Source organism: Anser cygnoides, chromosome 2 (genome assembly GCF_040182565.1).
Source record: "Anser cygnoides isolate HZ-2024a breed goose chromosome 2, Taihu_goose_T2T_genome, whole genome shotgun sequence".
Classification (NCBI taxonomy): Eukaryota; Metazoa; Chordata; class Aves; order Anseriformes; family Anatidae; genus Anser; species Anser cygnoides.
In genome coordinates, this window is record NC_089874.1 from 141688693 (window position 1) to 141759877 (window position 71185).

The following is a 71185-nucleotide window of genomic DNA, read 5'->3' on the forward strand; positions in this document are numbered from 1 at the left end:
AGCAAGAGGCAGTAACAGGTAGGTGCGCTAACCGGACTATCAGATTGCTTCTGCAGTATCTTGAAGTTCCATCTTTTCTCCTCAGGTAAAGTTTCTGCACGTCCACGTTATCATCCTAGAAGTCCTTCCCTTCAGAAACACGCTACAGCAGGTGGACGCTTGGCTGTCCTTTGTGCAACAGGCGATTCTGTATAAACACCTCCAACCTCCTGCATTCTTTTACCTGTTCAACCTGCACCAACTGGTCTGTAGTTTGTAAGCACCGCTATACAGCTCCTGTATAAATAGCTTGCTGTGTTTTGAATGTGTGCAGCGCTAGTACTGCACTAAAGGCTTGAAGAATTCACACTCAGCCTTTTCCGCCAAACAAAGCAGACTATTTCGGAACAAGATACACACTGGGTTTGAGGCAACACCCCACTATAGGAAGATATTCAGTGTCCAAACAAAGACGAAAAGTATGTGAAAATATACTTGTCATAAGAGGAGGCTCCTCATTCACACAGGAAATTATTTTCATGATCAAAGACTGTGGATCAGTCTCTAGTGGGGTGATGGAGAAAATAAACGTTCAGGGTGAAACTTTTGTGATATCCAAGATGAGCTCAGATACTATAATAAGAAAAGGCTTTCCAAAAACAAATAAAATCCCAACGACCTCCCATGTAAAGACACCTTCTTATTTAGTGATTAAAGGCACAGGAGTAAGATATTTTTTATGCTATATTCCATTGGTCCCTATTTGTGTGGTTTTTAATTTTCAGCAGTAGCTTGATTTCTCCAGATAAATGGAGTAACTTTACAGAACCCTATCAACTCAGAGTTGGATAAAGGTTCAAGAAAAAAAAGCAGCAACTTCAAATATTTTTTTTATAGCTTAAACATTTAGAGTATGATTAGTTTACCATGCAACTCAGTAAGTGGTTTTCGTAAGGGAAGCAAGCAACATCTTCATTAAAGACTTCCCAAGAAACATAACCCACATTTGCTATAGAGCGAGCTATGGTTCTTCCTTTCTAAAAGTGGATCCAACATCCCCAAAGGAATTTTTAGTCGTGGTCTGCCAACTTGCCTTGCGTCCAGACTGGAATGCAGCCCTTTGTTTTGTCAATGTACTTGATTACTGCTTTTTCCTTCTGACAAGTGCTTTCACATATTAAAGAAGCCATTGTTACTTTTTTCAGTGGTAATTGAGGAATATGCTAATTTCACCCCTATAAAGCCTCATTAACCTTCACCCTCTGTATTCTTCCCTCCTTCCTGCTCTTCATGAGATTCTAATTTTTATTATCTATTATAACAGATTATCAATTTACCATTCTGGGAATGGTTATTAGTGTCCCTAACTACCTTTTTAAAAGCTTGAAATTATCCTACTCACCTTTTCTACCAATATAAATATTTAAATTCTGGGATAAGAGGCTCAGCTCTTTCTAGAAAGAGAGTACCATATTCTAAATACAATCTTCATGTTTTAAATCCTGCTCCCCCAAAAGAAAAAGCCTGTACAGGATTTCTAAAAAGTCAGACCTGTTATCTTGCTCAAGTCCAACCACAGGTGCAAAAGGATAAGGCAATGGAGATCACTTTCAGTGTCTTGGTTCATCTTATTCTTCCAGGTAAAAAGATTAACCTGGTGACACTAAGATAACTTTCCACCCAAATAAAAGGTATCTAAAACTAGAAAATACTTATAACTGTGCTTACACATGTACCTTGACCAAGAAAAAGACCACTCAAGTTCCCTTTATTAAAATCTTCCCCTTGTGAAGTATTTCTGTAATTAACATAAAGGTCAATTATTTTCCAATAGTCTCAGCTCCTGGCAGAGATGTGACATGGTTTGAAAGGAGACTACTTCCCTGTTTTTTCAGTTTCAAACTAAATATCCCCAAATGGCATAGCTGTTCTGCGAATACTGTCAGTTTAGACCTCAGCAGGAACAAAGAAAGGAAGAGCATCATTGTTCCACGGAATCTTTCTATAAACTGAGTTACAGTATCTGAAACATAATATCTGAAACGCCTGAATCCTACGGAGGCTCCTGCTCTGCTCTCCTTTGAAGAGCTCAGAAAAGGAAGCTGTGGGCTTTCATAGACCAGACTTGTTCCAAAGGTCAGCTCTTCAAGAGCTTCATATGCATTTTGCCATAAATCTGGGGACCATATGTTTTATTAAGCATCTCCAGAGTACCAGTGAAAGAGTCAGAAAGCTCTAGCCACCTAAAAGCTGTAAATTAATTAGGGCAATCTAAAAATCTGATGTGAAACATCCAATCTTGGCTTCCATGAAATTAACTATATCCTTAAGTGTGTATTAATATTCTCCTTAATAAAAAGGCTCCCAAATTGACTTCACGTATAATACTCCTGTTACTCTAAGTGTGGAAAGAGATCACATGAAATCTACAAAGGTAGTTGAAAAGTCCATTCATAAAACTTTTATTCCACTTACATCAACTTAATACACATGTTCTGAACAGTTATGCTTGGATTGTTCATGAAAATTTCATAAGACATTAAACAAAGCTAGCCATCATCTCAAGTTATTTCCCTGTTAACTATTTTTACAGCACATGCATGTTAGGCAAGTATCAAAAAAAATCACAAAAGCAAAAAACCTAAAAAAGTTAAATACATGGGTTTTTGTTTTACTGCTGTGCTCGATATACAGTGTCATTATGGATATCAAGCAATTCATTTTTACTGCATCTTTACTTGTACATTTGTTCTTAGGTTGCTTAAACCATTTAAATACAAATAAAATGTGTAGCAAAAATAATGAAAGCAACAGCAGGTAACTTTACAAATAATGGAATGTGAACCGTTTCTCTGTCCTTCTCTAGAGAAAGCTGACTGGGTTATCAAACTGTCTTAAGGAACACTTCAGCTGCAATCAGAGATGTACACTTGATTGGTATATTCCACAGATTTCACATGTTTACTTGACATGCAAGATCTGTGGGACATCAGTTTGTTCACAGCCATGTGTGCTCCAGCTCGAGTACTCATGCTAACTACACCTGTGGCTGCAACCAATTATCCCTTTTTTCCACCGCGACAGACCAATATGCAAGCAGTCTTCTTTGCTTGACATAGAAAGCTGTTTTAACACTGGCCTTGTGGGAAGCCACAATGTACCAAAAGTACTATGCCAAACATGTAAAACTTGTATAAAAATTTCACAACCCTATATTGGCCACCTCAGATGAAAACAGATAAGTTCCCCAAATGTTAACTGGCTCTATTCCCCTAATATTAAACAAAACCACATGGGAAATATAGAAATCCAAATAGAAGTAACATAAACCTGTCAAATCGTAAACAAAAACTATTCGTGGGACAGCATGGATGACAAATGGTCTACTGTGTAAATTTCAGAATGAGGCAGACGGAAGTTGGAAGGCTGGTTAATTCTCCCCTCCTTCTCCTGCTTCAGCTTCATCTCCTTGGGTATCCGATGTCCACAACTGTTTGGGAAAGAAAATGGAGTTAAAAAAAAGGTAAGATATTAATATTTACAACCAACAATCAATGATTATTTGAGAAGCCCACTTTCTAATAATATTGTAAGAGGTCATACTAAGCACCACGGGGGGATAAAAAGCACATTTAATATATTTCTCTTTGCAGGAAAGCAGAAGTAAATGGCTATTGCTTCCACACAAAACAAAATATAAATCTAGTGCTAGGTGACCCAACCCTAAGCTGCTTTTAATGAGGAAGTTTATGAACAGCCAAAACCAAGATCTTGTATTCACAAGGCTCACCAGAACACGACTACAAGCAGGCCAGAGTCAGACCTACAGACCAGATGCTTGAGAATAAGGAACTAACAACACTTGGCTTCACGTGGATTTGTACTTTCTCCTCAAGTGAGCTTTATGCATATTTCTGAAGGAAAAGCTTCAGTAAAGGTGTCTTTCCACATCCAGTGGCAGAGTGAACCTTTTCTTCAGAATAGGCATCTAAAGATTTTTTTAAACCAAGATATTTCACTAAAATTGCTATCCCTTGGCTCTATTCGGTTAATGGATCCAAATTTTGATTAAGGGTAGGCACAGAGCTTCTAAACTTGGAGGGCAGTGGAAGAAGGGAAGAAAAATCAAGCTAAACATGCTGTATGTACCAAAACCTATTTTCAGCTTCATAAAATCCCATTAAGGAGCCATATATCAAGATTAAGTACCACTAAAGAAACTAAGCACCAGTTCCAGGGCAACACCCAGGGCAAAGAAATTATTTTGTGAAGCACAGTTTTCTCCACACTGACTGCTTCTGAACTATTCCCAGCCCAATATGATTTGTAATCTCTCTCCATGGACTTAGAGCAGCCTTAACTGAATCCTTCATGCTCTATGGGATTAGGTGGTAAAACCTGAGAACAACTTAATTCTTTGTCCACCCACATTTTAGTATTGCTTTGGGATCTACCAATAATTGTAGGTACTACGTGATGCTAAAAAAAAGTCCAACACCAGAAACATTTTACCCTTGCCAGAAGTACAGGACAATACAGAGACTTAAGCAAGACTATGTGTTCTTACTCTCAAGACATAGCTGCACTAAACATTCCTTGCTGTAAGCAACAAGTTAATATTCTGGAGACAACAACATACCGGACTGTTTCTAGCCCCTGCACTACATTCAAATCCATTATTCTCCATGTCAGTGCTACTCCATACATTTGTAAGGAAGAGTCAGTAAAAAGAACTTTTAATCAGAACTTTATCGGGTGCTTCTATCCTAAATCCTCACCCCTAGGATATCTAGAGTTATGTACATATCTTTATTCACTAAATAAAAATAGCCTAGATGGTATAAAAAGAAGGACTACAAGTTGAAAGCAGAGTTTAAATAATCTGTTGGGGGACCTTTAGGGTAAGGGAAATGGGGAAAGATTCCACACCCCCCACCTCCCAGCCCAGTAAAACAAGTTTTGACCTGATATATTAAACAGTCCTCTGAACACTTCTCTACCTTCAATCCCCCCTGAGAATGAACACAGTCTCTTCTTCAGCCAGACGAGACAAAGAATCATCAGCTGAGGAAACTGCTACTGCATAAAATTGATCAGCATGCTGAATCCCTGTTAAACCTGTTAAAAGCCTACATCCAAAAGAGTGTAAGAGACTTGCATAACTAGTAGAACTTTTCACATTTATGATTTTAATTGCAGTCTTTATCAGTCACACATATATCAGAAGTTACTTTCTACCTCAAGAAGCTGTGGAAAAAACACGGAATCATTGTGAGAGCAATACTCACACAGGTCACACTAAACATTTAAGGCAAGACATCCATCCATTCAGGGACATGGAATCTTGCAGCAATCTACAATTTTTTCCCTTATAATGGAAACTTTACATCAAGTTTCAGGGCCCTACTCTCATAATACATTCACTATGGTATCTCAGTCCAACTTTTGCTCTTGTATGAAGCAAGATGCTTTCCAACTGCTGTGACAAGCTTTACATTATTTTCACTGGAAAGCTAGCAATTAAAGTCAGCTTCTATTTTCTGTTTCAATAGCTCTCTCATTCAGAGACAGCTCTTGAGCAATCTCACCCAAGGGACAGCAAGCGCACACACACGCACTGAAAGCAAGGCCAATCCTGTATCTGTCTCCACTACAGAAGTTGAGAAACCTCTGCCATTTGTTTTGTAAGCAACAGCTGGAACTATCACATGTAATTTTCCAGTAGTATTAAATTGCCATTCTCGTGGAAAAGGTTCCAAGAAATAGGCAAATAACGTGTCAGAAACAGAAATAGAAGATATGGCAGCTCCAATTTTATGCAACTGTACAACTTTGCTTGTAGTTATGTTAAAAGAAGTCCAGCTATTTTGCTGCCTCCAATTCCAGATGCACTGAACATATGAACAAGGGGTTACATCTGGCAACATAAGGTGCTTCTTATTTTTTCTACTCTTGCTTGCAGTTCTCCCTTTCCCTCACAAGAAAACTGTGAACTATGTCATTAATTACAGTATTGTATTCTTGCTTACATTTGCTGTTTCATTTAGATGTTTATTTTTGCCAGTTTTAAAGTTCAAAATAGGTTAAAAACCACACACACACGAAGATTTTGGTTACAGCAGAGTCCAAGTCAAAAGGAATTAATATGGTTGTTTTATGACTTCCCCAGAAATAGCCTGGCTAGCATTGATTCCAATTTCAGCTTTACCAAAATTAAAAACACCCCCCTCCTCCTCACCCCCCCAACAGGCCCTTAAATGGACTTGCTAGCTTTGTTTGCAGTTTTCACATAGGGTCTACTCCTTACACATGCAAATACACACAGCAAGCTATGTGAAATTTGATGGAAGTTTTGAGGTAGCAAGTGTGACTGTATTCTCTAATGCTGTTAAAATAAAAGAAAGCATCATCACTGGCCACAGTCCCCATACCACATCACTTAAACATGCTAAGTTACTTGAATTAACAAAACAAAACCCTGGTGAATCTGTCTTCTGCTAGAAAAATGTGTTATGTTAATTAGCCTGTAGACACAAGAGATCAGGCAGGAGAAAACGGTGTAGCTGAGAAACATCATGTAAGCTTGCCTGCAAGTACATAACAGCTCCACAGTTAAGAACGAACAGGACAACTCTTAAATGTTGTAAAGACCAACCCCACTACCAATAATATGTAAAGTGTAACGATACTTACTGTCAAGTTGTCTCTCAGTAACTGCATTATTAGTGTGCTGTCTTTGTATGACTCTTCACTTAATGTATCAAGTTCAGCAATTGCTTCATCAAAAGCCTACAGTTAAACAAACAAGCTTCATTAGACATGTGACAAAAGGTTATATAAATAATACAAGTGGGATTTTCCACCCCCACAGACCTACCGTTTTTGCAAGGGAACAGGCTTTCTCCGGGGAATTGAGAATCTCATAATAAAACACGGAGAAGTTTAGAGCCAGACCTAATCTGATGGGATGTGTTGGCTGCATCTCCTTTTTACTGATTTCAAAAGCCTCTTGATACGCCTGTTGTGATTGCTCCACTATCCCTTTAGGGAAAAAAAACCACACACAAAAAAACAAGTAAATAATTCAAATACTGTATTCAGAAATACAATAAGAACTGTGTTCATGGTTGCATGAACAAAGTATGTTAAGAGCCAAAGCTTGTGAATAAGCACTTAACAAGTTATTTTATAAAGATTTTACTAAATCAAATTTTTAAATGGATAAAAGAAAGAAGTTGCCACTAAATCATAGGTTAGAGCATCTCCCTGTCACACTGTGACTATCTGCAAATACAATCAAATGCTTACAGCACTTTTACAGTGCTTAACAATCGTAAAACCCACCGCCTAAATGAAAAAGGTACAAAGTTGAAGGTTTAACTACACACAGGTTTGATGTAGTACTACAATTCCAATAAGTACTGCAAAGAGATCCACATTTTAGTCACAAAAAGCCCTGATTACCTTTGCCTATCTTGCTGCATCTTTTCTGTTACAGTCAAACTGCTTGACAAAGGTAAAGTGGCATACCTAAGCTATTGAAAATACCTATTTAACTCAGGCTTACAGCATAGCTCTCTCTCCAGCATGGATATGGAAAGTGTTTTTTTTAACCTAACTTACAACTTCTAATACCTATATTTTGAACTAAAGGCCAAAAGTTACTTACTTGTTTCTTTTTTTAGAGATTAATTTACAGATTAATTTTTAGAGACTTTTTTTATTCAGTTGTGTAAGTCACAGGAAAAAAGCAAGATAAAAATGGAACTGTACAGTGTATACTAAAATGGAACAGTTCCAGACACCATTCCCACTGGATACACTTGAACTTATGAGCAGACCGTGCCTGCACAAGTCAGAGATCATGGTCCAACACAATTTACAAGTTGGACTATGCCCTTGATGACTGCAGGAGGTAAAGTGCAAGACACTGAGAACAAAGTCACCATTGTTCCCTGCACCCTCAAAGATTGTTAATAGCAGCTGAGAAAGAGGTGTGAAGGAAGGAATTCAATTCAGATGCGAAAGGATTCACATCCTAGATTCATGCATCCAGCATGATCTCTGCACGAGTGCCAGTCACCTATCCAAAAATGAAGAAAGCAATCTTGAGGTTAAGGACTCAAAAATATCAGTATTCACGTCCGCAGCACTCAAAATCTGAAAATAACTGAACACCAATATCCAGGACGCCTATGCAATCTTAATTGGTTCAACTTTATGAATTCCCCAAAACTAAAGCTTCGCATTGTTCCTCTTCAGCGTGGGAGAGGAAGGACGCTCACTGCACAAATATTCAGGGCTCTGTCCCCTCTTCACTTACTACTAATAATGGAGTAATGGAGTGCTTCAGGAGAGCCAGACAACCACCACACCACCTTGAAAATCACCAGGAGTTAGTTCACTACAGTTGAGAAGAACTGGTTTTACAAGAAGTTAAATTTAGAAATAGTGGGATGTGTTTTACTCCTTCCGTAATGGAAAAGAGTTAGAAAATAGTGCTGTTTATGAAAGCCAGAACAAGTACCTTGAAAAATAAACACCTTCAATAAATGAAGGTGCTTTATTTTAAACACTGTTTCTTTATCATAAATTACTTCAAAAAAGTATTTTTTTTCCTTATTTGACAAGAGTTACCTTTTGAACACTGATTCATGGAATTAAGAGCAGAATTATATATATTCTATTTATTTTAAAATCAGTCATCCAGCATAAGAAGGCTGCAAGATTTTCAATCTTGTTCTGCTCAGACAGATAGCATTTTACAACTCCAAAGTTCAAGGCTAAAACAGTTGGGTAAGGTTACCTGCTTGACATTCCTGTCCACTAAACAGCTAAAAGAAACCCTGGTCAATACAATAACTTATGAAAACAAAAATCCAGTTCCTAGAATTGGGAGCTTTATACTGATATTGCATTATTCTGCAAAAGGCTGAAAGAATACTGTTCAACTGAACAGCCATTATTTCTTAAAAAAAAAAAAACAATTATCAGTTGCTCTTCTTCAATGTTACCCATCACAGACAGCACACAGGAAAAGCCTGCAAGATTAAACACCTAAAAAAAATCTTAAGTTTAGGAGCCATAGCAACTAGGAGCCAGTGTGCTTTCAACATGTTTTCATTATCTGGTAAGTCAAAACCCACTAAAAACTGCTCAGCCAAGCGACTGGGTTGATTAAAAATGAACTTTAAAACCACATTAAGCAGAGATTTTAACAGTCTAATTTTATAGCCTGCAACTTAATCCTCACCGGAGAAGAATATCATACCTTCCAGGTCTGTAAATGAGAGATTACTAAACGGAACATGGTTACTTTAGGGCTGTGACAGTACAGACCACTGGTTACATGTACAATTCTTCTGCAGTCACCAAGGCTAGGTCAGTTTGCATGCAGTACGCATCAGAAGTCAACTCAAGCCCTATTTAACTAAGTCTCAGTAGCTTTATTCAATTCCCCATTATCCAGCGTACTGGGGAAACTGGGCTACCATAAGTAATGTGGATATAACAGATACGAGGCAAGGCAACAGCAGACATCTACTGCCTTAAAATTATTCCGTTTCACCTCTATACCATGCTCAGCCTAGTTTCTGTGAACCTATGTAAAAAGATGTCTGCAGTTTCCCATCTCATCCTGAGAGGGCTTCCTAGGCTGAGAGCAGTGTAAGGCAACCAGGGCTTCACACATCTGAATTGCACTGAATTTAGTAAATCCTTCAAAAGGGTGAGGTTCTACTGACTATCAATTGCACACCTCAAGGGCTCTCCAGTAATCCCCAAGGGATCCAAGTCCATGCATTTGGATCGTCTGCAGGCTCCCATACTTCCGCAAACTGAGTAACAGATTAAACTGAGTCTGCAAGGAAACAGCTCAGGCCTGGCAGGACTTGTAGACTGGGCTCTGTGCTGAAGAGCACTGCTCTTAAGGGCACTCTGGTCCCTGGTCCCAGTCTTAAGCTGGCTCCAGGAAATCATTTAGCACTGCTCACAAGCTCCATCTAACGTAACATATCCTCTTGAATTGAAGGTGGCTGCACAGAGTTAACATGTTATAATGCTACAATATATTAGGTGGCTTAACTGCTGTAGTTAAGTACCTTATTTTAACTTTACTAACCACACTTAGGTGAAGGCAACTTACCTGCAATTAGCACAAGCTGCTTAAGTGAAGATATAAGCAAGTTTAGGAAATTAAAAACCATTTTGAGATTAAACTATCATGGCTATAGAACAAGTTCACCTAACAGTACCATTTAGTTCATTAATCCTGTTCTTCTCCAGGTGTACTGCAGCCTTTGATCACTGAACCTATGCAGATTTTTTTTTGCAAATGCAGAGCTAGCATGAAAAAGACTTCAAAAAGCTACAGACTGACCGACTCCCTGTGAAGATGTTAAAACAATACTCAGACACCCAGGAAAAAGATGCACGAACCCATATTACAATGATAAGGTAGATTCCTGTAAGTGGAGTTGATTTCCAGACTTTATGACTGAACATCTGTTCCCCGCTTCAAGCTGCAGAGGCGCACAGAAAGCTTCATAACTCATTTGAAAGCCAGTGACCTACGATTTTTCTTTAGAAAACAGGAAGCTTATTACTAAAGAAATTTACAGCCCAAACACAAGTATTCCACAACTACAGTAGTGTCACTGTTCCCCAAAAGCAATCCAATCTGACAAAACGTGGTGACAAGCTGCCGTACAATACCTTTCTTGTCATCTCCAGCAGCAACCTCGGCCAAGTAACGGTAGTAGTCGCCTTTCATTTTCAAATAGAAAACTTTACTTTCTGCTTGCGAAGCATTAGGGATCAAGAACTTTTCCAACAGAGACTAAAACAGAAACAAAGAACATAGTGTTGTGAACATGCATACTCGTTCATACAGCTTGTTGAACAACAGTTCAATTACATCACCATCTATCTCATAGTCAAGACAGCTTTACTTTTTCCTATTTTCTTCACGTCCTACATAGCATAGTCAGTTAAGGGGAATGTGTCCTGGATCACAGTTCTAGGTACCAAAAAGGAATGCTCCATGCTGTGGCTCCACGGGGAGAACAGGAAAGAAGGCTGTGGTAGCTTAGCAGATGAATCTTGAAGAAGCAAAGGAAGGGTTCCTGTAGGCCTTGGCAAAAATAAGGTAATCCAAAGAGTGTAGGCAGAGCATACACAACAGAAGAAAGTCTGCATCCACAGGTGATAAAAGGACTCAAAATATCAGCTGCCAAATCAGAGACCCAAACATCTTACATAAACAGGCAACAGGAACTACGGCAGGCTAATGAGACTTTTTTAAAGTTACGATTAATTAGAACTGTACACCGGAATTACCCAAAAGAAACTGCACGGTGAACCTGGATCCCTGCATTTCTCAACAGCTGAAAGTCTATAGCTGAGCAGCACTGAGGAGGATCAGCTATTTGACTATGTGCTGCCCCAACAGGTATTCCCATCCCTTCCAAAGCACAGGGGAGCTCTCTGAAGTCACCCCACCAAATCCTCCCCGTAGGCTGCCAGTTAGGACCAGGTTTTTCTAGATTATTCTAGCTACTTATTAAATTAACATAGCAAGTTCCCAGCTGAGGCAGTCATGTAATTTAGCAAGAGTTCTATTATGATGAAAAGAAAAAAAAATCACTAGCTCCAAAACATTTAGTCAAATTAAGGTACAAGCCTGTCAAACTTCTTGATAGTGAGTGCTTGAAGTCAGACTTTGAAAGAAAAGCCAGTTATTTAAAAGCCAGAAAAAAAAAGTGCAGAAGTGCTCTTGAATACTGAAAATGAAATCAGAAGCTGTTACATAAACTTTGCTATGGCTACATAGCAAACAGTTTTTTTAAAAGAGGTCTCAGTAAGAATTTTTGGGCGTCGCTTTTCACTTTAAATTAGAAGAATGACATTTCAGTTTCGCTTCACTGTTTTTAGCTCATCTTTCCAGAGCCACGGCTGCCTTACAGTACTTCCCTCTAGACCTGCAAGTTTACTGAGTATCTTACGTGATGAGCTCTTGGGACAGGGTCAGCCGGACTACAGTAAGCTGCAACCAGCGTGCTGCAACCCAACACAGGCACCTGCGGCCAGTAAATCAGCGGACACCACGCTACAGAAAACTTTGTCATTGACAAAAAGAGCAAGAGAGAACAAGACCATGCAGGGAGACCTCAAAAAATACTGTGTGTCCTTGCTTCCTGTCTGAACAATAGCAGAGACAAACCTTTGGCAACAAAGGAAAGCTAAGACAAGCGAGTCAGCAGCAGCAGTATTTCTCTGGAGCCAAACAGGGAGCCAAGGCGCTGCCTGCCCAAGGCACCGCCTGCCCAAGGCACCCCCCTGGAGGTCCCACCACCACGTGAGGAGAAGGGTTCGGTGCCACCGCTGCCCCAGCACGGCTGGCACGAAGCAGAAGGCTGTCAGGTTTGTGGGTCACACACTTTGGCTCTCTGTCGCTACTTACACGCTCTGCTCTCACCAGCACAGAACTTCAGGATTCGCAGCTATGACATTGTTCATCAGTGCCAAGCAGCTCTCACTCCAATGACAAGTGAAGGTTCCTAGCTGCTGAGAACGAGGCTTATTAGGCTGTCTCTGCAGGGCTGCAATTAAGCCAGGTGTGTCAGTCTGCACCTACCCCCTGGCACCACAGGGAGCTGCCCTCCTTCTGTACCCTCCATTAAGCGGCCAGACCAAAATACTTGCAGCAATTCTAGAAACAGAAGTTATTCATCACCCGTTTCGGATGCTGACTGAAAGTACAGCTCTGCTCACTCCCACAGCAGCAGCTAAACTCCCAGACCTGAACTTCACTTTGGCCCCAAATGAGGTCAAGTTGTTTGCCGACATCTAACTGAAGGGGTGGATTGCACCAGCAGACATAGAGGAGGGAAGACTACCAATTAATGAAGTCTTCATAATTGGATAGAACCTAGCAGGGCAACAGCAGCTTGGACGGTGGGTAAAGAGTGCACTGAAAAGGGTTCTAAACCCAAGTTGACTTGGGAAGTCAGAGGAACTAAGAAAATCCCTTTGAATAGCTATTCATACATCGTAACCTACACAACGAGTCTCTGACTCCACAGGTAGCTCGCTCCTGTCCGGGTGAAAGTCTTCTCTCCAACCACCACACAGTACTGGTAGGCCACGCCATCTTTGGGAGAATTTTATTTCTACTGAGTACTTCATAAACAGTAACAGCAAAACCTGAAAGCTGATTGACATCGAAAAGACGGTCTGTAAGATTACTGAAAGGAGGAGCTCTCCCCCCTCTCCAGAAATGTTTCAACAGTGCTACCAATGCTTCAACTACTGTTTGAACATATACTGGCAAAGGAGGGAGAAGGTAGGTATATGGCAATGGTTGGTTATCAGCGTAGTGCTGATCACCACATGGGGCACCGAAGTGCTAAAAATTAGTTCAAGACAGAACCAGTATGCTACTCCCTAATTAAGAAGTTTGTTAGCTAAACCACATCACTGCAATGCACACAGCACCTTAACGATGGAAGGACGCCCGTACCGCAAGGGTACATTACATCTATACGGCACGTTGCTAAGTTGTCATGCTCATTCAAGATATTCTAGCTATCATGTCAAATTTCTGCCCATTTTTGATTTTTTTTTTATATAAATGTACTATTTGTATATTGAAGTACGCACTAACTACACCTCCATGGGCAGTTAATTACAGTGCTGGAACGAGAATCTTTGTAGGAACAATTTCTCTCCGAAATCCACCCCCCTTCTGTCCCCCCAGCTGTAATTGCCAGAGCTTTTTATTTGACAGCAGGAGCATTTAGCTGCTGTGAAACAAACCATGGCATTGTAGTCAAGCGGACAGAAATGCAGCAGCATCTCGGAGTGCTGTACAGCAGAAACCTGTAACAGCTTGTACAAGTGCTTCAAATACTTCTCATAGCAAAGTCACAAGCAGTCTTTCCAAAGAGATTTTCAATGAAAACTTACTTTTTTTTGGTCTGTTTTTAAACATACATGCATTAAATTTGAATATCGAGTCTTATAAATACGCTAGCAAAGAAAAACTCGGGCTCCAACACGTCACTGCTGGCAGTAATCGCAGTTGCAGATAACACGTTGGTCCTCTGGACTGGTAGAGAAAGTGTATTCAGACTCGAGATGCCAGCTATGCTCACGCATACCACAGATAAGCAATCTCACAAATTTGGTACATTCCCCCACCCCCAGTAAGTATGCAGCAGAGAAAGTCTTTGTCTCGAAGGATGTAACAGACTGCATCAGCACAAATTTACTATTCTACCAGCGAGCTTCAGTTCTGGCTTGCATCAAAAGCTAAATGATAAAGATTTATTCTGTTCCTTTTTAATTACGTTCTTTACCCAGAGCAGGACACATTCAACAGATGGCAATGCTAACCACAAGCACAAGGCATTTTGAGCCTATTTTGATGAAAGGCCCCATGGACTTGTTCCTGTGGTTTTGCAGGATAGTCTTAAAGGTAAGCATTAGACTCAGGAGTACAAAGGAAGCACCACAGTAGTAATTCAGTCTGAAAAAAAAAAAAACCAAAAGCAAACCCTCTACAAGAAGTCTGCCTTCTGCAAGCATACAGACTTAAATTTGTCAAGTTGTGGCGAGAACTTCAGTTGAAGACAGGAAGCCAACCCAAGACGACTTGAATAGTCTTTTCCTTTCATAAGAAGCCTCAAAATACCTTTCTTTTGAAAGTCTTTGCTTACATCTTTGGCAAATGACTTGTGCAGGCCAGAAGACCATTCCCAAATCCACCATAAGAGTGTTAAAATCCATGCCTCAGTTTTGTTCCATTGCTTGTAGCCCTGCATGTATTTCCCTTTAATAAGGGCTCAGTTTCAGTACGTGTTGTCTGGAATCTTCAGATAATTCCTAAAGCACTTGAAGACTGCAACAACAGCTCAATTTTCTACTCAAGATACTCCTCTCCTGACAAACAGGTCATAAGAATAAAGTCACTTGATTCTACAGTAATATAATTGTAAATGAGCAGGTAATATATAAGAATTTTTAAATACCAGCAATTAACTACAAGTAAGATAAATAGCTGAGTAAAAGCCTTTAGAAATATCAAAGGGAAAAAATTGCTTCTGCACAAAAGAACCAAGCTTAAGAGAGGCAAAACCTGAAAGGAACACACTGAAAAATATTAGCTAATTTAAAGGGTATCGGTTTTGCTCAGAGCTAACATGGCAGGTCTTTTGTTTTCAAGCAGTGTCAAAAGCCATCTGACATAGCTACACCATTATTGCTACTTTTGGAGAGGAGTTACACAGGAGAATTTGCTGAATTTTAATTCACTCAATTTGTGGTATATGGCATAGGGCTGAAGAACATATGGAAGGACTTTTATCTTTTTTTAAATTCACCCAGAAGGCATGAAAGAAACAGCGTGTCTTCTTTAAGCTCAGCCTGAAAACCTATTTCTTTGACATTTCTTATTAAGGGACAGTGGCCTCATTTCTTGATGTAGGCAGTGTGCCATTATCTTCCTACAGGAGCACAACACGAGTGCTGTGTTTTCCACAAGAACACAGGGGTGACTGCCCTGGCAGACAGGGCTATTCTGTCCACTAACCCACCCGCAACAATGCCCTAAAGAGGCTTCCGTTAGAAAAACATACAAAAAAACCCAAGAAAATACCATGCTTCCGTTGGCCTCCATCGATGCCTAGGGACTTCCTGAGCCAGATGTGGTTTCTAAGTGTGGTAACCTTCAGCAGGCTGCTTGTCCACATTCTACGCACTTGTCCAAGTTCCCTTTACATCAACATAACCTTAAGAGCCACAGTACTCTGTGTCAAGGAAGCTGCAGATACGTGCCTATAAGGAATTGTTACTTTTGCCTTAAACCACTTTAATTAAAAAAAAAGCTCATAAAAGCATTGGTGCTCAAGTCTGCCTTTCTTTCAGAAGGCCACCAGATAGCTTCAGATCATTTGAAGAGTTCACTGTTTCCAAATTAGAATCAAAAGCCCACGCTGCACTTTCACACCATCCAGGCAGCTCTTTACTTTGTGGTCTACAAAGGAAGGTGAGTGGCCAAGAGGGAAAGATGTGGAGGATGTTAGGAGGGCAGCCTCGAGCTGAAGCACGGTGGTTGAACAAGCAACAAAATTATAGTTGACTTAAGACCACTGAATCTCCTGAATTAGCTTTTGGGATGTATTTGGGATGTACTGATGCACTTACCAAGTGCAACCCAGAGAGTACCAAGCTCCTCTTGTGTTCCGGTGCTCTCAGGGTAACAACTGTTCATTTCTACAGATGCAGGAATACTTTACAGATGTAAAGTATCAGGTGCATCCAGACAAACATTTAACACATCCATTCTGGTCAGGTACACACATGGAAGGAAGAACTACACTAACTTAGTCCTGAGCAGAGCCAACTAATCAGAACAGTAACTGCAGAACATCGTGGCTAACCTACTCCCTACATACTTCTATTTTGATGCCAAAATTAAAGTCAGTCACATGTGTATGGTAAGTTCACGATACCTGTTGTTCCTACAAAAGGCTAGCATTTGGTTTTCTGTGCACGTGTGTTCTGTGTCAGCATCCCAGCTAGGAAAGTCACACAGGCTATGAAATGATACGTGCAGTTAGCCACCCTGCACAGATCTGTGTACCCACTACAAAGGGTTCAACCAAGCCATCTGTGGCCAGCGGAAGTTTTATTTCTAGATATCTATCTGAATTGTTGGAGGAAAATGACAAATTTTGATTTTTAAGGGGATTTACAACTACTGCCTTACTGCCTCCTACTCTCTTGGGAAAAAGAAAAACAACAAAATGCCACAAGAGCGGTGCTTTGAGTTCTGCTGTCAACCTTTCACTCTGGCCAAAAGCAAAGCCTCTTGTTTAAAGTCAGCTCAAGATTTCTACCTACTCATTTGCCCAGCAGAACAGGCATACAAGAACCTGTCAAATACCACTGGCTGCTGTTGCACCGGAGAGCTGGCTGGTAAAACAGCTGCTGAAGAAGGAAACAAGCCTGCTGCCTGTCCTCACTACCAGTTATCCCCTCTTGCCATCAAACTGGCTGCCCACCAGGCAGCAGTTTGAAAAACGCGAGGCAAGGAAAGAAAGTGAGAATAGTGAGCCTGAGAAGGGGAGCAATGCAGGATTTGGGACAAAGGGAAGAGCAGGACTCTTGGAGCTCATGCAACAGTGGGAGATGCAACGTGCACAGGGACACCCGGGACTGGTAAGAGCAGGAAAAACATACATTTGGTTACAGCAAAGCAGCTGCTGATCTGGTGAAGATCTAGAAGGGGGAAAATGAAGGAGACAGTCCTGAGTAATAAGAGGATAACTGACAGAGCTAAAAGGCTACTGGAGAAAAGGGAATCCTGTAGAGCAGACAAGGATTGGCAAGAACTCTTAGCTTATGCAAAAGATGCTGTTAAAAACAGTCTAAATATGTTTCTGTAGAAAAGAGAACAAAAGCAGTGTCACATGTGGGCAACTGGAGGGAGACAAGAGAGAAATAAGTAGGACATCCAGAAAAAAAATCACGCTCACGCGTATGCTGGGACAGCGCACTAAGCAAGAAGTAGGTGTATGCACTAGCACACCTAGAGGGCGTTCAGAGGGAAGATCTGGCTCTTACAGCCACACAACGCCCAGTATGAAAAGAAAAGCAGGGGGACTGAGGCAGCGGGGAGCAGCATCTTCCACACCACGCTTCCACAGGCCGATCTGTAGCTCTCCTTGCAGACCTGCCCTCCCCAGCTCGTTTCTTCTACCTCTCTGCTCTCCAGCTAGTATTGGTGGCACAGGGAACAGGTATGCTTAATAGCAGGATATACTCTCGGAGAGTATTCAGAAATTATTCACTCGTTCATGCCAACCGTTACAGATTTCTACCAAAGCATGCTACAGAACACATCAGTGAAGGAACTGAATTGTGATGCATAAGCAAAAATGCCTCTCCAGTTTAGTAACCAAATTTGAGAAAATTCATACAAAAGGCAGCAGCCAATAAGCCACTTTAATCCTAATTATTTTTCTCGTTTCTCTTTTGTTGATGCATTGCTATAAGCATTAATACACAAAAACAGTCTTTGCTGAGAACCAAAGCCAATATGCAACATTTCCCTGCTTTTTTTGGCACCACCTCAAGTTTATTTCTTGACTGTTGCGGACTTGCAACAAAATAGCACGGTGCCAAGAGCACAGATCATTACTCCCTAAAAAACAAAAAACCAAACAAAAACCAGAATACCTTCTGAAAAGCTTGTGATAATACAAAATTGAAACCAATTGGGTTGGATGAGAATTTCTGCTGGACAGGTAGCTCTGCATGACAAGCTGTCCTGGCGGTACTCCAAACCAGAGCACACATTCTAGCTGTCTTGAGCTTTTCCAGTTTTCCTTTCTGAAGGGATACTATTAAATCCCCCCCCCAAGAAACATGACATAACACTTTTTATCCTTGAGAAGAAACAAAAGAACAAGTTATCCCTAGCAATTTAGGGATCTCTGAGCAGATCTGCAGTGTGAAGCGTACCGCATTATACAATGTGTCTATTAGCAGTTCATTCCAGCACAGGATGCTAATATTAGCAAAAGTACCATTTTAGAGATGTAAGCCCACTCTGCCCTAGGAGCTGACTGATTAGAGGCTGAGCAACTTAGATCCCTGTTGTTAAATATTTTGTTACCTGCATAACCACAAAGGGTAGTAACAAACAGGAAAAAGGCCTGCTAAGTTATTTGATCTGGACTAAATCTGATCAAAAAAGAATTTACTGTTTATCTCAGCAGCAGCATGACTTACTATTACTCTTCATCAGATGGGGCACACCCAGTCTTCTGCCAGATTTCAAGAAAAAATAAGCAACTATGTAAGAGCTGACATTCAATAAAAAACAAGTTCAAGAGGTAATCATCATCTTAACATTATTCCATCATATTTAACAGCACAAAGCTTTCTCACAAACTATTTCAAAATGGTAGTCAACTACTGCCTGAAGAGATGATCAACCTCTGGTTAATATCCAGGAGCTGCTTTGTCTGCTGACAGGAAAAAAAAAAAGAAAACCAAACTAAAAAAAGACAAGAGTTTGAGAACTGGTTTCAGAAAAGTGTATTTTTGTCAGATGCATAGTAACAAGACAGAAGTTTCCAGATAAAACCAGAGATAGCTTGGCATCTGCTTATTACAGATGAGCAGAGATAACGCACCAACTCTGCTCATGTTTTAGATGTTGTATTTCTACCACTTACATCTTCCTCAGGCCCAGCAGCAGCACGCATCTTACCATAGCAGTGTTTCTACTGCCAGCCTCCTGAGCACCAGGGAAATGAGCACACCTAGCAGCTTCACAGAGTCGCAGTGCTTGTGTCAAGTTCTTGCTTCTTCAACAGCAAGGAGTAAGGAGGAGAGCATTTGTCATAAGTGACTAAAATTGAACCACTTGTTTTTATTTCGCTGCTTAAAACTGTGTACCACTTCCAAGCACATAAGGCAAGCAAACACTCAAGGTTGCTTTCAAGTAAGAAAGTTACCTGGATGCTCCTGAGCAGCAGAAACCTTATGTACAGTTATTTTATTTTTAAATCAAAGTCATTTCTTAAGCATAAATGTGACCTTAAATTAGTACAGCAGACCACTGGTTATAGTAAAGATTTGCTGTACTTCCAACAAATTCAAGCGGATACAGATACCTGCATATATGTACATAGACACGTGTGTGCGTAACTAATATGAGTGCCACAGGTAACTGCATATTTAAATACGTGTTTGCATTTATGCAGAGCACCGTGACCAACTTTATGATAAATGGGTGCTCCAAAAACATCTATCAACATTATAGATGCAATTCTTGCTAAGATTAGTAAGTGCTGTCTCACCTTTGTTCACGCAGCCCAACCATCAGTAAATTACTTACAAATGCTGGAATCAAAAAAGTCCTCAAAAATGGACTGAAGTTTCACACACTTACAAAGAATTACATGAACAATGTAGAATAAATAAAGCATTAATTTTGCATAACTGGTAATAATTGAAATTATCAAAATAATAATATTTCAACTTGTCCATGATGTTTTAATTCTGTGATTCAAAAGCTTTTCAACACATTACTTTTTTTTTTTTAATTAAAAAAAGGAAATTGCTCTAGTTTAGGCAGTGCTTTCGCCACTGCAGGAAAACAAGGACAAAAACAAACACCTGAAGGGGTGTAGCTACAACTAGGGAAGTGATTAAAGGATTAGCAAAGTGAAATCATGAGGTTGATACAAATAGTCTCAGCCTCCTCCCTTCAACATATTTGAACAATTATACCAGCTGAAACTTCACTGAAAAAGCTAGACTTGGAGAGTAATTAAAAGCTTTAATTATAACCATCCTGGGAAGGCATAAACCCTGGCTATTTTCTCCTCTGCAATATACAAAAATTTATTCAAATAAATGATTTTTGAACCAGAGGTACCGACTTATTTCACACACATACCCTAGCATGTTACCAGTTACCATCTTTCAACACAAAGTTTGAAAACAGGAGATGATATCCAGAGTTTCTCGTCCAGGTTTGGGCTCCACAGTCCAACACATGGACATGCTGAAACGAGCCCAGGGGAGGCCACCAGCATAATTATGGGGCAGGAGCACAAGAAATATGAGGAAAGGCTGACAGCTGGGTTTGCTCAGCCTGGAGAAAAGCAACGGATCTTACTGCTGTGTGCAGCTGACTAGAGAAGATGGAACCAGACTATTCCAGAAGGTCTACAGTGAAAGAAAGAGACACAGCAAATGAGCTGGAGCATAAGTTCTGACTGTATAAAAGGAGAAAAAAATGTATATATTTTATGGTTACTCACAGTGTAACAAATATTACAGCAGGCTGTCCAGAGAGATCATTCAGTCTCCATCCTTGGAGATATTCAAAATTTGACTGGACAAGACCTTAAATGATGTGATCAAGCCATATCTGTTTTGAGTGAAGTTGAACTAAACGGCCTGCCTTCAAACCTAAATTATTCAACCAAGGCAGCTTAGAATGACATGGAACAAGTTTTTCAAGACAAAGACTTGATGCATGCAACTCCTAGATTTCAAAGTTCGCCATCCTCCTTCTAAGAGCTGCTTTCTGCAGACAGAAGTTTCTACTACCTCTTCCTTTTTTTTCTCCTTCCTAAAAGCATCTGATAAAGGGCACAGATCTCAAAGGCAGAAAGAAGTGAAGCCAAAACCAAAAAATTAAGTCTGGAGGAGTCAGAGAACTGAACATGGAAATTTTCAGCCAGAACGTGTTCTTTTTTTTTTGTTAGCATCTACACTATGAAGATATCTGAAGGCTGCACAGGATAATCAGTCACTGTGGCTCAAACAATCCAGCTGTCTGCTCGCTACCACCACTTTATAGGTTAGCTGTGTCCTGACCGCCAGGAAGACACACTGGGTTTTAAGAACACCCCATATGTACACATAGCTTCTTACAGGACGGAGGACTAAGTTTCCTTATCCTATCATTTGGAGTTAGTGCACAAACAGGTTTTATAGATGTTGAAATAGTAACCTATTAGGTGTTTGCAGGCATCTAGAAAATAGTCTCAGAGGAATTTGTGAGTAGGACAGCAACAGGCATTAATTCTGTGGTATGTTCTTTAAGAAGCCATTTAGATGCATTCTGAAGGGAATTACACTCTCAGCCCCCAGTGAACTGCAGCCCCACAACAGGTTACTAAACCTTCCCCCAGTCCCTTATGGAAGATTCCAGATATTTCGAACCTTCCCCCCCCCCCACACACACATATGGAAGAATTGCAAACCTAAAGTCACTTGGCTGAGATATTTAACTTCATCACCTTCCCTTTTCACAATAACCACTGTTATGAACGTTTTTCTTTTTTTACAGAATGCAAAGAAATCCAGCTAGGTACACAAAGAGCCCCATTTTATGCTTTTGAGCACGAAGTCAGGAAGAAATAAAACCTGGAAAAGCAAGCAAGCAATTCATCCGATTCTTGAACAGCACCTTTTTCCTTAACATTTTCTGGCAGGGAAGGGAATGCAGTGTAGCACCTATGTGCAACAGCAACTCTCGAGCGCTGAAAGGGAGCCAGGGCTTCAGGAAGCACTCTACACCTCAAAAAGAACAACCCAAAGGGGAAAGAAGTAGCGAAGCAGAGCGCTTGTGAACTGCGAGCAAAGATTCACTTAAGGTATAACTGTGGGGGAACCTGGGGGGGGGAGACAGGTCACCCAGAAGACTGGGCAGGGGACAAATGTGAGAAAATCACAAGATGTTTTGGAGGAAATGCAAGGGACTGTGCTGCCATACGTGCCAGCCTAGAGATCAGACAGTAACTGTCTAGAGCTACCTCCACAGTAAACTGAAGAACAATTCTCATGCTTTAAATTATTAGTTTGCATTTAACTCACATCAGAGACTGCCTGAAAGCTAGCAGTAGTTTAGTGCTCCAGAAAACACACGAGCAGTAAGAAATGTCAGATGCTAGCTATGCAAAGACCTCTCCACATTTTCTTCTCTGTATTTCAGAATCCTTATTAGCTGGAAAATCCATCTTACTACCAATTTAATGGGAACCACTTCAGCTACAGTTCTGTTTCCCTTTACCTGAAAAAAGGGCTTATTGAAGAAAATCCACACCTGTTCGAGTAACATCTATTTTTATTATGGAAACGACAAATAAAAGATTATTATACTGCTATTGCAGACAGACCTTCCTCCTACCCCAGAAAGTGAAACGGGATGTGAAGCACACACTTAGCTAACATGAGGAAAAGTACTTAACTGCTTAATTTCCTGTATCAATATGAAATTTCTGAGGCTGGAAATTTTCTATAATACTCGAGTACATTTACGATGCTTGAGTATGGCAACCCACTACCCATCCATGTCTCCCCCCCCCCCCCCCCATATTATTATTCTTGAAGGGTTTGGAAAATCAGTCTTCATTGTTACAGTGCGCGTAACTAGTAGTATGCACCATGTGTCACAACTACTAGCAGTTTATCGGTGCCACCAAAGGAACTAAAAATTAGGGTTGATTATAATATGCCTGAATGTATCTGGGCATATCTGACAAAACTGGTGCTGGAAGAAGAGATTTTAAGTCTCTCTCTCCACGCAGCAGCACGCCGAGGCTGCAGCAAGCAGAAGGATGAGTTCACCTGCTTAGAGAGCTGTAAAAGCACTCTGTGGAAAGATCAAGGAAGGGAAGATACAGAGGTGGCGAGGACATAGATGCTGGCTTTTCTGTGGTGAGGTCAGTGCAAAGAAGAAAAACGTCTGGATCTGACCCACGTCACTGCTCATGTTGTTATCTCTTGATCACTAGCAGTTCCGAGCCAAGAAAAGCCCAGCATTACTCTTATTTAGCCCGTCAATTCATAGGAGAGCTGGGAACAGACCCCAGTCACAGTTTGGCGTACTCCACACCTACTGGCTTGAAAGGGCTGTTCCTTCCAACCCGCTACTAATTTGATTCCAACAAGCGAGGGAAGAGAGCGAGAAGCTTCAGAGGAGCCAGCTTTGGCTAGATTTTGCTTCAACATTCTCTTAATTTCCTCCCTTCAACACAGAAGTTAGGACTCGGGTCACTTCCACACTCAGCTGTGATGTAACACTCCAGGGCATTAAATATTACTTAAGAGCCCAGTAGGCAATTGAAGACAACGGCTCAAACGGATTCACAGTCTTAATAAGAGATACAAACAAGTTTCCAACTTATTTTTTTAAGCCAAAATGGATAAGCTTCATGACTGAGAACTCTGAAAATTTAACACTTTGGGCCCCGTTCATTGCACATTTCATACCAATCGAGATGTGGTAAGCATTATTTTTCATTTCTGTGAACAGATACAGGCTGTGCAAAAATTACAGAGGATCTAAGAAAAAAATCCTAGTTCTACCTTTGCAAGTGGCATTGTGCAGAGTCCTGCTCATAAAAAATAATGTTATTAGAGCTTTTTCCCTGATAAAGCAAAGTAGATTTCAAGTAAAGCAATGCAAGCAGTCACGTTACTAGGTAAGAACGTATGTGAACAAAGAATCAAGAATACATTTTAAGATATAAATCTAATCCTTCACTATAATTATCGATGTCAAATTCGGTGTGTGCCATTTGAGAGCATTTTTAAATCCTGTCACTTGAATACAAGAAGATTTCATTTTCCTTTTTAATCCTAAATCTAAGAAGTAGTTTTATTGCTGTTAATCACTGTCTAAGGCATTGTTCCATCTGGACAATACTTTTTCCTCAATCTATTAAGAAAAACCAGACTGGCAACACTGAAAATGAGCAAGACATTAGCTGCCTAGAAGTAGTAACATGTCAGAGAATAATAATTTTTTGAATAATTTATGTATCTCTCATTAAGCACAGCAAAGAGAAATTCAAGCCTATTTTGAGAATCAGAAGATTTAACAATCCCCATCCATGTTTCTCCCTCCCTGATCCATTAGTTGCTGCAGCAGGCTCAAAAACTTTTTTTTGTTTTATTTCTTGTATTTTGCATGCACAATAAAAGCAGGCTAGTTTTGCCTCAATCTGGTTTCCATTATCAGAATGAAACTTAATTGCAAACACTTTGGTAAGTTCTACTAAAAAGGGGTTTCTAAGCCCAACGGCTTAATTAAAATTAATCCTTAAACCCACATGCAGTTCACAAAAAGAACTTCAGATCACTCTGAACTGAAAGCATCCACCCCCGAGGACTTTCCCCGTTAATAAAGTAAGTTAATCATAATAATAAAAAAGAAATAACAAAATTAGAACATCAGATTCAGATCCTTATTTTCCTGGCTTAAGTTGATGAGCTGCCACTTAACACACGGAACAGCAAACCAGCTTTTTCCTATGCACAAGCTTGGCTTTTCCATTTTCACAGTGGAAGTTTAAGAGCCATCCCCACACAGAATAACAAAGCGCATGAAACTGGGTGTGTTACAATAACCGTGGAAGCCAGCCTAAGCTGGAAGCCAAGGCTCAGAGCTCTCCATGCCGACTTTTACACACCCTTGGAGAACCAGTCTTCTAGAAGCGATCACCGCCCATGCCGTTTCGCTATCCGACACGGCAAGCCAAGTTTATGCTACTCGTTGGCATTAATTTTAGTTTGACATCAGGTCTTCGAGCACATGCTCAGCTACGGACCGCTTCCCTCGGATCGCAGTCATCCTGTCACTGCCAGGTATGTGATCCCCCGCCACATATGGGGTGACACACCAGCAGGGCCCAGAGTCCAGGGTGAAATTCTACAGCTGACAGCAACATCTGCCCCAAGCGGTGGCGGGACAGGACGTTCATTGCTCATGTGCTCACTGAAGCATTACCGGCATATGCAGTTAAAAAAAAAAAAAGAGACAACGTGGAATAAGCATTTGGAAGATGTTCAGATTTTATAAACCAGCCTTGTAATGGCAAACATAACATTCCTCGGTAGGTACGTGCCCATTGTAACACAACTGCGAGACCCAGAAAATGCCTAAATTGAACCCCCTTTCAGTTTGCTTCTAAAAATCTGAAGTTTAAGAAGGTATCATAGCGTTGCTACTGCCTCTTCCTGCAGACAGTTTTCTGCATGGCTGAGTCATAACTAACATTACATCATCTTACCCAGGGAGGGGCACAATTTCCGTCGAGTAAGAACTACCTCTTACAACTAGTGCAGCGCGTTGAAGTTACAGGAATCAAAGCCATCCAGGACACGAGTACTGCAGGGGAGCGGGCTGGAGGAGAGGACTCCAAACCAAGCCCGTATCTACCTCAGCCTCAAAGAAATATTAAGTATAAAGTAACAGTTATGAGAAGTTACCGTAAGGTTTCAACATGTCTCCAAACACATCAGCATTGATAACTTTGTTAATTTGTATATAAATAATCAATATATTAGAGGGGAAAAGAAGAGCAAGACAAATTTTAAATCCTGTCCTTCAGAAATGGCACAGGACACCACAGCTTTAATGAAAGAACAGATAGAAGCAGCCTTACAAGACCCAGCACCATTTACCCTGCAACTGTAAGTAAAAATGAATCAACAGTTTCATTATTTCTCACCAGCACATCATTGCAGATGTCTCTTAGCTCAGTCTCAATTTTCTCTCTGTATTCTCGAGCCATCTGCTGTTTTTTCTCAGCGCCTTCCGTCTTTTGTTCAATACTTGAGACGACTCTCCAAGATGACCTACGGGCTCCTACAACATTTTTATAGGCAACAGAGAGAAGATTCCTCTCTTCGTTGGATAACTCAGCTCCTTGCTCAGTCACAGACTTCATGCAACTTGCCATGTCATCATATCTTTCAGCCTGCTCAGCCAGTTTGGCCTTCTGCACCAGCTCATTTTTATCCATGCTGATATGTTTCTAAAGAGGAAAAATAGCGAGGCATTATTCAGACACCGATTTCACGAAAAAGACGTTTCAGCTTCACATGCAGAGCCGCCATTCTCTAATTAGCCTGGAATTGGAAGAGGTACGGCTGAAATCTAGAATGCAAGGCGTGCAAGCGCTCACACACTGGGATTGAAAACTTACAGTCATTGATTCCTCCTAAAAGGCTGTTAACTTGTAGAAGTGATTACTTCAAAAAATGCAAACAAAAGCATCCAAAGGTGAACTGGAAGCAAATCCCTCCTATCTTACGCAAATACACGATCCCAGTTCTTTGCCACTCTCTCATAAGAGTGCATTCAAGCTGCAGCATCAATTGCATCCAATTGTGAATACAACAAAATTGACAAAGAAAGCAGCCAATAGTGCTTTTTCCCCCACAAGAACAGACAAAATAGAGGCTAAGATGAACAGTACCACAGAACTCTCTGTGCCTTAACAAAATCTTACGGTTATGTGCAGAAAGAACTGGCAGATGGATCTGCAAATCCAATCCCACAGTGGATGCTGCAAAGTCAGAACCCACCGAACACCTAAATTTCGAGGAGCCACGCTAATTTCAGCCACGCTAACCTCCTTTCCTGAAAGGCGAGATGCTAGACCTCCTGACCCCTCAGCCTGAGCGGTCACGTTTTCTGGAGACAAAAGGAAATTTTAGGGTTTAATAAATTACTTCAGCATCCGTACTTTAGATGGCAGGAGGTAGCGGAGACGCTTCGCAACCTGCACCCCGTGAGGACTCCTCCAATCCAGCCCTGCTGCACGGGGATAACCGCTACCTTTATTTTTTTTTCGGTCCGTGAGGAAAGAACCATCCTTCCTCACCCCCGACCTTTCGTATACCTCGGCTGGGTCCTTCCCGAAGCCCTGGCAGCCCGTTTTGGTCTACATCACCCTTTAAAGCCCATTTATTCAGGCCGCTTCGGCACGCACCCCGCTTAAAGCTCGCTCCATCCGAACAATTCCGCTTCCCACGCGCAATAACCCCGTGTGACAGGAAAAAAAAAAAAGAAAAAAAGAAAAAACCCGCGGGGCTCAGCCCAGGCACTGGGGGGGGGGCACAACCCCTAGCGGGGAGCCCGGCGGCGGCTGCGGGAGCCATTTTACAGGCGGCTCCGGCCGGGGGTGGCGGTGGGGGCGGTCCCGCCCTCCTCAGGCTGCCCCCCCGGGGAGGGCGGGGGGGTTGCTCGGAGGGGCTGTGGGGGGGCTATAGGGAAAAGGGGGGTGCACAGGGAGAGAGGCTCCGCGAGATGGCGGCCGGGGGCGGCCCCTCAGGATGGCCGCGGGGGCACCGAGCGCCGCGCCTCGCCCCGCCGCCTTTGTCATGGCGGCTCGGCGCCGGAGCCCTGCCCACTGCGGGGCGCCTCCAGCCCAGCGCCGCGCAGGAGGAGGAGGAGGAGGAGGAAGAAGGGGAGGGGGTGCCCCCCCCTCACACACACTCACACACACACACACACCCCGCCCGGGGGGCACCGCGAGGCGGGGAGCGGCCGTTACCGCCCGGGGGAGGACGGGGAGGGTGGGGGGGGGGGGGGAGGACACCCCCGGGGCCGGCCCCACCCGCCCCCCAAGGGACCGCCGGGCTCTCCCCCACCCCCTCCCACCCCCTGCAGCCCCGGAGGGGGCTCGGCGGTGCCCGCCGGGCTCGGGCGGGCGCGGGCGGCGGGGCCCCGTTACCTGCGCGAGGCGGGAGCGGTGTGTCGGGGCGGGCGGCCGGCGCGGACTGTGCGGGGCTCGCGGCGCTGCAGCCTCTCTCCCTCCCCTCCCCTCCCGAGCTCAGCGCCGCGCACGGGGCGCCTCGGCCAATCAGCGCGCCGCCAGGCGCACGGCCCGTGACGTCAAGCGGCGCCATGGCAACGGGCAAGGCGCGGGCACGAGCCCCGCGCCCTTCCCCCGGCAGCGCCGCGCAGGGCGGAGGCCCCGGCGGCGGGGGCGCGCGTCCCCGTCCCCCCGTCCCCCCCCCCCCCCCACCCGTCCCCTCACACGCCGCCGTTACCGCCCCGTCCCCTCACACGCCGCCATAGCCCCCCCGTCCCGTTTCCCCCCTCGCCCCGCCGTGGGGCCCCGTGCCCGCCTCAGGGCCGGGCCGCGCTGAGGCGAGGCGAGGGGAGGCGAGGCGGCGTCCCGCCCCCTCAGCCCCGGCCGCTGTCACTCCGCCAAGCCCGCCCGCCCCGGGGACGCCGCCGGGGTGTCGCCCCCTCCCTGCCCCTATCTCCGCCGCCCTTTTGTGTTTTGCCCCCTGTGGAAAACCAGTGTAAAAACCCCAAATTTGTCGCAAAGCACAACACCCCCGTTTCTGCTCCCGCACGGTGGCGGTGGGGGCACAAAATGGCCGGGGGCAGGTCCCCGGGGGGAGCTGCTGAGGGGCCCCACGGGACCCCCGGCCCCCTCAGGGAGCCCCGGGAGTGCTGAGGGGGTCCCGAGAGAGACCCTCGGCGGGCGGGGTCCGGCCCCTGCTCTGCCTGGGGAAGGGGCCTGAGGGTCCTGAGAACGTGCTGGGAAGGAGCGGGAGGAGTATGGGAACACTAAATGTTGGGAACGCTTTTTGTGTGTGAAACAAAATAAAATAAGGTGTTCAGGTCTGCATCCGCTTGGCTGCCTCGTTCTCTGCCTCAGCACGCTGCGTCCTGAGCTCTCCTGAGCTTGATTTTGGGCTTTGAGACGAGCAGGATCAGAAATAAGACCTCACTTCTGGCTGGGGCATCCGACGGGAAGCCACCGAGGCACCTGGACGCAAGCGTGGTGCCTCGCCGGCCTGAGCGAGGCAGCGGCTTCAGGATGCTGAGGTCTGCCACTGTCAGTGGAAGATGGAGAAAGCGACCTGATCTGTTCCCTGCAAATGGTCGGTGACAACAGAGGGGCCGGGGAGGTTTTCTCCTCGGGATTTGTACCGAAGCTGGCAGTGTCACGGAGCAGGAGCATCTCCGCTGGGAGAGGGAGATTCCCTCTCGTGGACTCGCTCCAGGCGCTCGTATTTATGGAGATTCCAGCGAGCACTCCACCCTATTCCTTTGCAGTGCGGGATCCAACACAAAAACCTTGCACGGCCGTCACGTGGCTGGTTACTGTATCTCAGCTGCGGAGCAGCGACTGGAAAACAAGCCGCAGCAGCTCTCCGAGCTGCTCCTGCTCCTCTCACAAACGCTTGCTCGACGAATCATTAAAAACAGCTCGTGCAGAAATAGCCAAAGCACGGGACGGACGGGTATTTGCGCGGACAGAGCCGTAAAAATCTCTTGGTAGGGCAGCATGTGGGAATAGCATAGGAAGACCGAGGTACTCGCTTCTCGGAAAGCAAGAGGAAGTTGTGAGTGTGTTTGTGCTCTTGACAAGTAACTGGTCAGGGCTAGGCTGGGACGGTACCACGGAAAACAGCGTGAACAGGTTCTCCTGCGAGCTCACCGCCTCCCGTGTTGTGCCTCGCAGCCTTTCCCGCACGTCTCTGTCTTTTCCAGGCACTTCTGGGGGAGCTTCTTGGCACGCTCCTCGTCTTCCTTTCTCCCTGCATTGGCAAAGGGGCTGGAGACTGGAAGTATGATAAAGTGGCCAGAACGGGGATTTTATTTCTAAATCTTCCAAACAATTATCCCGTGTTTTGACTGAATATCAGAAAGACTCTATTTCAAGCTCTGCATGACAAAATTGGTTTCCTAAGAACAGGGCTTTGTTTCATTTACCTTTAAAATTGTATCATGTAAAGAACTGCTCCATTTTCAGCGGTGACATTTTACCTATAGTACTGGCTTATGGCTCTGCTACTGCCCTTTCTCGTGGCCTAAGATGTGTGTTGAGGTTTGTCATAATATGACTTTTTCTCCTTGTTTTGTCCAGCAGCTACTGATATCTTGGATGTCGATTTACACTGGGAATTTTTTTTTTTAATTTTTTTATCTTTCTTAGCATTTCTAGTGCCTTCCATTTACTCCAACATTTAAAGAATTTCACTCACTTGCCCGTGGAATATTGTTGGGATGCTTGAGAGAGGAGCTAAGAATAGCAGAGCACGGAGACTGGTGGGCAACACCAGGTAGAGCAAAGCTCACCAGGCTTTGCTAGCTGTGTCAGGTGAGAAGATCACTGTTGCTTAATTTAAACCTGATGAAGAACATAACCTTCCTTTTTTATTTCCCCAGTGACACTTTGTTGCAGGAGGCAGATACAGAGGAATTCATTTTTGTAACAAGCACGGTAAGGCTCAGGTTCATAATGTATTCCAATACACAATGCTTCTTCATCTTATCTGTTTTTATTTTTTATCATTATTTTCCACTTTAGGAAGCTATAGGAGGAGAGCTTGAGAGCTGTACTTGAACACAGATGGTATGATGGCACAGCATTTGCTGCAACTTGCTTCAAGTTATGTTACAGAGTTCATTTTTAACATAAGCTTTAAACCTTTATTTTGTAGAAAAGTCTCATTGAAATGGCAGCTACCCAAATATAGACTATACATTTTCAGAGGTACTTGGATGTTTTGTGGTAACGTGGTGAAAGATGAACTGATACGAGAAAATAGAATAATCCTTACAAGTGCACAAAAATCCACGCTGGAGTGTGTGTTAGATGAAGCACAGGTATGCATCGCTTCCTGATACCTCCAGGAAACACAGGGGAACCGCTTGTGAAGTAGGCTGCAATATTGTAGGTAGTGTTAATAGGTTTGTGGAAGGAAAACATCAGCCTTTCCATTCACTTCTTTCCATTATTTCTGTTTTTGGAGCGAATGGAACGTCTCCTGCAACAACCCTAATTGCCACTAACCATAGTTTTTGTTTGCTAACAGCCCCATATGTCAATAGACTCTGCACTCGTTCTCCTTTAAGTAAGCTATTTTTGCCAAACACCATTTCCACTTCTCTGGATTTTACGAACGCTGCCATTTGAAACAGATCCAAGGAATTAGACATTACTCACCTTTGCATATGCCGTCTCCTGAACAGATACTCTCCTGCTGTCTTCTATTCTTATATTTCCTGCACTTTTCCCCCAGTGTGGAATGTTATATTTTGTCTTGCTTACTGCAGCTTTGACCAAGGAACTCAGCCTCTTAAAAAGATAGGCTTTAAGCAGTTTCCCTTTCCTTCAAATGCATTTTCTGTGCTGCTTTCCCCACGGCTTTTTGTTCGATGACTTGCACTTTCACTATCTCAGACTGTCAGGCATACTTGTCAACAGCGAGGAGCAAAAACTCATTTGTAGAGTTAGACACATTAGCATATAAAAGTATATATATGTGTGTTTATTTACAGTGCTTCTCACTTCACTTGCTTCTTGAGAGAGGAAGAAATGGAGTGGGAAAAAAATGAAAACGGCCCCAGATGTCTTTTATTCTCCCTCGAGCACAGCATTTAGTTCTTTCTTCTTCCCTCTCATCGTTTATCCTTTAAGTGCTAGTTATTCTCCCCTGCGCCTAACCATAACCGACAAAGTGGATGGGTGGTTACGGGAGGGTTATCCGCTCGCTGGAAGAGGACAGCAGGAATTTTGGGGGAGGTTACCCTCACACAGGCCAGGGAAAGCAGTCCAGGAAGTCAGTAGGAATAGCTCTTAAAGGTCGGTGAATGCTGTCAGGAACTGGGAGGCAGAGCGTTGCTCGATCCTGGTGCTAACCAGGAGGCGGCCGCTGCTGCTGCTAGAAAATGGACATGTTCTGATTGCCTGTTTTTTCCTGGGAACAGGAAAATGAGGAAAGGCAGCCTAGCAAAGGGCATTTCTCTGGAGACCAGGAGATGATTCGGCAAATCTACGGCCTACGGGGGGAGAAAGAAGAGATGGCAGCTCTGTCGTGTGGTGTCCTGCCGTCAGGAGCCACTTTTCTGAAGGCTGCTTGCTCACAACCCTAGCTGTTGTGAATTTGTTTCATACTTTTCTGCACCAATTCTCAGGTTATTATGTTGTATATACGAGTATCCTTATGTAGTCTTTTTGAGCTTCTGCAGGGCTTTGAGCTCCTTGCCCCCCACTTAGCAAGATCTTCAGAGTATTACCACCTTTCTGGAATAAAACTTTCATCAAAATTTAAAGGAATCTGTCCTAGCTGCCTTCGTGTCTTTCCTTGGCCACAACCTCTGATTTACAAGTCAGACTTCAAGCTTTGCTGATAGCATAGTGGACGAGATATTTCCTCTCTTGTGTAGTCTGATTGGGGTCTTGAATAAGCTGACACACTTTGTTCTCAGGACATTCTTGTAGATTGACCAAACAGAGACCTTACTGAAGGAAGGATACATTTTAGACTTTCCATTTTGTTCCTTTTTTTTTTTTTTTTTTTTTTCCACAGTGGTCTAAAATGAGTCAGATTCTGACTCCGTGTCAGGTGCCAGTGATAAAAAATATAAATTGTGGATAAGGCTGCTATTTTCTGCCACTGAATGGAAAGTAGTCAGAGCTGCTGGGTCTTAAAAGCCCTTTCTCTCTGCTTCCTCAAAGATGTGCTGAGAACCTTCTCTAAATTTCTCACCTTTTCATCCATAGTCCATTTTTATTAAAAATGACACATCTAGCTGAAGAATCAAAGTGAGTCCTGATTCAGTAACCCTGTACACAGGAGTTAAATTCTCAGGTGATTTTGGATATGGACTGGTTCAAATGCATATATTAGAGAGAGTTAGCGCCTGATTGCGAGTGTCCTGAAAGAGGAATCCTGAGATTCTGCTGCCAGGAAAAGGCAAATGTCATTCTCACAAAAATAAAATATTTAAAAAAAAAATATTTTTAAACATTTTGTCACAAAAGTGATGTGTATACAAGAAGGATGTCAGAATACCACCAAATAAATGGCATAGAGCAGGTAAATTATAAGTTAGCACGTTCCTTGATTCTGAAAAAAAAAAGTGATGCAAAACGGCAACTTCCTTCACAGAACTTGTCGCCAAATGACAAAGATAAATTGACGCTGCTCTTTACTTCCTACTGACCTTTCTGAGAAAGGAAGCTAAATGCTGCTCTTCCTTGTTTAGAAAAAGTTCCAGCAAGGTATGAAAGACTGTAAGTTTGCACAGATGTCACTAGAAGCTGAATTTAATCTAAAGAACTTTGATTTCTGACATTCAGTGCATGACATGGCGGAGAACACCAGAACCTGGCTGTATTTAAAGTTCTGTGATACATTTCAGTACCGAGTTAGATGCGAGTTAGCTTGAGAGGTCTGGATGTTGTGTATAAAATGGAGCTCCGTGGATGGATCTCATTTGATTTCTTTCCTTTTAGTGTTTGAATGTGTCTGCAACATTTGAGCACCTATGTATTGAGAAGAAAATGAGCAAATTCTTGAATTGCTGAAAGCTCATTTTCAGAACGGGCAACTTGGCATGGCTTTGGGTATATTTACTTTCCCATGGAAAATTCATCCTATTTCTGTGTTGTACCTGATTTGATTTTGCAAAATTAAATGCAAACTGAAAAGCTATGCGGAAGAATAAAGTTCAGCACTCGAATAAGATTGATTAATCAGACTATTTTGAGAAGCAGCTAAGGAGCGTTTTAGGGATGCTGCTGCAGTTATCAGAACTGTGAAGAAATCAAATGAAATATCCCCAACCATCAGCACAAGAAGGAGACTTAACGTGAGTGTTTAAAGACACTTGGCTAGACAGAGGCCTGCAAGTGGAATATATATGGTTTATGTCTTGTGATTTTATTATATTTTCATTCTTAACCGATTGTCCAATGCTGAGGTATTTATGTCTTCCAAAGACGTATTGAATGAGTGTATCAGATAAGTTTTCTTCTCCATTTCTCCCTACAGGAGACAAGATGGATGATACTGAAATGGGCATGCTTTGTCCTGAGATGTGCTCAGGCCCCCGTCAGCTGAGAGCACCGACTGAACCTGGGTCCTCCAGGGCTGAAGGTACGGGTTGGAGTGAAGTTAATACAGTGCTGATAAATTCACCATTCATCGGTCTTATCCTGGTACTCTACACAGTCCTGAATTACACCCTGAATTACTAAATCCTGAGTAATTCGGTTGGTCTATAACTGAAAACAGTTCTTTTCTTTTTGCAAACAATAGCCACGGGGATTTGGGAACTTGGAACTCTCCTTAGCTTGTATTCATTTCCTTTATGTGTAACCGTTCTTGAGTGAGCGAGATAATACATAAGAAGTGTTACCAGAAGAGACAGGATGTCTTGAAGCAGACTTGAGACTAACATCATTCTATTATACCTACTTTGATTTATTTTTGGACTTATTTTTTATTTATTTGAGCTTACTAGCTGATGTTATTTTAACACTGATTGTCAGGAAAAAGGTTCTGTAATGTCTTGTTTCACATCTGTTCTGTCACTAAATTTCAGACCTCCTTGTCTTGTAAGCGTTTATTCTGAACTAATTTGTCTGATATTTTTAAAACGATAAATTATTTACTATATTTACATTCTTTAGAAATAGATAACAAGCTGCTACAGTTGAAGGCATCAGAAAAAATGCTAAGGTGTGCTCGTAGTTTGTATATATGTAAGTTGCCAGTTTCATAAGGTATGGCCTGAGGATTTCCAAAGGACCTCAAAACCAAAGTAGCATAGCTAGTATATGATAGATACAAACTCTCACTAAAACCATGATCAACGGGTAATTTGTTGAACCTGGATTTTTAAAAGGTATTCCAAGGAATTACTAACACAGTGAATTTTGTATTTGGTTATCATTATACTTAAAAATGGAACGATACAGTACCTCAAAGATGATTTTATGAGGTGGTCTTAGCAACCACAATTTCTAGAGCAGAAAAGTCCATCTCAATAAACTCTTACTGTTACCTGAGTGGTTCAACAGAGGTATGGATAAAGGAGAATTTACTAATATATTTTATTTAGATTTTCACAAACCTTAGGTGAAACTAACAAGCTACTAAGGAAATTCAGAATGTAGTTTTACAAGGGAAACTTGGGCCCCAAAATATGTATTTAAGCAACTTTATTCATGTTATAGGCATTAATAGCATTTTTAACCTTGAAGGTTTGCTTAATGCTGTAGGAACTTGCATTTTCCACTGGTAAAATCTCTTAGTTCCCTTGTTTTTGCTGCTGAGCATGTGCAAAACCATCTTGACAGCTCCAGGCTGCTAAGCCCCAAAGAAATACACAAAATAAGCATTTTCTAGCAAGTTTCCTCTCAACTGCTTGTCAACTTCAGTTTTGCATCCCAGCAACCAATTTCAACTCATTTTGTTTTATACTGACTACATTTATCACAATTTATTTTATATTCTTGATAGGATATTGAAAGAGGCTCTCAGGGCCACAGATTGCTGCTGAAATGTTAGACAACATTTGGCACGAACAGGATCAGAAATTAAAAACTGGCATTTTTTTAGCCTGGTTGCCTTTGAAACGAAGTTTATAGGATTGTGTTGTTTATCTCTCTGTACATTCAGCAAATCCCCTTAAAAACTTTGGGACCCGATTTCAACCAAATTTGAAAGATGAAATCTCAAGATAAATAAGGTTTGTGAAAAACTGCAGCTGTACAGAGGACAAGGAGCATAATTAAACGCCTGCACTATGGAAAAGGCAGGTGGAAGCCAGCCTTTTATAGCAGTTGAGAGCAGCCAGACAGCCAGAGCATGCTCAAAGATTTTGATTGAGCATAGCATGTGGCCTACATAGAGGGTGGGTTTCGGAAGATAACCTGAGGTTATTAGGGCAAAGGAGATTTTAGGAGACAACACAAGACTGTGAAAACAATCAATCAAATCCTACTTTGTTTGTTTTATTTCTTGCAGAGCAACTCGACTCTCTTGTCCTGCCTCTTCTTCCTCCTTTCCACCCTGAACAGCTGCTTTCCTCCCAGAATTTTGGGAGTCTGTTACTATCTTTGTATTCCCCTTGCTCTCCTGGCGCAGTATCAATTCATGTAACTTAACAGGCATACAAATTTTGTCTGATTTAGTAATGAGGTCTCAGGTGTACCCTGTCGGGAGCCAGTTAATGGCTCTTTCTTCATCCAAAAAGTTCAGCCAGGCTGTTAGGATGTGCTCATGTCAAGAGCTGTACCAAAACTAATTGGTACTGACCCCTTTCCATCCTGACTGGAGAATCTCCTGCTTTGGTACGTATACTCACCAAATATTTGTGGATTCTTACTGTGCCCCCTGCCAGCTACCCAACGTTTTAAAGACCCAGTCCTGTGTGGTGGGACTAGTGAACCTAGTTTAAAAGGAGCTAACTAGAACTAAGCAAATGCTTTTAAAAATATCTATACACACATATCAAATAGTATATCCAACCTACGTCACAAGGTTTTTAGAATATTCCTATACAGTATGGAGGCTTAAGGATGTGCTGCAGGGTCTTTAATGTTCTATAAAACAGTGTGAGAGTTGTATATTTCACAAATTAGCTTAACTGGAGAAACAAATTACTTGCCTCCTTTTTGTCTTTTCTCTCAGATTCTACCTCAAGATGGGTACCTTATCAGGAAGAGAAAGTTTTTGTAGATCTTCTCCGGTCAGTTGTCTGAACAGGATGACCCAACTGTGCTGGTGTCAAAACAAAGAATACATACGCACATAGCACTGTGCTGTGATAAAAACTGCTCTTCTGCACAGTGTCCCAGCTTGTGAAACCTGTCTGGTTTTGCATAATAGATAAGCCTCAGGAAGTATAAAATTAGTGGGAGTGCTTGCAGTGTGGCCAAGTTACAGTTTTACAGTCGTTTAAAGGTCAGCAGCAAATCGACATCTACACCCAGTCCTGCAGGATAAGGTTTTGTAGGGACAAAGCTCTCAGGCAAATACCTGCATCATTTGCCTACGGCCATACAGAAAATCCCAGGCTGAAGAAGGGACTGAGATCCTACCCTGTCACATGCAGGCCATGGCCAGCGTTACCAAGCCAATCTTTCTCATCATTTACCTAGCACAGACTTTGAAACCTAAGCCTTGAGGAGAAATTTTTGAAGAAAAAACTCCAGGCCTGAGGTCTCAGAGGGCAGCTATTCTTTTTCCCCATAACTTCTGGATTCTCTCTCTCTCTCTTTTAAAATTTATTTATTACTTAACTTGAAAACGAGTTTTGTATGAGAAGAAAGTTAAATTGCTGAAGGAGACTAACAAGTTTATGGATGCTATTATCTCCCAAATAGTTAATGTCTCACTTCTCAGTTAAACATTTATTTTTTCAAACTTGTTTTCAGCCATTCTAATAGGCTTCTGGCTAGGTTAATTAAGAGTGCAACTAAGCTGAAACCAAATGATCTCTGTGATAGGATAGGCAGCATGCAGGCAGCAGTAACAGCAGTACATGAATTTCTGAATGCTGTGAATGCCTCTGAACTTCGCCAACAGGTGAGTTGATCAGCTCTCATTCTTCTCTCACAAGAAAAATATCACCGTAGCTGGTTACAGCTCATGCCTGCAAATGCAAAAAGCTGCATAGAGACAACGGTGTACAAGGAAGACTTGCTAGGCCATGGATTGAGATCCTTACCAATGTCAAATAAAAACTCGTAATCAGAGAGGTTGGGTGCTCTTCTAAGGAAAATCTGGATTTTTTCGCCAATGTGCAATGATAGGTGGAGGGACAAGATTTGATGGAAAACATCTAAACCCCAAAACCTAGTGTAAAAAATGTTCCACCTGCTGTGAAAACAAACATCAAGGAGGTTAATAAGAGAAGTCTGAAGCATTTCTATGTTCAGAATTTGGCTGAACAAAGAGAAGCAGTAAAAATCACAACTACAGGTGAAATCCATAGGTGGTCTTACAGAATGGAAAGATCTGAACTGCATCCTGCAAATGCCGGAAAGCAGAGGCACACAGAGGGGTTAACAGGCAGATCATGAGACAAGGTGGAGATCTGGAAGAGCTACGGCTGATGTGCAGGCAAGAGGTCCTTGAAATGTCCTGTGCTCCATGGAGCACGCTTAAATCCACAGGTCAGTGCTGTGTACGCTACAGCTACTCAGCACCAAACAAGGAGCTCTCCAGACCACTTATTTTCTCCATCTCCCTCTGTATCTCTACAGATACAGGTGATGAAGCAAACGTGGTTAAGAGTTTGCTTTCTGCTGGAAGTTTCAAGCTACTGTGCGCGTGTACTTGATCTGCAATACGAGGCCTACCCCTGAAACAGGCAGGGATGACTCAGGGAAGCCTTTTCCTTCTGATTCTCAGGTAGAAGCTAGGCTGTCATACCTGTACCTCAGCTGTCAACTGAGAAGCCTTTACTGGCACTTGCGCAGTGTGCCACTCCCAGGGAGATTTGGGAGTTTGCTAGGCATGTTCTGCAGTCCCTGGCACCGCTCCTACATTCACAGAGCGTTTTACATCTCCAGCATATCACCTCTACAGGTATGTAAGACACAGCAGCTCAAGGGGGACGTTCAGAGAGCTCTGCCGGGCTTTCCTCTGGATATTCAGGGCACTAAAGCACCCTTTGTCTATGCCTTGGTGCTTTAGCACCAACCAAAAAATCCCCCCCCTTACCCCCCATCATGATCTTCCTCCCGCAGAGCAGCCTTGCTGGTGATTTTGGCCTGCTCCTCCCTTCCCCAGCACTCCCCAGCGAGCTTCTTGCTCTGACAAATTCTCCCTTGGCAACAACAGCTGCTGCCGGGTCCCTCCCCGTCTGTGGTCACGGCTACTGGGGTGTGAAGCGCTCTGCCCACCTGAGTCAGAAACGCTCAGCGGCTCTGCTGACAGCGTAGCAAAGGGCAAGTCAGCGGAGGGATCGTGCTCAGCCCTCCGCACCGGCTCGGCAGCAAAGGCTGGGCGTGAGGATTGCTGGCCCGAACGCTGCAAATTCTCAAATTATTCTTCTTATTGTTTTTCAGTTCTAACAGCCCTGCAGAGCAGTTCGAATTTACGAATCCATCCCACACGTATTTTCAAACTACCTTCTCTCCAGAGAAGAAATTACCAAAATAAAAACGTTTCTCCACCTAAAAAATGAGCTAGCGTTATGTCTGGGGAGTCGAAAAGAATCCCCAAATTAGGTTACAAACAGATGCTGTGTGTTTTTTTGATTACAGTTGTTCTAACTGAATATGTTTGCAGATCTGTAAATGTTCAAAGGGATTTAAAAATAAAGAAGGCACTTTTTTTTTTTTTTTTTTTCCTTCCAGAGCCTTAAAATTTAAATTCTATCTCCATGCTGGCTAGAAAGCTTTTGCTTCTGCTTGTTTTTTACTGAGCTTCCTAAGGAAGATGCTGTTTTTCTTCGCTTTTTGAAGGGAGAGACTTCAATTAATCTCTTTGAAACGTTTTCGGAGAAGGCTGGCTGCTGAGTCCACAGAAGCATTGATACTGCAGACGCTGTGCTCGGGAGAAGCGCAGAACTGGTGGGTGCTCGTTCTGCAGCCCACCCGTTGTTTTACACGTGCGTGGGGCATTTTTCCTCGACCGAGTGCCTGTGCTCCTCTAGCGCTACACCTGCTGCACCTTCCTTCGAGCACACGTTCCTTAATGTCAAGTGAGCAGCCTCGCGCAGTTGGCTGGCTGCAGTGCTGAAGGGAATGCCTCTTAGCAGGTTGGGTGGGGGGCATTAATGTGTGTTTTTCTCATGGAAATGAAAACAGCAGGCTTCTGCATCTCTTTGTTTCTTCCCATCTGGTTTTTGTGATGAGTTAAGGTTTGATTTATTATCTGTACGTTGGTCTCAGCTTTCCACCATACCGCTCACTGCTGCAGGGAAGGTGCTAGGGAGCCCTGATCCTCCTCAGAAAGGTAACGGAGCTTATTTATTTTACCCAGTAGCGATCGCTGGATAAGGCACAGCAGCAGCCCTTGGGGCACGGAGCAGAACCAGGTCTCCTGGCTCTCAGTTGCAGCCCTGCCCAGCAGCCATGATTGCTCTCAGGATCAATGCTCTGCTGTCCATTTTTGCACAAATATGACGACATTTTAGCAGGAGCTAAAGGTTTCCTTGTGGAAACTGGTAGCAAGTGTGTACCCTGAAGAAACGGGTTTGTCTTCTTTAAGATGAATTGAATTTGGGTCTCCCATGTCCTGGGTGAATGCTCTTTCCACTGAAGTGCTGAGTTAAGGTGACGGGGAAGAGGAGATAGGAAACTTGGTTCACAGTTTGGAAGGAAAACATGACAATTGCTTGCTCTTCTCCCAGCTCATCTTCAGGAGAAACATCTGGCTTGTAACAACAGGCAAAGAGAGATCCTTCCCTGACACCCGGATGCAGGCAGGGCTGAGGATGCACCGCTGGCTGTGGCCACACCTGAGGACATCGTGCAGGGGCCCTGGCAGCAGCAGCGCCTTCAGGAGACTTCTGGCAGGGCTCTGACGGGGCTGCATCACGCACAGAAAGTGGAAGGCACCAGTCTACATGAGCCTGTCCTGGGGAAGCACCAAAATCTTGCCAGAACTCGATACGAGGTGGGTGGGGAGGAAAGGGAGGTTTCCATGTTTAACGCCGAGACAACATGCATATTTACAAGCCTCCATGTTCGCAGTTTTTCTTCCTGCGCTCTGCATAAACAGGAACCTGCTCCAGTTCGACGGCGGCCGCATATGGGATGGGCTGCGGGTTGTTATTGTTATTGCCATAACACTTGGGTGGAGAGATGTCAACCTGTACCGGGACCCAGTTAGGCTATAAACACAGCAGGCTGGAGTCCCTTGGAGAAGCAGAGAGATAGATGACTTGCTTGCAGCTAAACATAAGTCAGTGGCAAAAAATAGTACTGATCTCTGGGCTGAAAAGCCAGCGTGGGATCAACCCTTTTTGTCTCATGCTTCCTGCAGCTTGCAGACGGATGTGGATACGTAGGGCTGAACTGGGATCTGTTAGATCTAATTAAGCCCTAATTATAATACATTAAACAATTAAAATAATGAAGATCAGGCACAATCAGATCTCAAAACAAAGAGATTTAGCAAGATTAGATGTTTAAAACTGTACAGATGATGCTGCTAATCTTGGAGGAGATCCAACATAAACAATACAATATCCAGCCAGCTGGGAAGACAGCAAACTAGAGGTAATATCAGGTTCCCAGCACAAAGCGTGAGGGGGTAGGTGGATTTTCCCCCTCCATTATCCTGCTATATGTTTAGACAAAAGCAAAATACTGTATATATCAAAAAATGTATATGCGTGCACACATAACATGATGCATGTGAATGATGGAAATTTATGGGCTTCGAGGAGGCAGGGAACTCACAGCTTTAAATGCTTGGTAAATTATACATGTTGCTGTACTTCTCATTTATGCTTTTAAGAGTTATGTGGTTAGTTATTTATAGTAACTTTAGCCCTGAGGAAGCTGGCTTTGACTGACAACTCTGGGAGCAGAAGGTGTTCTTTGTCCATAAAACAGGTTTGGGAGATGAGAGGGGACCTTGGGCCCCACGCTCATTCCTTTCCTGGCCTCTCCAGGGATCTCATCACCACTTTTTATCAGCAGCAATGCATTTATGTCGCTTTGTCACTTGTGAGAAAAACCTGCCGTGTTGTTTGTGTGAAGCCAGGCTCCCCCCCCCCCGCCCCGAAACCCTAAGTTGGTGGAAGATCCTGGAGCTGGGCACAAAGCCACGGGCAGGGAGTGCTGCAAAATGCCCTGAAGCTGTTTGTTGGAGGCAGAGCGTGGGGAAGAGCGATATGTAACAACTGGTAATGGAAGGGCAGGTAAATGTGACCAAAGGCCTGTCCTGCAGTTCACAGGTAGAACGACTTCACCAGAAAAAAAGGAATTCTCTTAAAAAAGCCAAAGAACAAAGACATTCGAGGCATCCTCTGGGAAATAAGGATGAGCAATCTAAACTGTGGGTTTTCTTTGTATAATCGAACACCGTATTCCTGGAGGGATCTTTTTATTTGGTTCTTTGCTCTCTCTGATTTCTCTCGACAATGTACACAAGCTGCAGCACAGAAGAGAGAGAGTCAGAGAGAGATAACAGGGTACTGAGAGAATTTAATTAATAAATCCTTGTGGGACTGTGGGTGACTATGGAGAGAATGGAAGATGATGAGCAAAAAGAGGTCCTCTTAATGTCTGAACGCGTTGAACATTTCATTGAAGGAAAGCAAAAGAGGCACCAAAAGGAGTTTATAGTTGTTGGAAAACAATGAAAAAAGAGTATTAGGCAATGCGTTCTCTTTTCCCTTTCAATTTTGCTGTAGCAAAACTTAGCACTGCGCCACTTTCAAGGAGGAGAATTTGGGCCAAGGATTTAGCAGCAGACATCTGAAGAACGCAGAAAAAGCAAGGGATCGGGGAAACAGAATAAAAGACTCTTTTAAAACAACCACCTTCTGTTACAGTTCTTCGGGAGACACACACGAAGTCCTGCATGGGTGGGTGCCACACACACCGAGACACAAATGCTGGAGCCTCCTTGCTCCACAGCAGGCAGCAGATAGACAGGAGCAAGGCTGCTTAACTTCAGGCTGACCCAGGAATGAAAAATTTTTGGCATACTGGTCTTGACCTCTCTCTTCTGTCCTGTCAGCTGTTGTTTCCCAGTGCCCTTGGACGGGCTGAATTTGCTCTTGCTGGCGGCCTTTGTGTAGTTGCCTCCCCTGGTACGTGTGTTGAAGCTAAGCTTTTAGGTCTTTGGGTGGGTCTTGAAATTGCCGATTAAAATCCCACATCTCGGCTTTTATTAAAAGCTTTGCTGAGGTCCAGAAGTTGCTGGAAGCCTGATATGCGCCACAATTTACTGGCTGTGAATTATGTAGATACTCATATTTTTAATTTCCTTTCATTTAGTTGTGTGTGCAGGACCTCTGTCATGACCAGCAGGGAACTCTCCTGGGTACAAAGAGGCAATTCAGCGTCTGTGCCAACCCTGGCTTGTAAAAGCCCGGCAGCTCTTGACAAACAAAGCCTAGAAATGTTGCTATTAAAAGCATTTATTGAATAAATCCATATGTGACAAAATGATAGCTGCAAAAAGCACTGGAATTGTTTTTTTAATGGATAAATCTTATTTGAAAGGTAAAGGGGAGCTGCAAAAGCTCAGAGAATAGTCACCTGAGGATAGAGCTTTGAGCAACGTGGGAAAAATTAGACCCACTATGAACAATATAGAAGATAATAGATTTCAGAACATGTCTGCTTTGAGTGGGAGCTTTTATGTAAAGAAAAGAGAGGATAAGCCTGGTTTTAACTTCTGTATTTGAACGCTCTCGCAGAGATAAGAGAACAAATCCTCATTCCCACCAGCAAGCCTGCAGCAGCTAGAAACAAGAGGACCCCTGTTCTTCTGCAGGGGGGGCAGCAGGCTGCAAGTGGCACCGTGGGCAGGCTCTCATCTCCCAGCCGAGCTGCAAGGCCTCCGGGTCTGCTTTCCACCTTGATTATACACCAAGATGCCACTGCAGCGTGCCCTCTCTTCCCCTCTCCCTTCAGGAGGGAAGGAGGAGGGCTGCTGACCCAAGGGGGGGCTCTGTTGGGTTCTCCCCCGTCCCCACAGCAAAGCACCAGCCCTTCGCTCTGCGCGCAGCCTTAATGCTTGAGGGAGGCAGGGTGCTGAGCTCAGGTGGTTGAGATCTCCCTAGAGGGTGGAGCAGAGGAGCAGCGATTGTGTAAAGGCTGCTGTAACAACCGAAGAGCAGCCCTGCTGGAAATCCAAAAATTGTCATGGGAGAGGATCCTATTTCTGTGCCTCTCTGCTTAAAGCTTCTTTGCTTTGGCCTTGCTTGGTGATCAGAACTTGCTCTAGATACCAAAATAAAGAAAAAAGAATGACATTCTTTGAAAAGAGGCATCTGGACTGTATTTAGCCTTAAAAATAAACCAAGAGCAGCTATCTGAATTGATTGTCTCGTGGGATGCTGAAGACGATCTGTCATGATGGGCTTTCGGCAGGTGATAGCTGGGGGTGGATGTTTTCATTTGAGGGGTGGAGGGCCCTTCACTGGAACTGGCAGAGGCAGATGCAGTGACCTATAGGTGCAAAATAACCTCTCTGGGAACGAGCAGTCTCTAGCGAGGACAGGCTGCTCCTGTGACGGCTGCTGACACACATGAATGCAGTATGGAAATGCTCAAACTAAGTCAGGAATTTCTTGGCACACATAATGTCCACATTGGGGATATGTTTTACATCACTTCAGGGATGGCCTAGCTTGTCCGGTCTCTTCAAAGAGATTGTTGGAGAAACTATGAAAACAATATATCAGGATTATAGAGGTTTACTGCAGGATCAGATAGAAATGAAAGGGAGGACAGAAAAATTGTTATGGAACAATTAAAACAAATAACATCAGAAAACATAACAGCGGAACTGATCCTGCAGAAGTCCTGGATGAATATCACAAGCAAACCTGGATTTAAGAAGATATTTGGGAGGTAATGAGTTCAATCTTGCGAGGAACAGATTTTTAAAATCAGACGTAGGAAAACAGTCAGAAGCGCCTACTATGTTTGGAATATTACACATGCAGGTGCAAGTGCCCGATTTAGAAATGAGTCTCTGACATTCCTGCGAGGAGCAAATGGATGTTTGTGTGCACCTATTGCTGCAAATCAGCCTTATCACACAAGAATGTCCTGCTTTTGGAAATGTCAGTATTTTCTGAAAAAAATAATTGTCCTCTCCTCAGTTTCCCAATCTGAGATGACCAATGTTGGTGAAATTGTAGGCCTTTTATTTCATGACAGATCTACACTGGCTATTCTCTAACAGCAGTTTTCCCTTCTATTGCTTCCCAAAGTGGTTGTGGCAGAGCTGTGGTATATCATCAAAGAATGTCAGGTGCTTAGTGCTCGCAATCCACCTTCTTATTAGAAAACCTCTTAGTGAAAAGGAGCCATTTTCCAAAACTGAGGCTATATAAACTTTCAGAAGTGTCTAGGATCCTTAATTTCTACCTTACTCTTCAAAAAAAGAGATGGGTGGAAGAAAAAAAACAACAAAACACAACAGTTCAATGCCTTACGCAGGGCAGAACAGCTAGAAACAGGGAACAGAAACACATCGCATTTAATTCACATCACAGAATCACAGAATCGTCTAGGTTGGAAGAGACCTCCAAGATCATCTAGTCCAACCTCTGTCCTAACGCTAAGACCTCCACTAAACCATATCACTAACATGTGAATTAATTGAGTTTAATTCACGTGTTCAACGCCCCTTGTGTTACAAGTGAGTCAGGGTACCACTGCCATGCTCCAGTCCCAAACTACAGTAGCTGCCATCCCGTGTCAGTAACTCCCCTCTCCGCCGTCTCGCTTTCTTCCCTCCTTTGCCCCGTGGTTCCCCCGCTCCAGGGATGAACGCCATGGGATCCCACCACCGGGAAGAGGAAGATGTCTCTTTTAGCCAAGCCAGGCAGGCCAACGAGCAGCTGCAGCACCATCGTGGGTCTTGCCACTGCAGGAGCTGGCGGAGGAGTGCTGATAGCCCGGCAGCAGCTGCTGCGTGGGGTGAAGGGAGGGCCCCGTCCCGCACCAGTACTTCTGTCTTCACCCTTCCTATCTCTGCAGCAGAGGCAGCAGCAACGAGCCTGGTTTTCCGTCGCAGTGCTGCCCTTCCTTCCCCTTTCCTGTGGCAGGAGCAACCCAGCCCCGGCCCCTCGTCCTCAAGACAGCAATATTCAGTGCTGCCAGGCCTCCCGAGGAGCCCCGAGGTGGCTCTGCCCTGAATTCCCCACAGGTGACACCTGACGCTGGGGGCTTGCAGCAGCATGGTGTCCTAAGGCAAAGGTATGGAACTGTCTCTCTTGTGAGTTTTTAGGGAAAAGTCGGATGTTTCTGCTAAACTAGGATGCCAAGCTTGCCATCAGGTTTTGCACACGCAGAAGAGCCTCTTGGTTAAGGCAAGGCCACTGGAGTGCTCGGCCCAGCTCGGCCCACAGGGATTTCAATGCACGCGTCCTCCGTGAACCAGTGTTCAACCACCAAAGTGTGCTGCCACCAGCTCTCCAAACCAGACCTCCTCACCACAGGAGCTGCTGGGGAGCTGCTGCCTCGTCCTCCCTGTCCTTCGCTCAGGGAACTGCCTTTTTCTGGGGGAATTTTGGCAGGCTGCTCCGGCCTTGAACCTGCATTACAAAGCAGGGAAAACACCGGACCCTCGTGCCTTTGAAGTCACCTTGAGCCTCGCGTTGCTCTATTTCTCAAAACAACTCCCGTTTGTGTGCTGTGACATTTAAGTTCCCCCAGACACTCGAAGCAGAATGTCTGGGCAATTATAAGCTGAATTTGTGGTTCAGCTTGCACCCTCCTCCCGTGGGCCGAGCCCTCAGCTTCTGCGGCCAGGCAGTGCCATTTACACAGCCCCGGGGTGCGGCTTTATGGCCAGCCCGGAGAGATGGATGCAGGGCTCCTACAGCACTCGGTCTGATCTCCAGATCCTTCCTTCCACATCCTTGCAAGCCAAAAAAGGCTTTTAACAGGGAAGGCTGAGCTTGAATCTCCCACTCCAAAATCCTGCGTGGATCTCTGTTTGCAGGCTCCCTTCCTTCCTGGCCTCTTCACAATGAAGCGCGCTGTATAAATGTTATTTATTGTCAACCTCGCTGGGAACGGAGCGTGACCGGTTATAATAATCCCTTGAATTTCTTAAACACGTTATACCTCATTTCATCGCCCTTGGCTAACGTTAGGACTTGAGCCTCGCAGTGCCTGGTCAGCAGGGCAAGTGCTGCTGTCTGTGGGTTACGGCTGGGACACAGAGGCACAAAGGCTCTCAGCGGCCACTGGGATCTCTGAAAATCCCACGGGGTGGCTCGAGACACCAGGTGTTCCCAGCCTCAGGCCTGTGCCAGCCCTCTGCCAACCCCCTAATAACAGGGCCAGCAGAAGGAGAGGTGTATGAAGGATCCTGCCATCCCAGTTTTAGCACAGTTTGCCAGCATGGATATGGGGAGCTCTGCACAGGACAGGTGGGTCACAGGAACTTGGACTTTTATTACCTTCAGTCATTCTCGCTCTGGGGCAGTGACTGCTAGCAGAGGGGGCAAAAAATGCCAACAGCCATTGCAGAATCACCCGGCACCGTCTGGCAGAGACATCAATGTGACCCAGAAGACACACTCGTAGCAGAGCCAATCTCTTTTCAACCACAGAGCCATCCTTCCTTCCCCAGGTCTCTGTGTCACGTGCTCCAATAGTGGCGGTATTTCTCCAACACGATGAAATAAACACATGTAATATAATTTATTTATTTTTTTCCCAGCTCTTGAGTTTATCTAACCAAAACATTTTTAGGAGCTGGATAACAGAACAGAATGCCAGTCTCAAAATCGTAACTTTTAAAGTTGGGTGAAAAATTAAAACAAATTAAAAATAGATATTAAATTTGAGAGAGGCTGAAAAAGTTCTGTTGGAACTTGGAGGAGTTTCAAATGTTATTTTTAACCATAGACATTTAGCTCTTATGGGAAACAAAACTTAGAAGGACAGATATAATTAGGTCAGATATTGAGAAACTTATTATGCTTTGCTACAGATGATCCCAGGAGAATGTAACTTAAGCCCTTTTTTTGTATTAAGATTCAATCATGGTTCTTCACATTTTTATGTGGAGTTCTGTTCAAAGAATAAAATAAAGTAGGATAGAAATACGCTTTGTATTCCTAACTGTTTCAGCATGTGAAGCAATGAATGTTTGACAAGAAATCCGAGGACAGAAGGCAAGATTTTTATTTCATTTTGTACCAAAATACATAACATTATGCTAGCATCTGTGCCTGATTTTGTTCCCTGCGTAGATACAATTGATATACTGATGATAGTGGTATCTCCTGGGATGATCTGATGCGTGGCACCTCCAAAGCACCGCTGCGCAAATATTGGCTACGCCTTGCAGCGTGATTGCAACACAGACATCATTCAAACGGCGAGTGGGGAAACTGAGGCAAGGAACCTGATGATCAACGCCAAGCCTGTTTCACAGCTGCAGTCAGGACTCAGGAGCTTCTGCCTCCTGCTCCCGTTGCTTCTGCAGAGACATCCACCTTCACAAAAGAAATATACATTTCATACATAACCAGAGGAGAAAAGCCTCTTTCAAAAGAAGAAATGAGCCAGTAGGTGGCTGATAGAGGGTACTGCTAACACATGGATCTGTCATTACTCATAGCATTTATCATGTCTGTTACCGAGGCACACTGTTCTTTAAAGTAGGTGTCTAATTTGAGGGATACTGGTTTTCTCAGCAGCTACAGCGATCTGGGGGGAAGTCTTGGTAAGTTGCCTGAAGTGAGATATCGCACATCATTCGTTGTAAAGCATGCACAGAGGGAAGTGGAAGTGGACTGGAGTCATGGCAGGCAGGCCGTGAATACCACGTTTTCCTGGCAGAGCCCCGCTGGCTCAGGAGTAGGAAAAACAATCAATATTCTCACTGACATGGATTTGCCGGCACCCCTCCTGGAACCCACAGCCAAGTCAGACACCACATATACAAGCAAAAGAGCCTTTTGGTTAGATAGCTTCCATTTCTCAGAAAGATGGTTTAACTGTATCAGCAACAGGTCTCCGTTTGCTAGCATAAAATGTTTCTCCAGCCAGCAGGGAATTTATGTGTATAGCTATTAGCACAAATTCTGCGGTTTAGACGGATTCTCAACTGCCATCAAAATGCAATTTTTTACAATGTCTGGATCTGGAGTTTGGGTCAGACCCTTCATTACAGGTGAGTGAAAGCAAAGAAGTCTTTTCTCACTGCTAGACCATGTCCAGACCAGGAGTAGTGAGAAGCCACTTTTGAATCCATCTTGAACCTGAAGTGAAGATTAGCAAGATGCACATAATTTTCCAAGGTAGGTAAGAATCTCATGTGTGGCCTATAAGAAATCTTCATCAAGACAAAGTGGTGGAAGGTAACTGACTCCTGTACTGCATTGGAAAGCATACGTTTGTGGCAACATAAGAGTTTCATCCATCCCACTGTTGCCAATATTCAGGACTTTATTTGCTTTCTACACTTGTAAACAGTAGAGATTACAGACATAGTTTCCCTGTCTGCCACAGGAGGTATTAAGGTTGATGAGCTGTTCCTAATTATTGCTAATGACTACGAGGTAGTGATATTGCTCTTCACCTTCAAGGTAGTAAGTGGCATCAAGCTATGTCAATAATTTCCCAGAATAAACATTGTATTCTTACTTTCCAATGTAAATTGCACTCTTATTGATGCAATAGACTGCAACTGTTTCTTCAGGCTGTGGAAAACTTCCAGTAAGCAATAAAAGCCTCGGTCATGTAATTCTGTTGGGTGCTAGTTCCTCACAGTGCTTTGCTTGCTGAGCTTGCAACAGGGGCAATACAAAAGAAACAAATTCCCTATCTGCAACATATGAACTGTACAGCAAGCTTGTCTTTTTCCTTGTGGTTCAAGCAGAGCTGGGTTGGTTTCTCTAAAATACACCACTTCCTACATGCCAACACAGAACCTCACTGACCTTAGAAATTCACATCTGCTGAGTTATAACTCAAAGTCCAGAAATCACCTTTCCAAGTCTGTGCCTGTTAGGGATAACGCTTTTGCTGGTGTCCAAACTGACATAAATTAAAACTTGTTGAGATTAATATGGAGAATACATGTATTTTCCTATGCTGAGTAACTCTGTAGGCACACTTCTACAAGAGTTCTTTCTTTCCGGCTGTTTCTCTTCTCTCAGACATCTGTCAAGTCTATCCCAAGCCTTGTCAACCTGCTTGTATTGCTTGTTACAGTTCTGCCAAGAGATTGAATTCCTTTACTCAAGGTACATTGGCTAAAGAAGGTGTCGTTGTTTTATTTATTTATTTATTTATTTATTTATTTATTTTATTTTGGCTGAGGCAGCTGGTCTAACTTTTCTCAATCTAAAAAACTATCCCAGCAAAATTACTTTTTTTGCTTCTGCACCAAGACTCAACGTTTTCCAGCATACAAACACCATTCGTATGTGTAACACTGCATGCTAATGACTGGTGTAGCAATAACAGCTCTCTCCTGGCACAATGGCCGAGCTCTGAATTTGACATTTGAGTGTTCCCTGCTGTAGGCAATAGTGCCTCTGGCTCTAGAGAAGTGGCAGGGGAGCAGACTATGCAGAAAGCAAACTCTGCCTTAGGTTTTCAGGATGCTCAGCTAAAAGATGTTATCAGGAGAACATTGAGCTTCATCCTCAGGTTTTGACAGGTAAAATTGTCTTCCTTTTGATTCTTGAAACATCATATTTCTCTGTTAGTATTCAAGGCAACCAGTAGGATAGCTACTTGCCTTTTCTATTTTTCAGAGAAAAGCAAAACCAAATTCTTCCTGGTTTGATACAAGAGAGACACTGTCTACTTGAAATAGAGCCAGCTTTTGAAAATGAGTTAAAAGTCATCTCCTTGCCAATTTTTGTGGGTGTTCATCCTGCCTGGGTAGCAAGAAAATTCCTGCAGGGAATGAATGTCAGAGCAAGCAGGTAATGAAGAGCTAAACCCCTGCGAAATTTCTTTCTTCCTTCCTGTGAGGAGGAGGAGGAGAAGGGAAGGCAGATGGTAACTCTTCACTGGAGCACTGTGCGTATGTCTGTTTTTGAAGCTTTACCTCTACTGAATTGATGCGTTTGACTAAAAAAATATATTTTTCCTGCAGAAAACAGGAGTAAGACATCAGCATATTCAATGGCTGCATTCCTGTGAGCTGGGGGAAAGTACTTAGGAAAGCAGGGAGAGGAGAGAGTAGGAGCTGCTTGCTGCAGAGAGCACTCCCAGCAAGAAGAACATATCAGGACAACTGCCAGCATACTGAGTGAAAGGTGTTGGGGAGTGTTTGTTGTTCAGATTTACCAAATTGATGCGATTTATTGTGCTTTTCTTTCATCCCCCTCCAAGATGTTATGTCTGTTTGAATACATTTTTTACTTTATTGCTCATTATTGGAGATATTTCACTCAGTGAGGCCCAAGTAATACAATGCAATTTCCCAGATTTCACCACGGAAGCTCAAAATAATGTTTAAGTGCTTTTCTGCAAAGGCCCTCTAAAAATTGAACCCAAGCCCTGCTTCATTAGTCACTTTGTGGCAGAACAGCAGGAAAGCCTGTCTCAACTTGAATTTTATGTCTATATTAAATATATATATTTTTTCACAATAAAGACATAACCTAGGACTACATCTTCTCAGAAAAACAGAAAGTGTCAGAACCACTGCTAAAGTAGTATTTGTTCATTAGCCTCTGATCACATTCTAAGGAAGACAAAGCAGTACATCCAGGGGAATATTTCCTAATTTCCTGTTTCCTAAATTTGGGGGCATAGAATGTGTCTACTTGAGCCAACTGGGGAGTCTGGAGTCCACTAAGTTGTGGGTGCCAGGGTGAGGATGATAAAAACCTATTTAAATCTATGCTGAATGCATTGGATTGTATTAGTCTCACCTTTCTGAAAATACTGTATTCCAACACATTCAAAGTGAAACTTCAGGTTTTTTCACATCAAAAAAAAAAAAAACCTTTCAAGTTTTACCTACATTTAATTTAGTAAAAATCATTTTATCTCCCCAAGTAAAGCACAATGCCTTTTGCCATTATGCCCAGGTCCCACATTTTGTTTCTTTACTGACTTTCCATTTCAGCAGGAGCAGTAAAAAAAAAGCTCTCAGTTCAGAGCAGCCACAGACCTCATGGATCTTTATTTATTAGGTGAATGCCAAAAGTCAGTAATTTGTGAAGTTGGGCAAAACCAAAGGTTTTCACCCACACCGGCCTGGAAACATCAGTGCCCTCACAGGGACACCCCCAGGAATGGAGAGCATGCTATCAGGGGAGGGCTTGGGGAGCCCTAATTAGCACCTCAGTAGGGTGTTGATTAATTGGGTTAATTGGCAACCTGAGCTGTGAAGTACAATGCCAGCCTGGAAGAGTGAGGCCTGGTGGGGTGCTGTCAGCTCTGGCTGCTGTTGTGGTCTCCTCAGCTGCCAGAAGCTTCCCCAGTCCTCGGCAAGGACAGGGCCCCGCCGCCATCTTAGGGCAGTGTGGGGGTTGGCACGGCTGGTGGGCGCCAGGACATGGCGGGCTGGACCCGCAACCAGAGTGGTGACCTGGAGGGGAAGGAGGAGAAGGGGGAGCGGCAGGCTGTCCTGGTTCTGGGAGGAGAAGGGCACCAAGCAGCTGCCTCGGCCTGTATGAGGACCTGTCCTTTGTAACTCGCCATAGGAGTTACCTAGGGTAAAACCAGCTGTTTTCAGAATGCTGTCAGGCACACAAAGAAAATCAGTTTAAGCACCAGAGAGACGTGTTCCTCCTCCTTTCACCTGTCCCGTGAGGTATTACCAGTGTTGCCCTCTCCCTGTGGAAGTACATGGAATTTCCTAGCACGTTCTGGGCAGGAGGTAACCGGGGAAAACCACAGCGCTCGAGCAAGAGGCAGTGGCAAATCCAAATGGTGGCAGCCACCCACCCATATGACATCCATCACGTTACTGTGGGTAGGCTGGATTCCTGCACAGCAGGAATATGCAGAGGCCATAAAGAACACACCTGCTCTTCCCCTCAAGGTCCCAGCACCTAAGGCCCATTCTGCCCCTTCGGCTTTGGTTTAATGATGCCAGCAGGTGCCACTTCCACGTGATGCTTCCATGCCATGCAGAACAGTGACATTAACACAGGAGAGTTTTAGCCAAAGTAAGCAACCAAGGGCCTGATAAAGAGTTGAGTTTTATCATCATTGGACTAGATATGCTAGTGAGGGTCTCACAGTCCAGACAGTCTAACTGCTACCAGTATTTTCCAAAAAGATCCAATGCCCACTGCTGCAAAGGGCATACGTGGCACTGGAAAAAGGCAGGGAGCCATTGCCAGTGAGGTGGGGTTTGTATCAGCGCAGCTGCCCAACCCATGCCCTGCAGCAGACAGCAGAGAGGAGTGGGGTGGAGGAGGGAAAACGGAGCTATGTTTTTGGTGCGAGATCCAGGGAGGAATGAAATGGTTGGAGGTTGCCTTTTCTTCTCCTTTTTTGTCTCATCCTATTCTGAACCAAGGACAGGAAGGAAAGAAGTCCTGGAAACATTTCATTGCTTTGGTTTTATGAAATCAGGAAAATAAGAAGTATTTAATTAATTCTGAGTAGTCTGAAATAGTTTACTTCTGCTTTTGTGTCTATTATCCTGCATAAAAGTCCTCAAAAATCCTTGCCTGTTTCTTTCTGTTGGACGTAGCTAAAGAAGACACAGGGCAGTCCCAATGAATCGGCATGCAGCTACTTTGACCCTTGGCTTCTGCTGAGATCTCAGCAACACGCAGCAGTTGTGGAATGCCTATCCTGCTTTACATTCAACCCCAGCTTATTCTGGAATAACTTTCATGTGTAGACAAGCCAGGACAAGGCTGCAGTGCTAACTACCCTGTCTTTCTCTCTTCAGAAATTCTCCCATGGGAAGGGAATACTTTATTTCCTCTTTAAAGTGGTGATTTGTCCCAGTATCTTCCACAGCTGCACAAAAAGGGGGAGACTAGACACCAGGATTTGTCCAAAGTGAGATGGGCTGGATCTGGAATAAGCAAATCAAACTCTCTTTAAGTTAATGTCCCACCTACCATTTTAAGATGGATCCAAACCAGAACACTGAATGCAACTCCTCTAATGCCAGGGAAATTCAAATCCAGGTCCAACTTAGAAACCTAGGAATGAGAGGTGAGGTAATATGACACTTCCCTTGGGATGGCTGTGCGAAAGAATGCAGGAAGAAGGAAAAATTAACCCTGTCTGCATGCAGAGCAAGCCACATCCCTCCTGCTCTCCAATCCTGGGGGAAAGACTCTGCTTGTTCACGATTTGAGCATTACTCCTACCCCCCAGACAAGAAGGGGCATGATACAGTCCTAATGACTGGGATCTAGGGGAATGTGGAGTTCATGACGAATATTGCAGACTTAGCAATACTGATTGTGGTGGTGTGGAGGCGGCATAAAATAAAAAAAATAAGATTTTAGAAACTTTGCTTTGATTTGATGCAAGAAAGATAATTAGCAAATAAGTTGCACCTGATATCTATTACATTTTTACAGGTGACCCTCACCTACACTTGAATATTTATTCAGTAGTGTAGCACTGGATTCAGAGTGAATGTCATATGATTGTCTGCGGTGAATAAAGATGATCCTAGAAATCAGTACTACTAGCACTTGCTGTACTGTTCCTTTTATCATGGTTTCATAGCATTTACACTATGATACAGAAATGGCAAAGTAATTTTGAAGGCAAATACATCAGTATAGCAGTCTCACTCAAAGGTTCTATTAGAATCATTTTTGGAGAGAGAAGAGAGAAATTTTGAAGGAGATGGAATCTGAAAAAGAGCCTGGGGCAATGGCTGATTTCCACTTCAGCAGACATCAGGAATGGGCAAGGGAGTCTCAGCTGTGGTACCATCTGAAGGGTGACACTTTCAGGTAAGTAGCACCTAAGTGCCATCCATCATCAGCCAACATTTTGTTCAATATTTATACAGAGCCAGCACCTGTAATTTCCTGGTCTAGAGGCTACGGGTATACCAGCTAATGCAAGGAAGCAGTATCTACTAATGCGAACAAACTCACTACAGATATACATACTTATTTGTCTGTCAGTGTTGTGCTTGCTGATAAAAGGCAGATATTTAGTCCTGAGTTTGCAGATGTACTTAGTCAAAGCTGAAGAATTGAAAAGATCAGGTGGGAAGGACTTATGACATTAAAAACAGGACTTGCATATTGCAGAAGGTATTCCAGTATGGAGGGTTTAAAACATACGGTGACTTTACTTACTCCTACCTTTTGGATCAGTGACTATTGAAGTTAGCTGGAAAAAAAAACAACAAAGCAAAACACAGCCAAAACCGTGGAGCTGCATATGGTTTTGACTCAAAACTGTACAAAAAGGCAGCCTTTCAATGGTGTTGGAGTCAAAACCATAATTCCCTCCTTCCATTATGAGCTTCCTAGTTCCCTTGGGGAAGGATGCCCATCAGGAAACTCAGCCCTGCTATAGCCAGATTGGCCTTGGTTTGTCGTGAAGGGCTGCAGGGCGGTTAGGGGAGCTCAGCTGAGGCTTGGTGCTGGAACAGCGAAGCCCACAGCCCAACTCTGGAGAGGTCCCAGGTAGTTCTATTTAGAAGCTACAGCTTCCATCAAATTAGTTATAGCCCCCTGCGGGCTTAGATCTAGGCCAGTTTTAAAATGATCGCAGCCTATTATATTTAAATACTCACCTGCAGCTTGTGTGGTAGCAGTGCAACTTCTAAACCAGGTCGATGACTAATCAAGGGCAGTTTGTGCTAGAAAGGAGGAAAGAAATTGTGGCACACGCGTGACTTCTAGATGGGGCCCAGTGTCACATGCTCTGACAATGTGGGGCTCTGCAGCCCTGGGGTCAGCCTCCTCCCAGACTAGTCTTGGGCATTATCTTGGTTACTGTTGAAGGGAAATCTGATGTTTTCACCCAGATTTGAGTACTAAAAGGATATGGTGTTACAGCTATCTGATTGTAGGATTAAGGGCACTGTTCGCATCATATTAAGGATGATACTTTCTCATGCACATTGGTATAAAGTTACACCCACAAGTGTCTCACATACAATTGTCTCCATATAGAAGTGCCCTCTCTAAAGCCCCTGTGTGAAGTTGCCCTGATCTCTAAAGATGCAATGGGATTAATTTCACCCTACTTCAGTGCTTACCATGTCTCTCTTCTCTCAGTTAGTCAGCTGGGCTCCCTCTGTAGTCAGAGAGAAGCAGGCACTTAAAAGCAGTTTTACCTGATCTCCTGGAGACATCTGCACGAGGACAAGAAGAATCAGGTTCTAGAAGTGCTGATTTTTCTCCAGTGACTACAGAGGAATCCAGCACTTTGCTTTGGAGCTGCTGTCCCAGCACCCCAGCCTCCTGCTCCCTGTGTTACTGTTGTGTCTCTGCATCCTTGACTGACCATAGTTTCCACAGGAAGTGTGTGTGGGTGGCAGATGTGATCAGCCCCATAGGATAATCCTGGCTGACACATAGTGCTGCAACCAGAGATCCCATCTGGAGGTATAGTAAGCTGCAAGGCATATCTGTGGGAAAGGAAAAGGCTCAGGTATTTGTCACGGTGATCCAAGAGACCAGAAACTCAACGAACCTGAATGTTCTTAGCCATAAGAGCAGCACAGGAACCACCCAACACTCCGGTATCTTTTGCTATGGTTTCCCTCGTTTTTACAGACTTTCATTTTTACTTTGTCTTAGCTATTTAGTGAGGAAGATTTCTCCTTCCTCTTTCTCTCCAGGCCTTTTGATCTCCGTACCTTGTGCACCCCATGCAGCTGCAGAACATCGCCTCTCAAGGTCCTCCCGCAGACCCAGCCCTGTTAGGGTGGCAGCTGGCCATCCCACCCCGTGCTTGCTTAACCCTGCCTGGCCACACCAGCCTTTTGCTGAAAGACCACTGCTCCAAGATGCAGGGCACAGGGAAGCTGGCTTAGCAACCCAAACCTATCCTGGGACTGTGTACAAACAGACCTGGCGATGAGCCTGGCCTCCCATGAGCTCCCAAGGAGAAATACCATGGTAAGCAAATGTAAAATATGAAGAGAAGAGGCTGAAGGAAAACAGCTGAGCTTTTCAGATGATCTGAAGCAGAATCTAGTGGGTGTTTCTCTCCTTTCAGTTCCCTCTGAAAACCCTGGCTCGCAGTGACAAGATCACATGGGTGCACAAGCCAGATATTGCACAATCTTCTTCCAGACCGCTTAAGAGGCGGTGTGGTTGTTTTTTAATATACACTGCCCCCTCTGGCTTCCCTCTTTGCTGCTTCTCTGCTGCCAGGTGCCCATCTCCTGCAGGAATTAGGAGTGCAGAAGCAAGAGGGGTGCAGGGAAGGGGAGAGCAGCATAGCTTTATGGATCACGTCAACCAGGACGTGCCATGTCCTCAGGCAACATGGGAGAAAGTGGAAAGGCGCTGGTTGGAAAATCTGGCAAGCAGGTGGTGTCACTTCTGGGGCACGGGAGGCACAGGAACACTTTTCTGCCTCAAAGTGCAGTCCTCATCCCTGCAGCTGGCACTGCACGGTGACAGGGTTCACATTATTTGACTTCCGTTTATTTTTGTTTCTTTCGCAGTTTTGCTTAGCAATGTTAGCACTTATATAATCTCTAGCAGCCTCTGATATTAACACCTCATTAAAATGAGCAGGGAACAGGATTCACACTGCTACGGCTGCTGTGTTTCGCCTGGAGACAGGTGTTCTCGGAGATGGCTGAAAGAAAGTAGATCTTTATGGGGAAAACTATCTTTATAACAGATAGGTCTAAGAATAGACAAACTCCTTGGCTTGGACCCATCTCTCAGAGACATCCAGATGGGAATCCTGAGTCCAGTGAGTCAGACCGTCTGTGCAAGATGAGGGGGCAGAGGGCTCCTTCTCTGCAAATCTTGCTAGATAAGCAGGATTTAGGGAGCGTTTTCACCACTGTGAAAGCTCCCTGGGACCCTGCAGGGTTCTGGGGCACCTGTGCAGAAGGTTATGGCTGTGGGCAAGACCATTTTCGTGTGGTTTCCCCCAAAATACACCCGCCAGCACAACCCTCACTGGGGGCTGCACACTGGGAAAGCTCTTCCAAGAAGTCAGAAAGGGAAATTTGATGGCACTGTTCCAGAAGAGGAAACGATGCAGGGATATGTTCAAAGCATCTGAGGAAAAGGGCTTGTCCTCCTATGGGTTCAGAGAGGATTTTGCTCAAAGGAGAGAAAGGAGAAGGCGGTCCAACCAGGCTGCATTTGTCCTCGTTGTGAGATCCCCTGTTGCCTCCCCTTGCTGGTGGGCAAAGGACAATATTTCTAAAGCAAAACATGGGCAAAGAACAAAGTGGTGGCAGGACTTTTTGAAGCTATTTGATGTTTTTTCACACATAACAGGCACATAACCCTTATTTGATTGGATATGCCAGAAATGAACTTTCTCTTGAATGTATGGTATTTCTGAGCTGGCAAAGAAAAGCTGGCCAGATAAACACAATGTTGAATGTGGTATTCTTTTTGAAGTGGCTTTAAAGATGTAAGGATCACTGCTTTTGGATTAAGTGATTTCAGGAATCATCCCTCAGGAGGGAACTGGGTCATTCAGAAATGCCATCTAATCACCGCCAAAACCAAGGTCTTTTCAAGGTGGTACTTGTAAGAGTGAATATAGAAATCTTCGGTCTTGAACCTGTGTGCTCACAGGTGAGTGAGATATCTGTTGAGGTTCTGTCACTAAAATAAAATGCAGCTCCCTAGGATACATCAGCTAACTGGATATTCATTAACCCTTGCATCTGTGTCAAAACCAAATAGGATAGAAAACCTAAACAGATGAAGAAAAATGCAGCTATACTGTAGATATTTTCTTTAAAGCTATAAAAGTAGAAATATATTTTATGTATATATTTTATATGGATTCACCCCTTCCGAAAATCAAAGCCTAAAGGAACGTCTTTGCTCTTCAAAGGTGCGGCACAATATGTGTCTTTCCCTCACCGGTAGGTTTCAGTGTTGTGAACACTTCTAGTGCTCAAAGCTAAATAAAAGGTATTGCATATCTTTTGTGTGGGGGATTCATTCTCGATTCACATGGCAACTTAATTTATACTGTCTTTGTTATGAGAAACAAATCAGACCAGCTGTTCAGTGTCAGCAACTAGAAAATGCAGCTTTTGAGATTATAGAAGGCAGTATTGCTGCTGTAGTGTGCCATTATTGGTCCCATGGGAAGATCGTTTCTACGATAAGGAAAGATAGTGTCTTTGTGCAACATTTATTTTTAATTATTTTACGGGGAATGCTCTAAAATAAATTTTCCTGAAGCAAAGTAATCATAGGAAGGGTTGTTCTTGTTTCTTCTCTATTGCATTTTGCTAAGGTGGAGAGCCACAGTGGTCCTCCATCCATCCCTGTGAGACGGTAGTGCACCATGCAGTGAGGGATCACAGTTATTTGTGAAGTGTTTCCAATGCTCAGAGAGAAAAGAGATATGATAGGATAAAGTATTAATTCTATCTCATCTTGACGTTATCCCTATAAATCCCAGAGACAAATAACACCACTTTTAGCAAATCACTCCCTATCTATTAAGGATGGCATTTCAGGCTTTGGTAGAGCAGTAAATTAATACCGCATCCTGGATGACTGGCTGAAGAGGTCTGAGCATCTCTTTAGCTTCCGTGCTTACGGATTTTAAATTTTCCGTATTCAAGGATGCTGACAAACATTGTTTTCCCAAAAGACATGCTTTTGTGAAGTCATCTGTATAATGCAGTGCAGCATCATGAAACAAATGCACCTCTTTTGCATTTGTAATACTTTTCCTCTTGCTGACTCTGTTCAGAATGACCAAGGTCCTGGTCTCTAACATACCCTAATACCTGGAGAAATTAATGGAAGTGAGGCATCTGTCTGCTTTGTTGTTTTTGATCTTCTTCCTTAATTTTCATGTAGACCCAGAGGGAGCAGCTTCTTGTATGGGAGGGAATGACTGTGCATGTGTGAATGTGGAATGACTGAGCAGTTACACAGGGAGTAGAACTGGCAAATTGTGTAAGGGTGAACAGAGTGAAACTTCTGGCAGGTATCACTTCCACAGGAGAAGTAAAACAGAGAAATGTCTAAGCATCCAGTGAAACCAGATGCAGATGCTCCCTTTTTCAGATTTTCCCCTAACCTTTATAGCTCGCTTGTAGCATGTTAAGGACAAGCTCTTAGGCATGAGCACAGAGTTGGACCTCTTCAAATGCCACCTAAAACCACTGTGGATACAGGGGTCAGCCGATGGAACATGTTGTTCAGATGTTTCCAGAGGCTCTTGCAGAAGCCTCCCTTAGAGGCTAGCCAGAAATTTTCATCAGCTAAAGATAACTTGTGACAGAAACCTGTCTAACTGCCAGCAAGTACTGGCATTCACCCAGCAGATCAGGCAAAGTGTGCCTTCCCCTTCCCTGAGGTATCAAGTCCCACAACAACTGTCTTTAGAAATAGTTCAGGAATGTTTCGGTCAGGCTGGAGCTCAATCCCAAAGCTCGCCTGGGTGCCCTGGCCTCTTCAATTTCTTCTGGTGTTGATGGTGGTAGATGAATGTCCCCCCATTTCCCTTCAGAAGCTTACGCTGAACCTTTCACCGAGCTGGTTACACCCTTGGTTATGATCAGTACTGACAGAGAAACGGAGCCCTTAGAAACTCCTCTCTAGCACATGGGACCAGCAGGGCTGAACTCAGGAGCAACCTCTGACCTTGATTTTGGGGGCCAGTGCCTGCTGCCCTTCTACCCCCTGACCGAAGGACTTCATCTAGCTGTAGCACCTCTACCAGAAGTACAGGTTCTTCCTTCAGTTAGCTGTTGAAGCAAAGTCATTACCTCCGGTCCTGGTGACATGAGATACACTTTAGACTCTTCACAACATCCCCCTCACCTGTATGTAGAAATACACGTGTATTGATGCTCTGCAATGTATTTACCAACACCATATTTACTGGAAGGGGACATCTTCCCCCTTGACAGGCTGAGGGAGCTGGGGTTGTTCAGCCTGGAGAAGAGAAGGCCCCAGGCAGACCTTACAGCGGCCTTCCAGTGCCTAAAGGGGGCTACAGGAAAGCTGGGGAGGGACTCTTTGGCAGGGGGTGTAGTGATAGGACAAGGGGGAATGGCTTTAAACTTAAAAGTAGTAGGATTTAGATTAGATATTAGGAAGAAATTCTCTGTGATGAGGGTGGTGAGGCCCTGGCACAGGCTGCCCAGAGAAGCTGTGGATGCCCCATCCCTGGAGGTGCTCAAGGCCAGGCTGGATGGGGCTTTGGGCAACCTGGTCTGGTGGGAGGTGTCCCTGCCCATGGCAGGGGGGCTGGAGCTGGGTGGGCTTTAGGGTCCCTTCCAACCCAAACCATTCTGTGATTCTGTGAGTCTAACTCATACAAATAAATGTTAGTAGTATCATTAGAATGGTCAAGTAATTCTCCTAATTCTGTACATGAGAAATGAGGCCCTAATTGCAAGTACTCTAAACTATAGTAGAATCATAAAATCATAGAATGGTTTGGGTTGGAAGGGACCTTAAAATCACCTAATTCCAACCCCCAATGGCAGAGTAAAGCTATGCCTGCTCCGGGCTGACACTTCTGTTCAGTTTATGCAGTGAATTATGCCTAGACAAAAAGTGTATTAAAAAGCTAAGTGGAACTTGACAAACCATCAAGATATGTTTTATGGGAAGAAAATGTACAAAATGAGTAATATTTATGCATAGTTAAAACATATTTGCCAAATGCCGGTGAAATGGGAAATATTAATTAATACTTTTTTTTTTTTTCAGCAGAAAATTAATTGAAATTATTCAGAGTCCAATTCTGCTCTCCTTGTGCTGTGACTAATCTATCTGAGATGAATAGGCTACTTGTAGAATAAGAAGCTACTCAGTATGACTAACATTGGTGGAATCAAGCCCTTCATGAGCATTATTAACCAGTTTTGAAGTACAGTGCTCATTTTGTGTTCTTCCACTGAAAGACAGGCAGTTTTCTCCACTCCTTTAGACTTCCAAGATGCCCAGAAAGGTGTCCTTTCAAACTGTGCCAGCAAAAAAAGCTTCTCATGAGAGGTGCAAATGGTATTCTTACAGATGTAAAATAGCTACTCCATGTGCAAGGAGTGAAATCACAATTCTGAACTTTAAATCTCAAGAAAGCAAGACCACTGCTGGGGGATTGTGCTGGTGAAGGTGTAGCACCCTCGGTGTCAAAATGATGCATTGGGCTTTCCTTTTCAGCTGAAGGCAGATGATGTAAAAGCACAGCTCAGGACACTCGTCTGGATTTCTCAGGGCACTCGTTTCTGCAGCCATCTGCTGCACAGAGCTGATGCTCTCGGTGGTGTTCATTATGAGACATGGTTTTAAAGCATTTAACATAACCACAGTCTGACAGACAGGAAGATGTTTATCCCCTTAGGGAAGTGATCAACAAAAGTGCATCTGGAAGCAAAGCAACGCTTTTGGATCCTGTCCTTGTGGCCTGGCTCCATAAAAGACGAAGCCAATTTTTTTTTTTTTTTTTGCCTTCAAGAGGACTTTACACTTTTGATCCAGAAATGTGTTAACAGAGATCAGAGAGTGGAGGTGGCATCCCAGATGGCCCACTGGCAGATCCTTGGATTTCCCCAAAAGGAAATCCTAATGCTCTTTCCGAGTCCTGCTTTTTGTTCTCTGTGTCCTGTGCAGGCAGCTCAGTCGGTCTGAAGGCAGAAAGGAGACATCTGCCCGACAGCAGCGCTGGCACACTGAGGAACTGGTGCATGTTCCAGATAGTTACTATTTTTCTCTTTGCACCTGACCTAAGGCAAGGACTTTTCCCTTGGTTCTAATATCAAGAGAAAAAAAAATCCTTAAGTTATGGCTACTTATTAAGCTATTCTAATTTATTTAGTGTTGGTCTTTACATAATCAGGTCTTATATAGGACTACAGACTTTCTGATTAGCCCCTCCTCAACACACCTGTGGACGATGCTGTGGATTCACAGGAATATGGCAAGCACGGAACAGGATGTCAACGTGTTCTGTGTTTAATGTCCTATTTATTTTACCACGTTAGTGATAAAATGTTCTGCACTGTTGGTTAGAACATGATAGTGTAGTGCTGCCAAAGCGGTCACCTGCCAAAATCCGAACCTTATGTTCATACTGGTCTTTATGGTACCCCCACCACGTGAAAGAATGGGCAAGTCACGTAATATAATTGAAACACAGATTGTTTAAAATTGTGAAAAACATTTTACAGTTTTAGCTTCCTGCATGCAAAAGGCCTTAGCCAAACTCATTAAGCTCTTGGCAAGGCTGTACATTTATCCAAAGGTCCAAGGTCGTAAGTGAGAAGAGAACAGATAAAGTAGTGCCGTGTCTTGTAAGACAGGGATTCACTTAGCTTCCCATAGCCGTCTGAAAGGCAGGCATGTAATTCATGCTATGATCCAGGATCCTGTGAACGTCAGCGGAGAGGACCACCCCGAGGCTGAGTCATCCCACCCACACGAGACACCTCGCTGGGGAGGTGGTGAGTCACCCGTGAGAGTGCCTATCTGCCCGCGGATGGCAGGGACGGGGACAGCTGGCACACGGCAGCGGCCCAGATTTTCGGTGGCTGGGGTTAGGTGAATTCTGCCTCAGCTACCTGCCGTCAGAAACGGGTCATTCTGCCTTTAAACCCGGGTGGCTGGCACAGTGATTAAGGAGTTTTGAGCCTCTCGATAGTACTGATGCTGAAATAGTTCCTTGGGGAACCTCTTCTCGGCGTTGGACTTCTTTTCGCAAGTTGTGTACAAATTTGAACCCCTTCGCTTTGCTCAGCCTACTCGAGTTTGGCGCTGGAAAGCTGCTGTTCGTCTCTGAGAGCTGGCTACGGGAGCATTTGTCAAACTGAGAGCATTTACAGGAGACACCTGCTCTTTAACGGGGCCTCATAAGTCCCTTCTAAACTGCTGATACCTACTGAGCAGAGGGACAGTGGCCTTCATGCTGGGGTCACAGTGCTTCCTTCATCTTGGCTCCCACCACACTCAGCAAGGCTTGTTTGGGGGCTGGCAGAAGACACATGTGAGACTCTTTTCATCTATGTGCTGCTTACTTGGCCTCTACCTAAAGCTAGCATCATTCCCACTGGTCTTTATGGACTCAGTGGGTTCATCTAGGTCTCTGCAGTGCGTGCCATGTGCTGATTTTTCCTTTCAACAAGCATTTTCTTTCATTTATCTACATTGCCTTTCCTATGCCTTGTATTGCCCTTCAGCTACCTTCAGGTTCTTCAAAGCTCTTTGCTACTCTGGTCCCAGCTTTACTTACCTGAATACCTTTTTGATGTGTGTGGATGTACTGACTCGGCCTTTTTCTCCCACAAACCACCAAAAGGCATGAAGCCTAAATTCCAGGAAACCTTTTTGCAGGGATGATAGGAAGAATGCTTCCTATTCTGTGTGGATAACAGGACATTGCCTTTCAACTATGGTAATAATTTTCTTGTTCTGATCCCCTAATGCAGGCTGAATTCATTACTATCACATAGCTAATAAGGGCTTGTGCACAACATTGTACCTTTTGTACAGACTGTTACCAACCAGCGGCTCACATGGCTCTGTGCTGATGCCATGCTCTGAAGCCTCTTATGGAGGCTTATTTTCTTTTTAAGTAGCTCTTCTCAACCTGGACACGCTCTCCTATTGACTTAAAGGTCATGTTTAACCTTCAAAATCCCCGTCCAGAATTCTGCGGGCTGCAACATGAATTCCTGAGCAGAGAAGAACTGAGTCTAGGGAACAACTGCAAGGAATGATGCTGCAGAGAAATATCCTACCACCTTCTAAACACCCTGCTTGATCTCTTGGCTTCTCTTGTGGCTAAAGAATGCTACCAAAGCCATATATCCCATATTACAGTTTTCCTTCGGAACAAATTATGACATTTTTAGCTAAACATTAAAGTTTTAAGAATCATTTTTATTTAGAAATAGAAAATAATGCAGTTAAAATTCTGAGCTGTTTGTACTCATATAGTTATTTTAAATAACTCGTTTTGTTGACGGATGGCATACGTTTGTTAGACTGGTGTTTTGCACTGAACTGTAATCCAGTAATCAGATGGTTAATTGCAGCAGTTCTGTGCAAGAATTAATTGGGCCACCAGGTGCTTGCTGTGTACACGTTAGGTAGAAGTTCCTGAGAACAAGATGCTTCTGTGTGATTGTTGTTCTAGCCTGAAACTGTGTTAAATTCATTAGATTGGAAACAGAGTGGTATGGAGAACATTTGAGAGGGTGAGAAGATTATTGGCCTCTGGGCTGCTAGGCTGTTGTTGTGAGCTTTGAGGATATTTCCCCCTTTTCTCTCCTGTTTTAAAATAAGTGTGAAACATCTGCGAAGCCTTTTCTACAATGTGCCAGGAGTTTTTAGACAAGTCTTTCACATATCAAACCTTATTGTGTCCTATCCATTATTTCCTGTAACCCTTTCTTTGTACAGCCCAACAACTGAATACTAATTATACGAAGGGGAGCTACCTGATTCATCACCAAGCCTTTCATTTTCTGACAAGGTTAGCCACTGCTGGCGTATTTTCCAATAACCTCTTCATTCCTAATATCCTGTTCAAGGTATTCATGCAGCTTCCAGTGCCCATCAAATCAGGAGCGATAAAAAATAACCAGAAATCATGCTAGTATCTGTCACTTGCTATTCTTCTGTTTTACAAGCTTGTCATCCAGTTAGGGAACATAAGATACACTGTGTGACTAGTCCAATACCACTAACAGACAGCAACTTGTCAAAATGAACATTTGCAGACAACCCACTGCATAAAAATGTTTTCTTTTTTCTTTTTTTTTTTTTTTTTTTTTTTTTTTTTTTTCTGAAGCGTTTGAGAACACTTACAAACAACAATTACATCCAGGAAAGCCAGAGAGTAGCATTCAACCCAACAAAGTCTAAACTTGTGTTTTTGACTCAGTGAGCTCTATTCCATATTCTGAGTGCGATGTGTGCCTGCTCGTGTACAGCATTAAGCCATGTAAATCCACATGGCTTCTTCACCCAGCAGTGAAATGAATTTAAAAGCCAGCCTCTCAAATAATAGGGCTTATAGTATGCATTTTATTTTCTGTGGTTCTCCTGCTCTGCAGAATCTGGAGTGACACGTGTGTAGGTACACGGGGCACGTGATGAACCAGCCTCAGGCACTGAGGCCAGCCCACCTCCCATCCATTAGACTCTCTCCACCCCCACAACACAACACCCTGTTAGGAAAGGTCTTTGGCCTGTAGGTGGTCCTGAACTACACCTGGGAAGTTTTTTGGGGAGTGCCTTTCTTCCAAAACCTAGAAAAGAGAAGACACCCACAACTTTCAGAAGGAAGGAGTGCCTCTCCAATCCCTTTCCATCCAGGTGCAAGCCCCTTTCAGAGCAGATTTGAATCCCCACAAAGATTCCTTCCTGACTGGGCTATTGGCTCTTCTAGCAGAGGGAGGCTCAGTGCCCAAACTCTTCTATTTCACATGGATTAATCAAGCACTCACTGGTCTGATGGCCATGAGAAGAAAAGTGGACACGACTGTGCCTGGTGCTCAAGCATGCACTCTGCTGCCCTGAGGCACGCTGATGGGTCAGCCTGCTTGCTGCCATTTGAAAGGTTTCTAGCAAGAAGCCACCTCCCCCTGCCCTAAGCAATGCCATCCTCCCAGAGGAGACCTTTTCCCCAGGAGGCAGAAGGCTGCCTGTCTTCCTGACACCTCTCATCACCTCGCCTTTCTTTCCGCTCACGCTGCAGTGGAAGTCTGTGGGGAATTTTGTGGACTTCCACAAGTGCTGTCCCCAGCTATTACTCTGCAGGGTGCACAGCTGTCAGCTGAACCCCTCAGGTTTAGCCACCTACCTCAGGAAATGCCGGTAGATGTTTGGATCAATTGACTGCCCAGCCTTGCTGAGCTGGGTGTCTGACTGCAGGCCGGGTCTCCCGAAGCAGCACCTCGCAGGCCGGGCAGAGGAGCTGCCTCTTGGAGCGGGGCATCACCTAAAGCTCTCTTCCTGGAGACCTGCGAGAGCAGTTTGTGGCCAAGCTGTTATGTAGTTGGTCTAGGTAAAATCCAGCTTATTTCTTGTTCCTGGGTATAGCTGGTTACATAATAGAAAATGGCCCGTATTTTCCCTGGCAGGTGGAAGGGAAGACAAGGAAGATGATGCAACCCTATGGGTTGTCCACAGTCACCGCTCCCCTCTGCTTTGCAAGGAGAAGGCTGGGGTGAGGGGAGCCAGGATGACCCAAAAAGCAGGCAGAGGAGGCCACACCAGCTTTTGAGACAGAGCAGCCTTCAGCAGCAGCTGCCGGCAGGAGCCCCGCAATAGCAGAAACCATCAGCATGAGGTCCCCAAGGGCTGGATGTGATGGGCAGGCAGCAAAAGAAAAGGTGCAGAACTGGCTGCATTGTGTCATAACTGCTTCTTCCTCCTAGGGCAGAGAAATCAAGTGGAAAAAAGAATACGCTGGGGGTTTATTTCCCCATCAGGCTGTGGAGTGAGCGGGAATGCTGTTGTCCCCAGGCCCTACTCCCTGCAGGGACCACGGTGAGGACTGTTGAAGCACTACTTGCCTCTATTCAAACCCTGTGTAATGATGGTTCATTTTCTTGCCCAGTCACTCCAGGACCTTTCCCATTTTGTGGCAGTTATGCCTCTGACTGCTGTATTTGGTACGCTGGTGATGTAAAGCGTTACACAACCACGTGTGTGTGTGAGGGGAAGTGCCCACAAAGGAGCCTCTTCTCTTAGCACCGGGACGCAGAACATTAATGCGGGTCTGCATCTAAACACCACGAGTGGTGGTAATAGGAAAGAAATCTCATTAATGGTGTGGGAGCTCACAGCTGAGACCATGGGGTATGCTCCTCATCCTGAGGTGACCGTGCTCAGGCTCTGCGTGGAGACTGCAGGCAAGCAGCGGGGTCAGGGCTCTCTGCTCCAGGATTTCAGCTTGGTTATGGAATCTCAGGAAAGAATTGTCTTGGAAGATGCCACAGGGGAAAAAGATGCCCAGGAGAGGAAGCCAATTTCTAAAAACAACCGAGGGCTGAGGAGTGAACTGTCCTGTTAGGCAGCCAGAACGGGAATGTCAGGAGAAGGCCTGCATGCCTATGCAAGGAGCTTTTCAGTGAACCAAACTGCCAAAAAGGAGGCAAAGAACAAGAGGAAACAAGGACAGGGAGCAAATGAAGAGTATAAAAGCACTGCCTGGGGATTTGGGAACAAAACCAGGAAGGCCAAAGCCTCCTTGGAGGTAAAACTAGCAAGAGACCTGAAGGATTAGAAGGAGTATGCTAGTAACATGGAAAAGTTCAGGTAAAAAATAGTGGTTTTTTTGTTTGTTTGTTTGGTTGGTTGGTTTGTTTTGTTTTGGATGAAAGAGGTGAATAACCTAGTGATGGATGATATAGAAAAGGCTCAAGTCATCAATGCCTTTTTTTTTTGTTGTTCTGGCCTTCACAGGCAAAGCCTGCTCCAAGACCTCCATACATGAGGCCATTGGGTATTTTGCACAGAAAATCAGGGTGGTCAGTAGGGAGGTCAGTAGTACTCCTGCAGTTGGAAGAAAAGCTGACACTGCTCCCTTCTTCATGAGAGGCAAGAAAGAGGATTTGCAACTATAGGGCAGTGAACTCTATGTCAGTCTTGGAAATGTGATGGAGCTCACCCTCTTGGGATCCACTTCCAAACACACAGAGGAGAAGAAGGTAATCAGGAGCACTCAGTGTGGATTTACTATACTTGGCCAACCTGATTGTCTTCAGTGATGAAGACAAAGGCCCCCAGCACAAGAAGGACATGGACCTATTAGAGTGAGTCCAGAGGAGGGCCATGAAGATGATGAAAGGGCTGGAGCACTTTCCTTGTCAAGATGCCTTGCAGGCTGCTCATCCAGAGCCAGAAGTTGGATTTTCTGCTCGTGAGGTTCCTGAGATACATGACAAAGTTGGTGAGTGCCAGCTGTAACCCTTTCTGGCTCTTTAAACCGGAAAGCAGCAAGGTTTTTGGGATCAAATCCTCACACAGCTGAGTCATGGCAGGAACAAGCCTGGAGGCCACACTGATTCCGTAGGACCTTGGCTGTCCTTTCCCCCAGGGGGCACACCAGGGGATCGGAGGGACTTTGCTGCATCCTCTCAGGGCAGCAAGCCCTCCTGGAGCATGTGGGCACGATCCATAATTCCTGCCAGAAAAGAGTGATGTTCATCAGAGAGGTGAGCGAGGTGGGGAGTGTTGCCTGGCATTTTAGATGGGATCCAACTGGATGGGCTGGATCCAGCTGCCAGGCACCACCAGGGCAAATGTGCTGAGCTCCACCGAGATGGTTCGATGGGCAGGATTAGCCCTTCTGCAGAGCTTTCCTTTACTGCATCGGGAACATCCTGGGATAGCACTAATGCAGCGTTTAGACACTGTAATTTAAAAGCTATGAGGAAATCTCCTTCATTCTGAACACAAGAGATGCAGTTTTCTCTACTTGTGGAGCCTTTACAACCATTCCCTAAAGGAAGATTTTCCCTTTCCCCATTTGACTAAAGCAGTACAATAAGCAAGACAGCACAGCATGGGCAGGGAAATGGTACATGTGCTTTCATCTCGCTTGTCGTAAATCAGAAGTGTAAGCCCAGCTCTTTGCCTGAGACCTTGGCACTGGTGGTTGTTCACCATCAGAATTTGCCACGCAAGGAAACCTCACGGCTTTGTAGTGATTTTTATTTCCATTTGAGCAAAGACAAGCAAGTCCGGGCTGCAGGCTGGCATGGCTTTCCTATTCTATCCCATTCAGCTGTGTGGTCCCTGGAGGAGATGACCTCACATGAGGTCTTTGCCATGTGGAAATGGCAATTCAAGATTTATAATATATATATATATTTTTTTTCCCCAGGAAGAACCTATCTGCTTACAATAATATTCCTGGGATGTTAGGGGCAGGCAGAATAACACAGGGGTTTGGGATATTTATTGTTTTACCACCACAGAGCACTGAAAACTAAGAACTACTTGTGACTCCACCTGAAGAGTCGATTAAATGGAGGAATTTATAGCTTGCTGTGAAGGTATCCTGCTTTTAGGATCCTTTCCTTTTTTTCTTCTTCTTCTTCTACTTTTTTTTTTCCCTTGTTAGAAAAACAACCTCTGCTATGCAAAGAACAGAATTACTCATTCCGTGCTGATGTATTGCCGTACCAATTGTGCTCTATTCTGAGCAGTCACACTTTTCAGCTGGTACCTGGAAAGAACATCAGCTCTTAGGAGGCTGCATAGGATGGTTAGAAAATACCTGCCTGGATGAGTCACCGGGGAACAGAGACGGAGAAGGAAGACTGGAAGCATTTACTTTTGCAGAACTGTTGCACGCAAAGAAGAATATTCAAAGAAAATGAGTATGGAGTTACTGCGTTCAGCCTGTAGTTTAGCAAGAAAAACATTTTACTTTGTTAAAATAAAACAAAGAAGAAATCTACACTTCTCAGTTTGAATATTGTTGAAATATTCAGCATGGCCACACCAGTTATAAAAGCTTCTCCACCCTTTTTTCCTTATAAACCCTAACTTTAGCCTCCTGTTTTGCAGCTGTCAGAGGACACATTGGCAAACCCATTGGGACAACATAGGATTAAAAAGGGAATTAAACTCAAGAGAGTTGTCAAGCTGTGGTTAACACCTCAGGGGCTCAAGTTAGTTTGCCTGGAGGTCAACCATGCATGTCCTGTCCAGCTCTCCCTTGCTGCACACACTGGAAAAAGGGAAAGAAGGCGGTAAATATACGTATCTATGCATATGTGTGTGTAGCAACATTGCTAGCCCTGTGTCTGATAGGTAGGAACTTAGCTTTCACTAGAAAATGAAGTGGTTTTATTCCTTGTGCCCCAGGGCAGCCCCAGCTGTGGTGCTGGGTGGACACCAGGCTGTGCTTTGGGGCACCAGCTCCCGCTCCATGCCACCTGGCCACCTCAAGGGCCCCGTCCTGTCCCCCAGCTCCGCAGTCAGACATGGACAGCAGCACTTGGACCATTGACCCAACTGCTGTCGAGCTGTAGGAGAGAAACAGAATGACACTTAGGTCAAAACACGTCCTCCTTATGTGCTGGTAGGGTGGAGAAATAATTAACCAGGGACAGAGTCTTGATCAGCAGCAGGGATGCTGGACAGGTCGCTTTTATACAAGCCAATATTTGACCCATGGGCACCCCTGTGTTTGTTCACGCTGACCTTAAAGGTACTTTTTGCAACTGTTGTTTTCCCGTACTGATTTTCTTTAAATGAGCCTCAAGAGAAAGGAGAAGGTGTTGAAAAGGGCACAGGCTCCCTCAGAGAGGCCTGGTGTAACTCAGAAGCTCCTCCTCGAAGGACGAGAAGCTCTAAGTCTCCTAGATCGGCTGTGCTGCTTCAAAACCACCTCTTCTG

General features: G+C 44.0%; 1 protein-coding gene and 2 long non-coding RNA genes across 15 annotated transcripts; 1 reads left to right on the forward strand and 2 right to left on the reverse strand.

Moving 5' to 3' along the window:
- Positions 1 to 2425: 2425 nt before the first annotated feature.
- Positions 2426 to 28191, reverse strand: YWHAZ (tyrosine 3-monooxygenase/tryptophan 5-monooxygenase activation protein zeta). Of its 2 annotated transcripts, XM_066990626.1 has the most exons (6): positions 28035 to 28191; positions 26025 to 26330; positions 10693 to 10816; positions 6857 to 7020; positions 6673 to 6768; positions 2426 to 3469 (listed from the first exon to the last, which is right to left on the reverse strand). In XM_066990626.1, exons 2-6 carry the CDS (start codon positions 26316 to 26318, stop codon positions 3410 to 3412), a joined length of 738 nt encoding a protein of 245 aa, XP_066846727.1. In that variant the 5' UTR covers positions 26319 to 26330; positions 28035 to 28191; the 3' UTR covers positions 2426 to 3409. The 2 variants fall into 2 exon arrangements, with proteins under 2 accessions (XP_066846727.1, XP_066846726.1); XM_066990625.1 differs by lacking the exons at positions 2426 to 3469; positions 28035 to 28191 and adding an exon at positions 3485 to 5108.
- A 137-nt stretch (positions 28192 to 28328) lies between these two features.
- LOC106035276 (uncharacterized) lies at positions 28329 to 40753 on the forward strand. 12 transcript variants are annotated; one of them, XR_010828732.1, is made up of 6 exons: positions 28329 to 30545; positions 30633 to 33332; positions 34105 to 34209; positions 36751 to 38652; positions 39534 to 39641; positions 40424 to 40753. It is a non-coding gene; the product is annotated as an uncharacterized lncRNA (long non-coding RNA). The 12 variants fall into 12 exon arrangements; XR_010828736.1 differs by lacking the exon at positions 30633 to 33332 and having other exon boundaries at positions 28333 to 30545; positions 36751 to 37647; positions 38476 to 38652; XR_010828738.1 differs by lacking the exon at positions 30633 to 33332 and having other exon boundaries at positions 28334 to 30384; positions 30491 to 30545.
- Positions 40754 to 47108: 6355 nt separating this feature from the next.
- Positions 47109 to 56490, reverse strand: LOC136789785 (uncharacterized). The gene is made up of 4 exons (XR_010828740.1): positions 55978 to 56490; positions 55432 to 55497; positions 53780 to 53863; positions 47109 to 48220 (listed from the first exon to the last, which is right to left on the reverse strand). It is a non-coding gene; the product is annotated as an uncharacterized lncRNA (long non-coding RNA).
- Positions 56491 to 71185: the final 14695 nt, after the last annotated feature.

What these genes read in the sequence shown, in the direction of transcription:
- YWHAZ (XM_066990626.1), bottom strand. Translation starts at nt 26,318, where the DNA reads ATGGATAAAAATGAGCTGGTGCAGAAGGCCAAACTGGCTGAGCAGGCT. An exon ending in ACATCTGCAATGATGTGCTG is followed by an intron (nt 10,817 to 26,024) that starts GTGAGAAATAAT and finishes TTTCTGTTTTAG; the next exon opens with TCTCTGTTGGAAAAGTTCTT. An exon ending in CCTGTTCCCTTGCAAAAACG is followed by an intron (nt 6,769 to 6,856) that starts GTAGGTCTGTGG and finishes GTTTAACTGTAG; the next exon opens with GCTTTTGATGAAGCAATTGC.